The sequence below is a fragment of the Miscanthus floridulus genome, chromosome 2 (assembly GCF_019320115.1).
Source record: "Miscanthus floridulus cultivar M001 chromosome 2, ASM1932011v1, whole genome shotgun sequence".
In the NCBI taxonomy this organism is placed as follows: Eukaryota; Viridiplantae; Streptophyta; class Magnoliopsida; order Poales; family Poaceae; genus Miscanthus; species Miscanthus floridulus.
This window is the reverse complement of record NC_089581.1, coordinates 112,238,153-112,309,732: the sequence shown is the minus strand read 5'-3', so window position 1 is coordinate 112,309,732 and position 71,580 is coordinate 112,238,153. Positions and strand designations below refer to the sequence as shown.

Below are 71,580 nucleotides of genomic sequence, written 5' to 3'. Positions count from 1 at the left end.
CTCTCCAACTCCAATCGACACTTAGAACTAGTCCATCCTTAACCTTGTCGTCCATCCTTTGAAAACCAAAATGATTTCCATCGTAGAGGCATGACAACCATGATTGCCCAATCGATCTCCATTACCATGACCTAACTCAATTGTTTCTGCAAAACACACGTTAGTCACAGTAATCATGTATTGTCATTAATCACTGAAACCCAACTAGGGGCCTAGATGTTTTCAACGGTTAACGACGTATCTATTGAGGGTCGACATGAACTGCTCATATGTACACATCTAGTGCAGGTACACGGCACCTAGTTCCTATATATGATCAATCAGGTGCATCATCAGGTGTGGCATAATATCAAAGAAAGACAGCGGGAAGCACATCTCGAGCTAGCAAAGAGTCTCTGTGATGAACTGTTTCAGGCCAGGTAGCTCAGCTTCATCGATGACCTTCTATGTGATGTAGTTGAAGAAGTAGGACATGCATGTGATGACCATCTTCACGTACTCTGGACCGATAGCCCTGATCACAATTGGAAGGAACACCATGAGCATGATGTGGCAGTCATGTCTGTTGAAGCTGGTTAGTGTGAGGTCCTTCATCGAGACTAGGATCTTGATGTTGGAAGAGAAACTGGTCAGCACCTTGACACCCCTAAGCCACTAGCACACAGCCCTCTTCTCATCTCTCGTCAGGTTGTAGCTTGCGCCCGGAAGGTTGACTTTCTTGCTCTACGTCGTCGGTGTCGGGTGAATTTTGGACCTGATGTCCTGGTTGATAAGATCCATCCGTGACTTCAGACCATCCTTCATCTTAGCCTTGATGTCTAGCAATACGCTAATGGTGCTTTCGAAGACATTCTTCTCGAGGTGCATGCAGTAGATGGCATGGGGCATATCTAGCTCCTTCTAGTATGATAGGTACTTGAAGAAACACGACTACTTCTTGAAAGGAATGGGGGTGACAGGTGGTTCCTCTATCTTATCCCTCTTCCTCTTCTTCCTTGTCATGGTCCCATCTTTCTCTTTCTTCTTCTTCCTGAACTCAACATCTATGCCCTTCACCATGTCAAACACCTTTTGCCCGTACCTCATCCTTTCTGGCTCATTAGTTTCAAGCTCCTCCTGGTTGTCGAAGTACTTATTCATCATAGCTACCCGGTACCTCTACTTTTTGATGAGGAATCGCCTATGCCTCATGTACACCATCTTCTTAGATGCACTAAGGTAAGTGTAGTAGGTACCGTCAATGCAAACTACATAACCTGACTTACCTTTGATCTGCCCTAACAATGAAAAAAGACCAGGGTAATCAGTGATGGTGACAAAGATGTTGGCTTTTAGAGTGAACTCCTTCTTTAGGGATGCATCCATCATCTTGACCCCATCTTCCCATAGTATCTTCATGTTCTCCATGAGCGGCTCTAGGAACACATCTATATCATTACCTGGCTGCTTAGGTCCAGAAATAATCATGGTTAGTAAAAGATACCTATGCTTCTGATAAAGCTAGGGAGGTAGGTTGTAGATGGTGAGGATGACTGGCCAAGTGTTGTGCGAGCTGCTGAGGTCACCAAATGGATTCATCCCATCGGTACTCAGCGCGAACCTGACGTTCCTCACCTCATCGCCAAACTCCAGGAACTTGGTGTTGAAATGCTTCCATTGCTTGCCATCGGAAAGGGTGTCATAGCTTGCCATTGTCCTTCATGCGCTCAACAGATGCATGCCAGGACATCAGCTTGGCATCCTCGAGGTTCTCGAATATAGTACACAGGCGATCGATCATGGGCAGGTACCACATCGATAGGGCCAGACTTTTTCTCTGTGTGTAACCCTCTTCTTCCTTGTCCTCAGGAGACAAGATCTGCTTGTTCGCGGTACTCTTCTTGGTCGTCTTCTTCTTCGACCCTCTCTCGTCATCCGTATCCGTGCGACAACTGACATTCCTCTTGTACCGACTCGTGCCATAGTGAGGACGTCTCTACAAGTTCTCATACTTGCCCCGATATAGGATACAGTGGTTAGGGCAGTGCATGGAACTTTTTAATCTTCATCGCCACTGGCCGGATCAGCTTCTTCGCCCGGTAGGTATTGTCGGGCACCTTGTTACCCTCTAGGTATGTGTCAGCAAGGATACGTAACAGGTCGTTGAAGCTAGTGTCGGACCACCCATGGCGAGCCTTCAACATCAGCATCTGGAGGTTAAAACGTAGCGTCGTCCAGTGCTTCGGATAGTCCTTATAGATGGGATCAATTACTGACTGCTTCATCTCTCTGAAATTCTCCAGCCACCTCGGGCTCCCAAACAGAACATCGTTGTGGTCAAGATGGTTAGCGATTGACTCAAAAAGCTCCATGGTCTTGGGATCCCTCACAGGCTCACCACCATCCCCATCATCGCCATCAGCCGTGTCTTGGAGTAGATCATCAATCGTGATGTAATCATGATCTGCATTGTCGCTAGTAGCAGCATTATTGTTGTGCCACTGGCCGCTGCTGATGAGGTTTGTTGTTCGGCATTCACCGCCGTTGTCATCGTTGTCAACGAGTTCCCTCCTCTAGATGCACCGGCACTCGGATCCTCTGCTTCCCCGTGAAACTTCCAGACGGTGTAATCCTTCAAGAAACCATACCGAACCAAGTGAGATTTCACCATGTCATCTCCCTAGGCAAGAAGGTTCTTGCAGCTCTTACAAGGACTGATGGTGAGTTCCCGCTTCAGACTCAGACGATGCCTTTTCGCAGCGGCAATATTTTTTGTCACATGATCCAGGAAAGCTGGATCCAGCCTCGATGTCTTGTACATCCATTCCCTGTCCATAACCGCGAACACTTTGCACACACAAACAACGAAAATGACACATATAAGCAGAGCAGTATGAAAAAAGATAGTCGGGTAGCTCTAGATCTGATGATTTCTCTCTCCTCCAAATAGATCTAGATCTAGATCTTGATAAAAAGCACCCAAATCATGAAAAAGAGAGAGGATTGAGGATTTGAGAGCGAGAATCGACCTCTTGCGGTGCCCTCATTCACCAAATCTAAGGGCAAAACCTCCCCCCTAGGAAATGGCCATTTTTTAGGGTTTTGAGGTCAGAACCAAAAAAAATGGAGGAGAAGCCATAGGGAAAAAGGTGGGTGCGGTTGTATTTATAGCCCAGACTTAACTGAGGTGGACATTATAAAAAAAACCACCTCGGTTAATAGCTTAACCGAGACGGTTGCGTTAGGGCAACCACCTCGGTTAATCCGCATTAACCGTGGCGGTTTCTTTACCGCGCCCGCCTCAGTTAACCGAGGCGGTTGGTAGCCTGGTCGCCCTGCCTCGAATAACTGAGGCGGGCAACCAGGCCAACTGTCTCGAAGCCCCATTTCAAAAAGTTGTGCATAAGATTTTGTGCAGTAGTATATATAGGTAGCTCTATAATTTTGATTGATTTGCTGGCGTTCATTTTCGCAAAAATGGAATAGAGAACATAAAAAAATTCTTGGAAGCCGCGTATGCGATGAAGTGCTATCGCTAGCCATTGTTGCTCATAAAAAAATGGTAGTTGCTAGGGTGAAAACGATCAGAAAAAGGCTCCATCACTTTAAGTTTCGTAATCTTTGTTGAAAACGAAAATGATACAATATCATTGAAAACAAGAACGATGCCGATACTCCGATAATATCGAAAACGACACCATACGATCGAAAGTACATCAAATGATCAGAACTCAACAAAATGGTACTTCAAAAACGATAAAGAATCATAGGACATGACGCTAGCCATGCATGTATACAACCTACTCCGTTTCATACATATGAACAAACAATTAAGACATAGACATTATTACTTTAACCATGTCCATAACACATACTCCCTCCATCCCAAAAAACCTGACGTCCTGGGCAACCGAAGCATTTTCGTGAAACCTGACATCCTGGGCTCCCGAGGCCTCGCGAGGACAGGTTTACCCCTGGCGAGCCGCTCGCCAACGGTTCCTTCGACTACGCATTAATCGCTCGATGGACCGACGCCTCGTTCTCTTGGTCGCCGCCGTCCTCAGCTCTTGCGTGGAGTAAAGGCGCTGTAGTCCCTCCGCAACACCTCGACGCACCGTTCTTCTCCTGCCGTTGTGCCGCACGTGCTCAAACGTAGCATGCCGCCGCCCTCCGCAGCACGCAGTGTTTAGGGTTTTACCGCGCCGCCGCCGCGACCTTGTACGGTTCAACCAAGAACATCGACACACGCCCTCGCCTACCTCCGCAGCATGCCCTCGCCTACCTCCGCACGCCCTCGCCTACCTCCGCAGCACGGCGCCGCCGCCAGCACACGCCTCCCTCGCCGCGCCATGGAGTCCGCCGACGCGCTGAACTCGGAGGGCACAGACTCTGTTGTGGCCATGGAGTCCGTCGATGCGCTCGACTTCGTCGACGTGGTGCCGGACTCCGTCGAGGAGGTGCCGGACTCCGACGTGGTGCTACCGGACTCCATCGAGGTACTGCTGGACTCCGACCAGCTGGACGAGGTGGTGCACTGTCCTCGCTGCGGCACGTTCCATGCCGGCGGCGTCTTCGGCGAAGCATGCTACGAAGCTCGTCGCGAAGCTCGTAGGTGTGCCCGTTGTGGCCTTTTACATGAGGACTACAATCTCGCAGCAAGGGTGTGCGATAAGATGGAAAAATTTGATTGTGAGGTGTATATTCCTGATGTGCACGAACTTCAAATGAGAGGTGACACAATTCTTCTTCCTGAGCACGTAATGAAGAAGCTGGACGAACAATATAATATGAAGAAACTAGAAGAACAAAAGCTGAAGCAACTGGAGTCACAAGCTAACGACGAGTGCATATAGGATCAGTAAGGTGCAAAAGCTAACATACAGTACATGCATTATCTAATTTGGTGCAAAAGCTAACTTGCTTCTTCTAATGGTTTCATGCAGGGAGAGCAGCTAGTGCTTCGGCTAGCAAAGAAGCTTCACAAGGGACTTGCAATGGCAGCCTATCTTCCCTCTCTAGTCTTTGTTTATTCATGTGAGGAATCTTGATTTTGTTGCAACCCTTTATCTTCATTGCTTCCTTCAAAACAGTTTGTAGTGTCACAAAGATCATATTTGCCTTCTATGGAGAGTACTCCATAAATGCCTACAAAACATGTGTTCAAGAAATGAATTAGTGAGTTCATTACTTGTCCAAGATCAATTTAAACAATGGAATGGATGATCAATTTACCTGCTGCACGGCTGGAATTAAATCTTGCATTGTTTTTGCATTCTTCTTGTATTGAATAGCTTGAATAGCACGAAAAAAACCCAAGTCTAGAATGTTGAAATCCGGTGAATTGGGTGGTTGACAAATAAGCCGAATGTCAAACCCATATTGCTTAGCATGCTCACAAAAAATAGGATCATCCACTTTTAGATGAGAAGGTGCATTATCTTGTTGTATGAAAATTGGCTTGTGCACATCTTCTCTTGGCCACTTGGCTCGGATAGCGGGCAGCACTTTGTTTATCATGAACTCTCTAATCACATCTATTGTTATTGAAGTTATGGGCTTGATAACTTGTGCACCACGAAGACGGTTTCCACTTCGTCTAATAGCTTGTTCAAAATTGACTAGTGGAAAACAACCTATTTTGCCATCAAACACACATTCTCTATTTCTAAATCTTGGCCGAGCACAAACACACAAAAACATGAGCCTAGGGATATAATTCTTGTTCTTGCAAGTACGATGTGGTTCATCTTCCTCGGGTAGCAAGTAGTATCTCTCGGATTTTTGAGAGATGTAGAACCATTTCTCATCAATAAACACAAAGTCAAACAAATCCTTAAACTTTGGATCATCAACTAAACCTTGCTCAATCATGTCAATGCACCACTTCAACCTAGTCTTCTTGTTAGCCTCGGTGAGGTAAGGTTTTATGCTACTAGAGTGGCGTCTAAGCAAACCTTTTTTCAAGTACCTATGTATCCTAGATTTGCTAATACCAAGTCTACTAGACACATCTTCTATGGTCATTCTTTGCTTGAGAGGAATGTCCCGCAATTTTTCCAAATCAAGAGGGATTGCTTTACGGCCACTTCTACCTTTCTTTAGATTAGGAACCATGACTGGAATGTTGTGAGCAAGTTGGTTTTTACCTTGCTTCCATATGCGCTGAACTGATCGAATCTTTACTCCAAATTGAGCACCAACAATTGTTGTATCTTGCTTGCCTAGTTTCCCATTCTTACTTCTCATCAACAATGCTTGGTACACTTGTTGTCTAACATGATCAGAATAGTCATGCTTCGGTTGATTTACTTGATCGGCATGTTGTTCTAACAAAAGGAAAAAAAACAACCATTTTAATAGTACTCACGGCATGCTCTCAATATATGAAAAAAACAAAGACATTCAACAACAGATGCTCACGGCATGTTCTAGCTCGTCATGCACAAGAGAAGAAGAACATGCTGTAGTACATGCAGAAGAGGAAAACAAGAGACGAAGCATTTTACCGATGCCATGCTCGTCATCTTCAGGCTCGTTCAGATCAAAGCCGGCGTCGTCATCGTCATTTTCAGCCTCGTTGAGATCCAAGGCAAGGTTGCCGTCGTCATCGTCCGCTAAACGTTCAGATCAAAGGGAAAGAAAGCATCAGCTTCATTGCAAGTACGGAGAAAACGAAAGAACAAAATGAGAAAAAAATTACCAGCAAGGTTTTGTAGGTAATCGAAATCGACAGCACCAAAATCATCTAATGGCAAGTTCAAATCGAACCCTGTCCAAAAAAAGAAGAAAGAAAATGAGAAACGTTGCCACACGTTCTTGCTTTGAATATAAAACAAAAAAACCAAACAAACTGAGTAGTACATTACCATTTATGGTGTCGTCCTCCAATATTGGCTCATTGAGATCGACGTCGCCGTCATCTTCTTCCAAACGAACGTTCAAATCAAATGGATTAGCCATTGCATTTGAGAAGGAGTGGAGAAGGAAAGAGTGGAGCACGACAAGCATGGGAGTGGTACAGTGGAGAACGAGGCGTTTTAATGAAGCAGCAGCCAGAGCAGTCGAAGCGTCCGGAGACCGGCCAGATTAGCGCCAAATTAGAATGCTTGGAGCGCGGACAGAAAAATTACGTGGCCATGCACAAACCCGAGCGCGAACGGCGCAAAAACAAGCACCAACGCTGCCCAAACGTGCCAAAACAACACCAAACGTGCTCCCACCCGCACCAGTGCCATGCGAGCCAACGCGCACGTGCCACGCCCCACCCAAACCCATGCAAAATGAAGCCACAGGCAAAAAAAATGCGTCCACAGAGTTTCGACCTCGAGACCTCAGGACTCGGGGCTCACCCACACCGCACTAACTAGATGAGCCAGGAAACTTTCTCGTATGGATAGCGCTCGCAACAGTATTTAATAGGGGCATATAGGGAAAACTATACCCTAATTAATGACTCCTTGGTAAGCACAATTATATCCTAAACGTCAGGTTTTTTTGGGATGGAGGGAGTAGTCACTTGTTTGGATATAGTTGGGTTAGGTTAAGGTCTTGTGTGGGACCCACATGTTTTTTTATGAAAAATTTAGAAAGATAGCTTTCTTTATACAACATAGCCTCCGCCCAACTTAGGTTCATGCAGTCAGCGGAGCGAACGGTGGCGTGACTAGTGGGCGGCCATACTACGCTTGGCAGCTTGGGCCTATTGGGCTCGCCTAAGTTGTGCGACGTGTAGAGAAGCACGAGGCCGGGAGTCATGTTGCTAGCCTGCTGAGCTCAGGCTCCCAATGGTGGAGATGATTCGTACTTTTCAGCTTGTTTTTTTAGTTAGAACAGTATTTTTCTCTTACGACAAATTAGTCAGAACAGTGTTTTAGTTTATTTTTTCAGCGAAGCGAACGGGGCGGATATCTTTTTTCTCTAAAGAAAACAATATAGTATCACGATATTTTACCGCATAAACACGTAACATGCTTATGCAGCCAAAAAAGAGAAAATGTTGTTGCCGTTATCGTTTTCACACTTGTCTACCTTTACGGATATGGTATTTATGGTTACCGCTACCGTTTTTGTTTAGTCAAAAACACAGTAAAACCTCAGAAACGAGCCTCGAAAACATGTTTTTCCAGTTTTGCTTTTATCCCTACTAGTTGCCTCTGAGAAATCTGATTGTTCGGGGGTAATAAAACAACTTTACTAGCTGCAGAAGTTTTTGTCATGATGGAAGGAAATCAAACTTTGAAGCTCATAGCACAAGCAGTTGTTACTCTATCAGCTAACCATGTGTGGTTTGATGAATCCAATACGTGTACCCTCGAATGTTTTGGTGCAATAAAATCCTTGTCTTCTCACCCAATAAAAAATAGAATGCAGAAAATGCTCTCTCCTTATTTATCCTATTAGGATGTTATTCTGGTCTTCATAGCAGCACTGACGAGATGGCCGAGTTGGTCTAAGGCGCCAGATTAAGGTTCTGGTCCGAAAGGGCGTGGGTTCAAATCCCACTCTCGTCAATTTTTTCTGTTTTTCTATTTTTATTTCTAATCATTTCGCAAACTCTTTGTATTTTCATTTCTAATATTTTCGGAACCTCATGCGTTATCTATTTTTATTTCTATAATATTTTCACAAGTTCATTGTATTTTCTTTTGTAACATTTTCAAAAGCTCAAGCGTTTTCTATTTTTATTTGTAGTCTTTTCACAAGCTCTTTGTTTTCTAACATTTTCACAAGCTCAAGCGTTTTATATCTTTATTCCTAACTTTTCACAAGCTATTCATTTTAATGTTTTCCCATTTTTATTTCTAATCTTTTCACAAGCTCTTTGTATTCCATCTAACATTTCCACAAGCTCAAGCGTTTTCTGTTTTTATTTCTAACTTTTTTCACAAGCTATTCTGGTTTGAGAGGGCATCTGTTCAAATTCCACTCTTTTTTTCTATATCTACCGGCAAACATGCTCGCGCGTTATAATGGAACCTAGTACGTATATGAATAAAACTATGTATCATCGCTAGATGTGAGTTGTTCTAACCCATATGAATAAGCGCAAGTCATGAATCCCAGGTCACATACGAGATATGTAGTGCACGACCCGATACGTATTGGAATCAAACTTTGTATTCATCATCGCTAGATGCAAGTTGTCCTAACTCGTATGATTATGGGTTATGGGTCCAGATCACATATGAGATACGGGGGAAACTCTCCACTATTTGGTTAGTCAGGGGAAGATGGACGAAAAAAATAGGTGGAAAGAAATTTTACCTCTTTAATATTAAAAATGGTATAGAGTATAGATATTCTAACCTTTTTCATAAGCTCTTTGTATTTTCATTTCTAATATTTTCACAAGATCAAGCGTTATCTACTTTCATTTGCACCTTTCTATTTAACTATCTTTATTTCTAACCTTTTCACAAACTGTTCTGGTCCGAAAGGGCGTCAATTTTTTTCTATTTCTATTTCCAACCGTTTCACAAGCTCTTTGTATTTTCATTTCTAACATTTTTTCTATTTCTATTTCCAACCGTTTCACAACCAGTTGATCAAGCCTCCGGGTGGCATCCCTCGTGACCAGAGTTCAAATTCTTGGTCAGACGAATTTTTTGGTTGGCGGTGTAGAAAAAAAAACCCTCACATGTCCCACGTTCTCAAAGCACAGGTAAAATAGACCGGCCCCCTCACCGGATAACGGCCCCTGTGTGCACGGGGCATGAGGTTCGAGGGTTTTCTCGGACTGAGTGAGAAGTCATCTACCTTGAGCTAAAATACAAACCAATACTGGCCTCTAACTGAAAGTGATCGTCTTCCCTGCAAGATATGCTTGTAGAATCTGTTTACATGCAAAACACATGGACCCACTGAATTAGTTTAAAGTGGTCATAAGAAAATTAATTTTGTAGTTATGAAAATTCCTCCTATTCTATAATGTTCAGGTTTTACAAAACCAAAAGACACAATTTAGTGAGGATTTGCATGCACAACTAATGGAGAACATCAGTTGTGGAAAAGTGGCGGTGTGGAATATTGTGCTGCCACATCTCACTATTGTTTAGATCATATGAGACGTTATTTATATTGTCCAAGTTACAGCTAGCGGACCAAAAAGCCCCTATCCTAAGGCTGTATTCTAAACATATTCCTAACTTTCAGGGGCATTTTGGTGTTTTCAATATAAGCCTATACAAGGATAAAAGATACAAATTGGATTTGACTTCTCAGGTTGGTGGCCACTCCGCGCTCGCGTGTTGTCAGTCCTTAGACCATGCTCCTCGCTAATCTGAAGCTTCGAGACTTTGGATCACCTAAGATAATCCTTGTTTGACCCTTCGGAATGTTGTCCTCGAACATGGCTTCACCCTTTGGACCCAGTGAGGGTATCTTTGTTGGGCACCATGAATGGCTACACGGTGTTTCTTGGCGATGCTCCCGTGCCCACCCTCTCTGGACTAGCGAATATGTCTTTACTAAGGGTCTAAGGCTAGTGTTGTCTGATCGCTACCTATGTACCTATAAGAGATGACATTTCTGAGAGCCGCAAACGATTGAGTTAATGGTCAGCAAAACGGAGAGAGGGGAGGGAGTTTCCCCCCAAAGGGTATTAACCCCTAACATTGTCGTCCTTGGCGAGGTCAAGTGGCTCTTTTCGCCGTAGCCCTCGCCAGCCAAGCACATCAAGGCCACGTCGTGGGGCAACGATGCGGGGGCACGAGCGCAGAGTCGATAACTGGAGGTGCAAGGGTGAGTATGAAACTAGTGACGTGGGAGGCCCGTGCACGGGTGTGGAGCTGGTGTCACGAGAGGCGTGAGCGCGAAACCTTTGGCATGTGAGGCCTGGGTGCGAGGTTGGTGAGCACACGGCGAGGCTTCGCCTCGGGTGACTAGAACTTGGCGCCAAGCTCGCTCGTCTCGACTTCTTCCATTGTTGTCATGAACCGTTCCTTACTCTATTACTGCCATGGCGGAGGCGGATAACGCCTCTACCAGCGTTGTCCACCCCTGGCCTCTAGGCGACGTGGGAGACACATACAATGTTAGCCTCGAGTATGGACGCACGTGGCATGAGAATGGAGGGCGATAACAGTGGGCCTAATGTCACGTGAGACTGATTCTCTGGATATATGAGATGTGTGAACTTGACATGTGGGCCCTATATATTGAGTTCGCATTAATGCAAAGTCAAAGTGCTATGTCACGTACGAAGCAAGTTAAAACCCGTTAAGATTCAAATGAAACCTAAAATTAAGTTTAGAGACTCAAAAATAACCGTACGAGGGTACACAGATCTAAGTCACACCACTTGCTAAGTTGAAGGCATTTTGACAGCAGGAGGATCTAAATGACATCCTTTAACGGACCATGATTTTGTTTTTTTTTTCAGTTTCAAACGGGCCATGATTTTGTTTTTTTCAGTTTCAAACGGACCATGAATTTTGGTCGTTATTCGGTTATTCCCATCGCAGCACTTCTGCAGAACCGTTGTTTTCCCCAACACGAGCGCACACGAGCGCCGTCCGGCTCGACCGAGCCGACCCGGGCTCCCGGCGTTCCCTGGGGGCTGGGGCAAAATTCGCCACTTCCCGTCGCCGAAACCGTCCGCTCCCGTACCTTAGCAGACTCACGCGAGCCAGAGTCCGGAATCTTCTAGACGCGTCGGGAGGACTGAGCACGTGCTCCCACCGGCTGCCATCCATGGCGGAGAAGCTGGCCCCCGAGAAGCGCCACACCTTCGTGCACAACGGTGAGCCGCTTCCCCCCCTTCGTATCCTCCACAGCCCGCCTTCCCCGCGGCACCCCCACCCCTCTGACTTAGGGTCGATCCCCATCCCCGCCATGAGCAGGGCAGAAGGTGTTCGAGTGGGACCAGACGCTAGAGGAGGTGAACATGTACATCGAGCTCCCCAAGGGCGTGCCCACCAAGCTCTTCCACTGCACCATCCAGGCGAGCCACGTCGAGGTCGGCGTCCGCGGCAACCCACCATACCTCAACGTCTGTGCTCCTACTCAAGGCTCCCTTGCGATTCGGTTCCACTAGGTTCCCAAGATTTCCTCGCGTCTGGTTGGGGATTGAATATTTTTTTTTGGGGTGATTTTGCAGCACGACCTGACGCACCCCGTGAAGACCGACTCGTCGTTCTGGACAATAGGTGTGGTCGAACTTATCGCTCTTGAACATTTACTTCATTTTTTTCTGAACCTGAACTGTAGATATTGATTTCTGTAGTATTTCTGACATCTTCGCGAGAAGTGTTCTTGAAATTGTTGTTCGGTTGGTACAAGCTGTCTGCGCTTATAATTGTCAAATTGGCACGGTGCTTTTACCAATTAATAAAAGGGTTAATTGATGGAAGCAATTGCTCCTGCTTCGCTGAGACAAATAAAAAACTACTTAGCAGCTGTACCGATAATCATTGGATATTGTTGGGTGGCTTTAGTTTTTGCCAGGGTTAGTTGAGAGCTAGATAGCAGAAATTGTTGATGAATACAAGTGTACTACTGCTCCTGATTTGGTACCCTTTTGTGTTTTACTAGTTACTTTAGACAACAAAATATGTCTCCAGTGCACATCATTGACCTTGTATAGTCTTACTTATGCTGGTAATAGTTATCAACTTATCATAAATATAATGATATGAATATATCTTTCATGACAAATGCAGTATCAATCCCATGCCAATGATCTTATCAGTCTGTATAGTTTATGGTAGAAACTCACTGGCATCAAGTATTGGCCATTGTTGGCTGTTTTTTTTCTTTTTTATAATCTGAGTTAGTGCAGAACTAGAGCAAAAGTAGCATTGAATTGTGCAGCCAACCTGAGGCTGTAGAAAAACACATCGTTTCTGTCAATCTACAGAACAAGTGAATTTGACAACATGCTTTGCTAGAATCAACAATTAGATGCTTCTGTGCTGTGATGATTTTTGGAACAGCCAGTAAAACTTCTGAGCTAGTGATAACATGAGATTATGTATAAGGGCATGCTAGTATCTGCCACTCACATGAAATTTAGTACTATGGATATTAGGATATGTCTGTAATGCAATCTGAGTCATATACACCTTATTCGATTATAATTTTTAACATGGGCCATGGTGATGACAATACAGAGGATGGTGAGATGCATATCACACTGCAAAAAAGAGAGAAGGGGAAAACATGGTCATCTCCAATACAAGGGCAAGGAATTTTGGATCCATATGCTGCAGATCAAGAGCAAAAGCGGCTTATGCTCCAAAGGTTTCAGGAAGAGGTATGATCTCCTTCCCTCCCTCCACTGTACAAGTTCTATTTCCATGCATTCCCATCTCATGCTTTCATGCTTCATTTTCTTTTCTTAGTTTGTTGAGTTGTTTTCAGTTTTCTAACTCAGGTCATCTGTACATGAATACAATATGAAAGAGGGCCAGATATTTTTGAATCACCAACATCTCCTTCCCTCCCTCCACTGTCCAAGTTCTATTTCCATGCATTCCCATCTCATGCTTTCATGCTTCATTTTCTTTTCTTAGTTTGTTGAGTTGTTTTCAGTTTTCTAACTCAGGTCATCTGTACATGAATACAATATGAAAGAGGGCCAGATATTTTTGAATCACCAACCATATGGTTTGCATGCTAATACCTCAAGTCAAATTAGAGATCCAATGGAAAAGTCTTGTTTGGCAAGATTAGTTTCGCATTCAAATTTGTATACTATTAAAAGAACTTGCAGTGTAACTAGAGAATGTAGCTAAGATGGTTGAATCGGAGTACGATAATCAAGCTAATAACGATATCACCAGTTTGAATTTGGATCTGACCAGTTTTCCTGCGATCTATACTAATCTCATGATTGTTACTGATAATAAGGGCCTAAAACTATGTAGGTTGCTTGATTCACTTGGGTGTGGTAACTTTGAGTTGAAAACGATTGGTGTTGTGTAATAAGCTAGAGTTGGACAATACTTGATTGAGTTAAGAATTTTAGGACTTGCAGGGGCATGTTGTCTCTGATATTGTGTATGCTACACTTCATCCCTCCATTCTTTAAAAGTGGACTTATCGGTTACTCTTAGGCCCTGTTTGGTTCCCAGGAATTGAGAGGAACTGGAAAGTAATCTAATAATGAAATGAGAAGCACTTTCTAGATATTGGTTTCAATTCATGGGATCCAAACAGGCCATTAGTGAATTGTTTTTATGATAATATGCTCAGGCTGCTGGCAGTTATTTCCTAACACTGATCTTGCCAAATTCTGCAATCACAAAAAATACCTACTGCCAATAAGAGAAGTTTACTGTGGGTGTGGTAGCCTGACTCTGTCAAACATCAGAATAAAGAGAACACCCTGGCTCTACTATGTAGTAATTTGGTGGTAATAAGAGCAAAAATGGCAAAACACTGCCATGTTTATAGGAGGTGTGGTTGAAGCTATTAATAACAGTGCCAACTTTTTTGAAGACCCTTCTCTAAACTCAAACAGTGTGCATAATACTAGTCTGGAGGACAACGACGTATAATGTATGTAGAAGTTCCATATGACATGCAGCAGCCTTATCATACACATTTCGAGTTTCATTTTAATGCACCTTTTCTAATTCTGTTATCTACCATTTTTACATTTTTAGAACCCAGGGTTCGACTTTTCACAGGCTCAGTTCAGTGGAACCTGCCCTGACCCAAGAACCTTCATGGGAGGAATACACTCCGAATGAAGCTCTACCTGCCTATGTTGCTGCTATATTCCCGGCATCTTGTTAGATGTAGCAGGTGTTCTTATTCCGTCGGTAAATCGGTTGGTGTCTATCATGGAAATAATCGTGATGTGTGACCATTTTGTGTGCAAGCTCATTAGCTGACTGAACCTTTTTGGCAACCTTTGCGTGCTAAATTCTAATTATAGTTGTGATCATCATTCAGTTCTCGTTTTTTGGACTTTGGATGTATCGATATTTGGGGAGAGGTGATGACAATGTAGTCTAAGGGTTCATTTGCCAGAGCTCCTGGAGCGGCTCCGGCTTCAGCTAAAGACCTGCCAAAAGGTAGAGCCGTAGCCTTGTTAGGAGGAGGTGGAGATCTGCTAAACTGACCCTAAGTTGTCCATGAGATTATGCCTTGCCACTGTGTAATATTTTTTTGGTATGTGTGCATTTTTTTTTTTGTCTCCTTAGCCAAAAGTCGATATCCGGTATCACGGTCTCACACTCACACTAGACTTGTTGACATGTTTGGACTCTTTTTTTTAAGCTGCAATGGTCTCATTTTATTTTGAAAAACAATTTTTTGAGATGGAAACACAATTCCATTAGTTAACCGGTTTTGGTAAATCACCGGAAACGAGAAGCATTACAAACTCTGCTGCCTGATCTAGCCACAACCTAGAATTACCCACATTCAAACAAGCACCAAAAGATGCTAGACAATCAGCTACAACATTACAAGTCCTATGGCACTTAGCAATATTACGACATATGAAACCAAAGGGCATATGGCTTTTTATATCCCTGAACAGCATTCCCAGAATCGATCAAGTCCCCCCCCCCCCCCCCCCCCCCCCCACCCAAGAAAAAATAAAATATTAAAGCTCTAATCGATCAAAATCTTCGGTTTCTGCAGGTCGGTTGCCGATGCCTCGTCCTCTAGCTGTGGCATAGAGCGGGCAAGGCGACCGCGCGCACCGTTGAGGAATAGGGCTGGAGATCTGCCGTCCACGATCGAGGGCACCATAGCGGATGACGATTTCGTCTATCCTGTCACCAGCAACGAAGACCTGGTTGCGGTAGGGCTATCCCCCGAGCGCGACGATGACATCCGTGACGCTGCTGCAACGTTGTTCGGTGTCGACGTCGGCTCTGCTCCGATCGATCTGGATGGCGGTGGTGCAGGGGTGGCGGCGACGGCAACAGGGACGGCGGTGGCCTCCAACACCAACAACACAGACGGTACTCCAACCTCATCTACAGTGGGTAAGCGTAAGTCTGTTGTCTAGGTTGATTTTGAGGAGATCTACGAGGAGGTGAATGGTAACAATATTCGAACTACTGCTATGTGTAGAATGTGTAAGGCTGTTTTGAGTGCTAGATCTGCTGCTGGTACTGGTCATTTGATTAGGCACCAAAAATCTTGTAGAAAAAAGACTGATCATGCTGCTAAGGTTCAGTCTAGGCTTGCTTTTAATCCTAATGGTTCTGTGCATAACTGAAACTATAATTTCCTACTGTTGCTTGATCTGAGTTGTGTCGGTTGATTGCTAGGCTTGACCTTCCATTAGGTATAGGTGAGTCAGAGGCCTTCGAGGACTATATTGTTCATGCTCATAACTCTAGGTTTGTTAAGTCTTCTAGAAGGACCACCACTAGAGATCTTGGTAAGCTGTTTAATAAATGTCGTGATGTGAAAGAATTCTGTGTTGTCTACTGCTTCATCTGTTGCTTTGACTTTATATATTTGGTCTGGTAATGTTAAAGAGGATTACATTAGTGTTGTTGCTCACTATATGAATGCTGATTGGGAGTTACAGAAAAAGGTTATTGGTCTTAGGTTGATTGAAGTAAAACATTCTAGTAAAAATATATATTGTTGAAAGAATAGTTGCTGTGGTTGAGGAGTTTGGTTTTATTGATAAGATTTTCTCTGTCACTCTTGATAATGCTTCATCTAATGCTAAGGCTATAGAAACTTTGACACCTATGTTTGCTAGTTACTTGGGTCCTAACCCTTCACCTGAACCCCAGGATCCTAATGAACATAAGTATAGTCTTGTACATCAACGTTGTGCTTGTCATATAATTAATTTGATTGTTAAATCTGGATCAAAGAGGTTGAGACCTTACCTAGAAGATTTTATAACTGCAATTAATTTCTTGAATTCCTCTAATCAAAGAATTGCTATGTTCAAGAACTAATGTGCTGTTAAGGGTGTTAGACCTAGAAAGTTTGGCTTGGATATGGACGTTAGATGGAATGCTACATACCTTATGCTGAAACACTTGGTTTCATATAAGGAAGTCTTTTTTGTGTTTGTTAATTCTAATTATGGAACTACACTATTGTCTCCAAATCATTGGTATTGTGCCGAGAAGGTATTAGAGTTCCTGCAATTGTTTTATGACTTGAAAGCCCTAGTTTGGTTTTGGATAATTGATGAAACCTAGCACTAACCTTTGTCATGAGTTATAAAATGAGCTAGGTTGGTGCAATACAAGTGTGGAGCATGGTCATGAATTCCATGGAGATGGAGATGGACATATGTTGAAGATGATCAAGCTCAACTTGAAAAAGAAAAAGAGAAAAATAAAAACCGAGATGATCAAGGCAAAGGTATAAGATAGGTTTTTGTTTTGCACTCAAGACAACATAGAGGGTGTGGGTGACTTAGGATCGATAGCCGTACTATAAAGAGAGGAAATCTTTGGCTAAACGGTTTATCGAGTGCCACTAGGTGACATGATTCTTGCATATGTATTTAGGAACCTAGTGTGCTAACCTTGATCCTTGTAAAATACTTTGAAAAATGCTAACACACGTGCACACAAGTTCTACACTTTGTGGTTAGCAAGTTGGAAGCAAGGGCAAAGCGGTTGAGGAGATAGAAAAAGAAAAGACATTGTCGGTCACTGATCGAACACTGCACCGAACGTGGGACCTGACCCTAGGTAGCGTATGGTCATTTATAGCGAGGTGGCGCAACTCTGGCCGAGAAGGCCTACGAGCGACCGGACGTAGGCACTGCATCTGGTCAGTTGGCACAGAGGAGAAGCAGCTCGGGTGGCGCGATCGGACGCTAAAGAGAGCCGCGCGACCTGACGCGGTGAAGACATTGTTCATGCGTCAGGTCAATGGCTGAGGTGCGTGCGCGATAGAGAGAGCGACCGGACGTCGTGGCGCGTCAGGTCATCTTTGACCGAGCGCGTCTGGTCGTTAAAAAGCCGCTCTAGGAGCTTACTGATGTTGACCTGACGCGGAGTGTCTCGGAGTCCGATCGTTAGAACAATGCGTCCGGTCATTGGGTTGACTCAACGTTGACCGTTTTTCGACCGTTGTGATCTGATGTGTGAAATTCAAAGGAGCACCACGTGGACAGCCAGGAATGACCGAACGCTGGGGTGTGTCCGATCAGTGCGTTCGGTCATCCCGAGAGTGCCCAATAGCTCTTTGAGTCGGGCTCTATAAATTGAAAGGTACCGGCTTGGGGCTCACTCTCTTGGCACTTTTACATACTTGACATCCTTGTGAGCCTAAGGAAACACCTCTCACTCATTTCCATCATTGATTCATCATTATAGTGAGATTGAGAGTGATTCTTAGTGAATTTGCTTGAGTGATTGCATCTAGTGGCACTTGGGGATAGTTGTGGCTATGAAGTTCTTGTTACTCTTGGTGGTTGCCGCCACCTAGATGGCTTGGAGCAGCAGAGGAGCTTCAGCATATGTTGGTGATTGTTCGTGGCCGGCTCCGGTGATTGTGAGTGGTCTTGTACCTTCCCCAATGGAGAGTTGAAATGTAACTCTAGGAGATTGCTCGTGTCATTGAGTTACCTCACTTGTGGGTAGGTTCTTGTGGTGTCCAATTGTGTGGACGAGGTTCGTGCAACACCTCTTAGCCGCTGAACCACCAAGTGTTGGTCGGCATAATGGGGACTAGCGTGCCGGCAAGCACATGAACCTCAGGAGAAAAATTAGTTGTCTCTTGCCCTTTGGTATTCTCTCGGTGATTGAATTGGTATTCATCTTGTGATTGGTTCACTCCTCTATGCAGTGGTATAATCATCCTACTCACTCGTTTACATTCCCGCAAACTAGTTGTAGCAAGCTCTTTAGTGTAGCTAGAATTGAGAGCTTGCTTTGTAGCTTAAGATCATCTAGTGGAGCTCCTTAGTGTAGCAAATGTGAGAGCACTTAGTGAGTTGTGACTTTGCCATTTATGTGCCTAGTGATTATAGTAACTAGAATTGTTGGATAGGTGGCTTGCAACCCTTGTAGAGTTAGAGCAAGTTTGCATTTTGCTATTTATCATACTAATTAAATTACTCTAGTGATCTTATAGATTTTTAAAAAGGCTATTCACCCCCTCTAGCCATATTAGGACCTTTCAAGTGGTATTGGAGCAGTGGTCACCATTGTTTCAAGGCTTAACAACCTTCGGTGCAAATTATGGCTCAAATTGTGTTCAATCATGTTGGGGGTAAACCACCGTTCTTTGATGGCACATCTTTTGATTATTGGAAGAGAAAGATGAAGATGTACCTTGGTTCAATTAATGACAAGGTGTGGGATGTGATAGAGAATGAGTTTGTGATCATTGACCCTACCAATCTCATCGACAATGACAAGATCAACAAGCAACGCAACACAATAGCACTCAACATAATATACAATGGCATTGATTCAAAGGTGTTTGAGCAAATCAAAGATCTTGAGAAGGCAAGTGAAGTTTGAGTGAGACTAGAAGAAACATATGAGGGCACTTCAACGGTAAAAAGTGCCAAGCTCTATGTGCTCAAAGACATGCTATCAAACTTCAAGATAAAGGATGATGAGTCCATTCTAGAGATGTTCTATAGTCTACAAGTCATCATTAATGATCTCAAGAGTTTGGGTGAGAAGGTGAAGGATGAGGACTTCTCTCACAAGTTCTTGATATGTTTGCCAAAAAGATTCAAGACATTAAGAACTATCATCTTTAGAGGTGAATTAAAGGATGTCACTCCAAATGAGGTGCTTGGTGATGTGATGACCAATAACCAATACTGTAATAGAACCATCCAATTTATAAGAGCACAAGTACAATAGCAATCACCAAAGCGATCAATCTATCATACTTGAGCCTATATAAGCCTGGTAGTCCGATGAAACCATGAAGGATCTCAAACCAACCAACATACAAGCTAAGATCATACATGATTCAACATAACAAGTCACATGTTACATCATAGTTCACAAATGGTTCACAAGTATCTCACATACATTGGAGTTCACATAGTTATTACAAACCAAGTTCAAATAGCGGAAGCAAAGTAGTTTAACATCAACATCACACTTAGTTCAAATACATGCCAGTACCACGATCATTTCCAACAAAAGCATAACAGAGAGGATAACTTAGGAGTACCATGCCCCATGGTTTAGTCCTCATCCACGGCGGAATGAAGGCAGTTCTTACAGTACCCATGATACATTATATCATCTGCAATAAGAGGGAATAAACCCTAAGTATGAGAATATACTCACCTAGACTTACCCGTCGTAAACCATAAATAATATGACACCAAGGAGTATGCAATGCTTTATCGGTGGAGTTAGCTTGACAACATTTTGTATAAAAGCTTAAGTAACATAACTTGAAGATTTAATATCTTTAGCATCAAATTGAATACCTATTCAATTAAGCATCTTTAGATTAGCATCTGTACTAGAGCAATCACTTGATTAAGCTAACAAGCATTAGTAACCATATCCGGTGTATCAATTTGAGCATCATCATAACCATCAAGTTCCATCAATTAATGCTACGTTGCCGCTGCTCAGTCAAGTTCTCACTATCTGGGAGAGACGGTGACTCGAATCGATTTCAACCAGATGAGGAGTTATTCCTAACACAAACCCATACTTCCCCCGTTGGGGTCGCATCGGGTCACCTTTGATATAACTCAGGTACAGTCGCAGGTCCGATCAGCGCCGCACCCTCAGGGATACTACCAGTCCGCTAGGAAGTTCAGGCCCATCCTACCCTTGGACTCACGCCACTGGCTCTCCACACACCCTTGCTTCCTCCAGTGTGCGCACTTTCACTTATCGGGTCCCGGTCTGAGTTGAGCTACTCGGCTTCGTAGTCGGAGTAGCTTATCCGGCCAACTAAGTGCTAGGCATGCGTTCAACATGACATGAGGACGTACAGCGAATTAGTCCTTAACTAATATAGACAGGGATAAATAGGCACCAAGACCTCCATGCCTTGTTGCTTCTCTATCACAACCGTGACTAGATATCTACCTATATCTTGTAGGTGACAGGAAATCACCCGACTTCTATCGGACTAAGCATGGCTAAGCATATATTCGATCCTAGACCTACATAGGATTTAGGATATATTTGTTTGGACAAGAAAAGTATATGCAGCAAGTGGTTCCAATCAACCCTTAGTACTTAATGCATCAACATAAAAGGACTCAAGTTGATATTTAGAAAACATAGGAGGCTTAGAATGCTCCGGGGCTTATCTTTCAGAAATGAGGAAGGTTGGTGATCAGGACACTAGGAAGATTTTCCACGTTGACTCCTCCTTCCACCTGAACCTCCTGCTCCTAGGCTACCTGTTGCTCCTCCTAACGCTCGGGTTAGAACTCGAGTAGCGTCACTCCTTCTGGGGAACCTATTGCATGCATATGCACAAATGAGTATCATGAATGCATAAGAGATGAGATGACCTAATGAAGTGTATACGTATGAGCATGGTTATCCACAAGATGTATGATAAGTTTAACATTCATTGACCAAGTAGATGTATAACTTTCTTCTAGTTGATCTTTACTGAGTAGGTGCATATCTCTTCTATAGTACAAGAAACATACACTCATAAGTTCTAGTAACCTAAGGTAAAGTTGTTCATCATCATTAAGAGGCCAAGAACATGCAGCTAACAACTTATTTTAATTAGCCTAAGCATCTACATGAGCATCACACAAAGCAAACACTCATAACTAGGATCTGTCATTTTGTGGAATGCAAGATAATAGTCACATGTTTTGGTCACAACTGGAGTTATACAAATCTAACAAACATGAAATAAGAATTTTTGGAAATCTTATGAAATTGTCTACAACTTTCTTATAGTCATCTCAAGATGATTCAACAGCTATCAAGGTCAAACAAAGCAATTTCCCAGATCTGTCCAAAAATTCTAGAAAATAAGCATTTCTAGAGATCAACTTTCAACAGCTATAACTCTCAAACCATTTATCCTATTACCATGAAAATTTTACACAAGAAAGATAAGTAAGTTATCTACAACTTTGTTATTGACAAGATTCACAGCAAACATCATTTTACCTATGTAATTTATTTAACAATAGAAACTGTCCAAAACAATCACTATAATTGAATTATAGAGCAATTAATATTTCACTGCATACAAGCAATCAAATTTGGGCACAACCAATGGTACCACCAGTTCATAGACATCATATACACTTTAGAAAACATAATGGTTAAGCCCAAATAAATTATTTAAATGCCTTTATTAATTTCCTTATATAATAAGGTGATTTAAAGGATAAATATTTCTAGTGCTCAATAAATCTTAATAAAATTACAGTAGCCTACATATGACACCAATAGTCTACTATACAAATTTCATACTATTTGGATAAGTATAGCAACCTCTACAAAAATGACAAGTTGCATAGGCTTATTTTAGCAAAAATAGTTTACCCTAGTGAAAAGTTCCAAACAGTAGATTTCATATTTTTCTTACTGTCATCCTAGCATAAGAACACTGTGTAAAAATTTGCACGATCATATGTGATATATTTTTAACCCAATTATTTTCACTAGATACTAGCAATTATTTAAGATTAAATAGGAAGACCATATTCCAAGTATGGCTACTGTAGGTTTAGTATTTTTTCTAGCTAGAGCATGTCAACACAAGACCAGCAAAATTGGAATCACAATTTTTGTATTTCTCTAGCTCAAGTTATGCATTTTACAAGATAGAAATAATTTAAAAGCACTTATCTGGCTCAATTTAATTCCCTAAAAAAATACCTAAAACAGTAGGTTACATATTTTTATCAAATACTACACTTCATGATGAATCCAGCAAAATTTGGATCACCCCATTTTGACACTCCTAACTTCAGATATAAATTTTTGAAGTTTGCATTCAAATCTACAAAAAGAATAAAAGAAAACCTAAACTAACAATCACTAACAGCTGGGACCCAGAGGTCAACGGGCCCCACTCATCAGTCAAACAGAGGCAGGAGACAGCGGTTGACCGGTGACAGCTCTCCTTCGGTGAGGTTTCCGATGGTAGAGTCACCACCGTTGTGTTCCTCTCATCAAGCCGCATCGATGGGTGGTGAAAACGGAACCTAGGGTTCACCAGAGAGGGCTCGCCGGCGGTAATGGCAGACAGAGGAGGCAGCATGGTGATACGCATCCGTGTTCCGACATACACACACCGGTAGAGATTAAACGGTCACCGGCATGAGCTTCTAGGGTTATAGGGGAAGATGAGACGCGAGAAAAAGAGAGCGGGGGTGCTTCGGTCTGAGCTAGCCGTGGCGAGCTTGGAGCTCAGCGGCGCTCCGACGATGTCGCGGTGGCGAAAACGACGATATGCCTTTTCCTTGGGCTTGAACGGTGGCTCTATTGGGTCGAGGTGGTAGAGTGGAGCAAGGCAGAGCTATTGGCGCGGCCGATTTGGAAATGGAGCTGTGAGGGCTGCGCGCGAGCTCGATGAATCTCACGGCAGCAATGGCGCTCGGCTTCGCCGCGACGAGAGGGAGAGAGAGCGAAGCGAGGTGAGTGAGCGAGAGAGAGAGAGAGCATGGGCACGATGCGATGGCTTTGCAGCCCACCCTGGTCTGACCGATGGGGCTAACGCTGACGTATGGCCGCCAGATGGCGTGCCTGGCCTGCTGTTGGTCGGCCACTTGACCGGTTTGAAAACGGCCATGAGGCTCTGATGTACCAACTGACAGTGCGACTTCCTCTGCCTCTATCTCCTAATCCGTTCATCCTTTGCAAAAACTTCATTAACAAAAGTTGTAGAGCTACATGTAAACTCCAACTTTACTTCTATGGGTTTGGTGTAGATCGCCATGGTTTTCAAACTGCAATGCGTCAAAGAGGAGTAGGATGAAACTGAAAGTCATTCCAAGACTTAGAAAATTTCTAAGTCCCAAAACAGCCCTCAATTTCACCTTGTGAGCACTTTTTGACTAGGTTAGGCATTGATCTAGCTCAAGGTCATTAAACAAAGTTTACTCCTTTTAAAATTTACTACAACTTTTATTTTGGGTGCACCAACATGCAAACACTCTATGGTACTATTCATGTTAGGTCAAACAAACGCACTCTAGAGGGGTTCCTAGTCAAACTAATACCTAGAAGCATAATTGAGCTAAGTCATCAACATGAACATTGTTCCACCTTGCATCCTAAGTGTGTTTAAGGTGTTTTAGTGATCAACATCAACCACTTGCATTAACAAGCATGACCATAAAGCATACACATGTTGCAACATAGAATAACAAAGGTATGTTTCATATGTTTCTCTTGTATGTTTCATATGTTAATGCTCATATATGAATGAATGATGCTTATGCTCATGCAATGCAAGTGCAAAAGTGCAAGCCTAACACCTAGGGTGTTACAAATACAATAGTGATGGTGAAGAAATCATGAAGGAGGAAGACAAGAAGAAGAAGAGTGTGGCATTCATGGCTGGCACTTCATCCTCCAAGAACAAGAGCAAGGGCAAGACTAAGAAGGAAGAATCAAGTGATGAAGAATGTCTCATGATGATAGTGATGATGAAGCACTAGCTCTCTTTGTGCGCAAGTTTGGCAAGATGATGAAGAAGAAAGGCTATGGTGCAAGGAAGAGAAGAGACCACTTCAAGAACAAGGAGTATGTGAGGTTGTGCTACAAGTGTAAGAGCCTCGATCATGTTGTAGTGGATTGTCCCTACAATAGTGACAATGAGGACAATGAGAAGAACAAGAACAAGAAAGAGAAGGAGAAGAAAGAGAGAAAAAATGACCTTCAAGAAAAAGAAGAAGGGTGGATCCTATGTTGTTACATGGGATAGTGATGCCTCCACCGACGATGATTCAAGTGAAGATGACAAGCCATCCAAGAAGAAGGCTCTAGCAAGCATTGCTATCAACAACAAGCCTTCACTATTTAACACTCCATCATGCTTTATGGCCAAGGGCTCCAAGGTAAAATATGATGAGAGTGAAAATGATGATAGTGAAAGTGAAAATGATAGTGATGATGATGAATTCTCAAATGAACAACTAATGAACATGCTAGAATAAGTCGACTCAATAATTAACAAGAAAAGCAAAAAGTGCAAAGAATTACAAAAGAAGCTTAGTGCTCTTGAGCAATTCTTTGATGAGCTCAATGCTACTCATGGGATGCTAGTGGAAGCCCATGAGAAGCTTGGCAAAGCTCACACCAAGCTTGAAAAGGCTCATTCCTTACTTCTTGAACAAGAAAACGAAAGGGTTATAGTATCATGTGATGTGGGCATAACATGTGACATTATTGAAGATTCATTTTATGAACCTATTGTTGTTTCTCTCACTAACCCTTCTTGTAGCTCATCATCCACCACCGTTACCACTCCTACCTCTACTACTAGTGATGGTTTCACTTGTAATGCCTCACTAATGGTTGAAAATGAGACTCTCAAGAGAGAGGTGGATGAGCTCACTCACGCCCTAGGCAAGGCCTATGGTGGTGAAGCCCGCTTGCTAAAGTGTTTAGGTAGCCAAAGGTTCTCTCTTAACAAAGAGGGATTGTGCTATACCCCCAAGAAAGGCAAGGCATCTTTTGCTACTCTCAAAGCTAGCTTTGTGAAGAGCAATGGTCGGTTTTACAATTAATGCAAGCAAGTAGGGCACTTAGAGCAATCTTGCATAAAGAACAAGAACAAGATCAATGCTAATGTATCCTAAATTTGTTTTGATTCTTGTTACATGCTTACCAAGGGTGTGAATGGTGTGAAGGCTAAGTTCATTGGTACACCTATTATGAGCTCAAAGAAGAAAGTCATTTGGGTACCAAAGACCTTAGTGACTAACCTTCAAGGACCCAAGCAAGTTTGGATACCTAAAAAAATTGATCTTCTTTTGTAGATCAATTATAAAACCGAAGGAAGGCATTGGGTGCTTGATAGTGGGTACACACAACACATGACCAGGTGATTCAAGAATGTTTAATTCAATCAACTCAAATGATGACAATGGGATTGATAGCATAACATTTGGTGATAATAGCAAAGGCAAGGTAAAAGGGCTTGGTAAGATTGCAATATCCAATGATGAGCATTTCTAATGTGCTACTAGTAGAGAGCTTGAACTTTAACCTATTGTTGGTAGTTCAACTTTGTGATCTTGGTTTCAAGTGCATATTTGGAGTTGATGATGTAGAGATCATAAGTGTAGATGGCTCTAACTTGATATTCAAAGGTTTTAGATATGAGAATCTATACTTGATTGATTTCAATGCTAGAGAAGCTTAATTGTCAACAGGTTTGCTCACTAAGTCTAGCATGGGTTGGTTATGACATAGAAGGCTTGGTCATGTTGGAATGGAGCAATTAAACAAGTTGATTAAGCATGATCTAGTTAGAGGCTTAAAAGATGTCACATTTGAGAAGGATAAGCTTTGTAGTGCATGTCAAGCCGAAAAATAAGTTGGGAACACATATCCTAAGAAGAGCATGATGAGCACATCTAAGACATTTGAATTGTTGCACATGTGTTGACGGTAGTTAGCAACCATTATAAACCGTCAATATAACATGTATAAGGGCATAAATATAATAACCAACGAAGGTATAGGGGTTTAAACTAATAAATTCTATGAGTTTTGGTGAATCTATATTTTCTGTAGAGTTTATTCAGAAAACTGTCACGGTGGACCTATATGTCAGATTTAATCACGCTTATCCACAGTGAAACAGACACCCAAAAACTCTAGAAGACTCGAGAGGACTTCGCGCTGAGGCAGAGGGGCAGAGGATACCATGTGGGGCTAGGCCAGCACCACCTGTAGGCCAGCCCAACCCCCTAGGGCCCACATGTTAGTCCCTCCTTCGAATGTTGGTTCTCCACCACCTCCTAGGTTGCATCTAGGTTGTCCTTTAAGTTGGTTTGATCCAAGAGCTCACGTTGGATGCTTCGGGCTATATATACCACACTCTGCCACCCTAGGCATAATAACTCCAGTCATCAAGTCATTTGAGAAGACAGAAACCCTAATCATCCTTAGAGCTCCACCATATTCTAGGGCATAGCTAGTTAGGCTAGGTCTAGAGAAAGGCAAGCAGGCTTCGCTTGGATTCCCGATCATGTCAAGAGCATGGTTTGGTATAATCTTTGTACCCTCTCTTTTGTACCTCCATTATTTTTATATGCTAGCTACAACTGTTAAGACAATATTAGTATTCACTTTATTCATGTTCTTCGCTATAATGTTCATCATCTACTTTGATTATATGCTTAGTATAGTTAGATTATCATCATGTTCATGCATAAGTTCGTATAGCGCTCACTCTAAGGTACTATGGGTGAGTGGTCGACATTGTGTAAGCGTGGTGCTTATACGTTGTTTACCTGGGGATACACCCTATATTCTGGGTCATGTGGTAGATGGCGGATGTGACACTTCCATTGAGTCCTTTGTAGTCCACTCCCCGAATATAGACGCACGTAGGGTCCGGTTACGAAGGAAGAACAAGCTCTGTTCTTAATCTTCCTTAGTAATATCCCTTATGTATAGATATGAAGATGATCTTAGCAATGATTACTAGGTATAATTGCACTAATCAATGTATGCTTTGACTTGTAATTAAGAATGAGTTAGGAATTATTCCTCTAATATTCTACCCGACCATGCTAATGCCATAGAATCCTATGACTTACCCCTGTTATGAGTAGAATATTAGTTATGGTTTATTTCTCCAACAATAGTATAAGTTATCAATACATGTCCATGTCAGACCTTCCCTGTGGTAAAAATATAAATAACGATACCTATAATACTCCCAGGTGAAGTGCTACAATGGTATAATTATGTGTGCGCTTGCAAATTCCTTTCATATATTCATATCTATTCTTCCTAGTCACATAAATTAATAAAGAACTGCTTAGTATTATTTAGTAGTAATGCTATGTAGTACCAATAAGTATCTCTGGCATCATCACTAGGGATGACAACCTAGTAAAGTAATGTTAGGAGATATAGGTTTATAATAGGTGGCTATTAAAACAAGTGACAAGTTAATAAATACCAACAAGCATTTCTAGCGCTGTCACTAGGGACTAGATTTAAAACTCTGTTCTTAGTAGCAATGCTAAGAAATGTCAACAAGCTTTTCTAGCATCGTTGTCAGGAAAGGTAGCTAGGCAAAGGAATATTGATAAATTTCTACTTATTGATGTGATCGAGAAAACCATTTACCTCTGCTCGAACATGATTACCCTTGTTCTGTCTACTTTTGTATCTTATGCAGGGTAATGCATGGCACGTTTTGACCTTCCAACAAACTACGTTGAAGATCTAGAAACATTAATCAGGAGGACTAGAGCCAAACTCAAGAAAGTTTCAGCTTTAAAGTCGGAAGACAACCATATAAGGCTAAGCTTAACACCTGAATTTGAAGCCATGGCTAATAGGACTCTCCGTGAATTCTCTGCTCCAACTACGACCAACATCCGTACTAGACCGACAGTCAATGTCAGAGATAATGGATTCGAGCTCAAGCCAGCCCTCATCAACATGGTGCAAGCAAGTGAAAGGTCCTAATGGCTAGACAGAGGGGTGAATAGCCTATTAAAAATTTCTACAACAACACTTAGCAAACCGGTTAGACAAAAATGAGGCGGAGCGAGTGTTGTGCTAGCCTACTAAAAATGCAAGCCACCTACCACAATTCTAGTTTCTATAGTCTCTATCCACACAATGGCTATGTCACTACACTAAGTTAGTGTGCTCTCAAAGGCTAACTAAAGAGCCACACTAACCAAACTAAAAAGCTCTCATGACTAGTTACACTAAAGAGCTTGACAACTAGTTTACGGTAATGTAAAGAGAGAGAGCAAGATGGTTATACTGCCAAGTCGAGGAATGAACCAATCAATCATAAGAATGAATACCAATAAAGACCAATCACCTCGGAATCAAATGATGACACAATGATTTTTTAGTGAGGTTCACTTGCTTGCCGCAAGCTATTCCTCGTTGTGGCGATTCACTCACTTGCAGGTTCACATGCTAATTGGTATCACATGCCAAACCCTCAATAGGGTGCCGCACAACCAACTCAAGATGAGGATCACACAAGCCACGAGCAATCCACTAGAGTACCTTTAGGCTCTCCGCCGGGGAAAGGTCAAGAACCCCTCACAATCACCACGATTGGAGCCAGAGACAATCGTTAACCTCCGCTCGATGATCCTTGCTGCTCCAAGCCGTCTAGGTGGTAGCAACCACTAAGAGGAACAAGCGAATCCCGCAGCGAAATACGAACACCAAGTGCCTCTAGATGCAAACACTCAAGCAATGCACTTGGATTCTCTCCCAATCTCATAGAGATGATAAATCAATGATGGAGATGAGTGGGAGGGCTTTGTCTAAGCTCACAAGGTTGCTATGTCAATGCAAATGGCCAAGGGTTTGAGCTTGAGCCAGCCATGGGGCTTAAATAGAGAGCCCCCACGAATATAGTCATTGGGCTCATAGAGTAGCCCACTACGTACCGACCGGACATGCAGGTCGGGGCGACCGGACGCACACCACCTAGCGTTTGGTCGTGCGATGCGTGCCATGTGGCCCCTCGGTTTAACCTCGTCCACACGATCTCAATGGCTAGTTAGCTTCACGCCATGTGTTAAGTTGCGACTGGACACGCTACTCAAAGTGACCGGACGCTCCATCACTGGAGTCCAGTCATTTCTAGTAAGGTTCTAGAAAGGGTTTTTACGACCGGACGCGTCCGGTCCACCATGATCGGACTCACTGCAGCGTCCGGTTACTCACCCTCTTCTTTGTGCTCTGCCATGTCAGCAGGACCAGACACTGAATAGTATTCAGCCAGAGTCCGATCACCTGAGTCCGGTCTTAGGCCAAGAGTAGCCTAAGCATACCACTGATTTTATAATTGACCGAATGGTGCTCCCCCGAGTCCAGTCACCATGTGACCAGCGTCCGGTCATAGTTTTTCAGTGAGTATCACCTCCTTCACTTCACCAACTGCTCCACCCTTGCTCAAATATGCCAACCACCAAGTGTATCACCTTATGTACGTGTGTTAGCATATTTTCACAAACATTTTCAAGGGTGTTAGCACTCCACTAGATCTAAATGCATATGCAATGAGTTAGAGTATCTAGTGGCACTTTGATAACCGCATTTCGATACGAGTTTCACCCCTCTCAATGGTACAACTATCGATCCTAAATGTGATCACACTCACTAAGTGTCTCGATCACTAAACCGAAAAGCTCTTATCAATTTCACCTTTGCCTTGAGCTTTTTGTGTTTCTCTATCTTCTTTTCCAAGTCCAAGCATTTGATCATCACCATGCCATCACCATTATCATGATCATCACCATTGCTTCATCACTTAGAGTAGTGCTACCTATCTCATAATCACTTTGATAAACTAGGTTAGCACTTAGGGTTTGATCAATTCACCAAAACTAAACTAGAGCTTTCAACAAGCCAGTTTTGTGGAAAGGCACATGAAGATGCGAGTGCACATCTCCAACACTTTCTAGAGATCTGTAGCACGTTCACCATCTAAGGAGTAACCTAAGATGCCATATTACTTCACATCTTCCCATTCTCACTCTTGGGGAAGGCAAAGCAATGGTTCTACGCCAACAAAGATAGAAATACTACATGGGATAACTGCTCCACTGCCTTTCTAGCAAAGTTATTTCCCATAGGCAAGACCAATGCTATGCGTGGGAGAATCTCAAGCTTTCAGGAACAACATGATGAATCTATCCCTGAGGCATTGGAATGCTTCCAAGAATACATTGCGTAATGTCCTCATCATGGGATGGAGAATTGGCTACTCATGCGGACTTTTTACCATGGGTTGACCAATAGTACCCATGAGACTATAGAGGTGTATTCTTGTCACTCACCATACCAGTTGCACGAGCTCTTATGGAGAAGATAGCTTCGAACCAAGGTTAGAATGAAGAACGTGTTCAAACCCGCAAGAGAGGTGGAGGTATGCATCAACTCAAGGAGGTAGACATGCTATCTGCTAAGATGGACCTGCTGATGAAGAAGCTCGAAGATCGAGCCAATGAGAAGCAAGAGGTCATGCATATTCATGATTCTCGCATGACATATGAAGTGTGTGGAAACACTGAGCATTTAGGGAACTTCTGTCCTGAAACCCAAGAGGATGTGAACTTTGTCAACAACAACAACTACTTTCATCCTCAGCATAATCAAGGATGGTAATGGAAATGGGGATCCTGATCTTCCGTTAGGTAGAGGTAACTATCGTTGTGGCAGAGAATGACACACTGATCCAGCTTCAAATCGAAAGATCGAACCCTGCAATCTTAGCACTACAGCTCATCTGGTTATCAACCAAGTCACGGACCAGGTTGACCTCACCAAGAAGGCTAATCCCTGCCTGCGCAACGAAGAACACAAGCAAGAATAAGAAAGAACACAACCAAATTACAGATGAATGATTAATCTCACAAAGTTGGGGTCTCACAAATCGATGAACGATGAAACTGTTCTTGACAGAATAATCTAAGCAAAACCCAAACCCTAATGGAGGGGCGATGGTTGTTTATGAAGACTCTAGGGTCATGCAAGACCCCTAGACGCGACCCTAATGGGCCCAAACACAATACTTGGTCCAACAGACCAAAAGATGGTGTCGTAGCACCCTGGCAGATTCTGGACGCTAACTTGTGACCACGATTCTTGTTGATTCCGAACAGCTTTTGATGTGAAACCACTTGGATTGGCTTCCTTATCAAATTAGCTATCCATCCATATGTGGATCATCAAAAACAGAGTCCGAATGCGTCCTGGGTGACCAATTTAAGGCAGACTAGTCCTGGAGGCCAAGGTAGACTCGAAATCATGTTGGACCGGGCCTCCGGTTCCTGTTGGACGTCCTTGCTGGTCATCTTCGCCTCCACCATGTCCTCTAAGTCCTTCATGACCCTCTCCAATGTTCCTAAGCAAGATAACATCATTAGGTAGTAGTCTATTCTCAAAAGTATAAAAAGGATCGCTTAAGAACAAGCTCACCTCTAAATTAAGTTGACGCATTCGAGCCCGGGTCATTGGACCTTGCATGACGGTTGGAGGATCAGCGGGTACATCCGAAGAAGTGATGTCCTCATCAGATGGAATCATCAATAGAGACCAAACTACCAAGGTAACTATCAAGGTAATAATTTCAATAATTTCAATCAACCACCCTTGAGAGAATTAATTACTGGCCAATCCAAACTTATGGAGGGATTATCTAGAAAGGTAGCTACCAATGATAAAATTCTAGAGAACATAAATAATAGAATGGATAGCTTTGCTTCTGCCATTAAAAATCAACATAACTTTAATAAAATGATAGAATCACAAATAGCTCAGCTGACAGCTACTATTCCTCCATCTGATAAAGGTAAGATTCTAGGGCAGTCGGATGATCTAGAAACTGTAAAAATCTTATCGATATTCACAATACAGCATATTACTATATACAACCATCGATGAAAAGGTGGATAGACTATACCTTGCCTGAAAAGAAGAGTGATCTAGGGAGACCTGTCATCCCCATCGCCATTGGACCTCACATTTTCAAGAAGTTGTCTGTGACTTCAGAGCAAGTGTCAACATCATGCCTAAGGTAATTTATGATCAAATTAATGAAGATATTTTGTTGTACACAAATATGCATTTGCAGCTTGCAGATTAGTCACTCTGTTACCCTAAGGGAGTTCTTGAAGATGCCATTGTTTGAGTGGGACAATCATATGTTCCCATAGACTTTGTGGTTTTGGAAATAGGTGGAGATGTAAGTGCACCCATTATTTTGGGCTGACCTTTTCTAAGCATCGCAAAAGCCATCATCTACGCGGATACTGCCAAGATCTGCTTCACAATCAAAGATAAGAAGGAAAAGTTTTCTTTCAAGAACTACATCTTGCGATCTCCTGGATATCCACAAATGCCATACCTACCCGAAGAGACAATAGTAACCAAGAAGAAGAAGAACATGAGAAGGAGGAAGAACAAGGCCAGACAGCCTCAAGAAGAATCAGTTAACATAATCAACACACTTCGATCGGAGTATGACCACCTCCTCGCTTCACCATTCCTTGCTAAGAAGGATGATTTAGGAGTACCCACGATCAAGTGTACCATTGGACAAAGAATATTCCACAAAACCTTCTGCGACATTGGATCAGGTGTCACTATAATGTCCAAGGTAACATATGAATACTTATTCGGTGATGAACCTTAGTTCTCTACATATATGCAATTGCAGATGGTGGACCAATCAATCTAATTTCTAGAGGAATAGCAAAAGATGTTATGGTAAGAATACATGATCAGTTTGCCCCTGCCGATTTTATGGTTCTAGACATGGGTGAAGAAGAAGATGATACGCCCATCGTCCTAGGAAGACCGTTCCTCAACACAACCAACACAATCATCTACGTCGGATCTGGACAAGTCCACTTTCAATTCCCTAGAGAAAAGGTATGTTGTTATTTTAATAGTTGTACCACTTATGAGCTACCAAAGAAGACCCACTCCAGGAGGAGACCCCGATCATCCCAACGTTGAAAGAATCAATCCTCAAAGAATGAATGGGAGAAAGATGAGGAACCTGAAGAACCTATGAAAGATGAACCTACTCCGCTTAAGTCAAGTCCACAGACCAAGGAGGTATGGAAAGAGAAGGTGACATCATCTCAGAGACACCATCATAAGATGTGCAGCCATCTAGGTCTCCATCGTTGAGATCGGATAATGCACCTGAAGAGTAAGGAACTTTTCTCCAGCCAAGTCCTGTCCGAAGGACTCAAAAATCAAACCTTAGCCGTGAGGTAACATCGGTAGTTATCCATATTTACTTTCTAGCATTGCTTGAATTCTTTTCACTTTAAGCATATTCATTTTTCTGCATTGCATCATTTCATCATAAAGCCTAAGCCCCATGTGAAAAAATATTCTCGATGTGTAAAAGCCCAAGGGAATAGTCACTGTGGTGGCATAAAAAAATAATAATATATATCATGCATGCTTATTTTCTTTCTGCATTATATAAATAAGAAAATTCAAAAAAATATTAAATAGACATCCTGCTAGAAATTTGCCAATTAGGAAATCTATCTAAACCACCAAGGACAACAAATCTCTGAATGGCTGGTCGCTAACCCCTTATCCTAATCTATGCCACGAGTTTTGGTGTTCTTGTTGGAGTATTTTATAGGATGATCAAGAGTAAAGCCATCCATCCGAAGTACATTTGTCCGAACTGCTGCTACACCCGCTGCACGAGGAATACAACTTCTGGATGGATGAGAAAGACCACGACAACATCCAGCATGGGGGAGGAGCATCCCCCATGTATCTAGTTAAGTATTTCTTTCCCTTTTAATTTTATTATTTTTAAGTTTGCTTCATATTTGCTAAAGAAATAAAAAAAGATGCATAACAAACTAAAAGCAAAATAAAAATTTATCTTAGCTATATATATATTAAGGTGTGATCTTAAATTTTGAAAACAAAATAAAAAGTGTATATCTAGTTTTCTATTTTTAGGAGCTGAAAAAATAAACTCTGAGGAAATCTCTTGCAATGGAAATGATGAATAGTTGCTCTATCGTAATTCCTTTCAAGTACCTAGTTTTCAGCCTTGAATTCTCCTGAGTTTTGGACACGACTGTTTTAATATAAGAATTTACTCTGAACTTGAAACTCATGGATAGCATATGCTTGATCTAAGTCTTGGTAATTGATGGAAATATATGAGAAGGTCTGAGCTACTGTTTATCTTGTTTCAAGTGACACTAAAGTTCTAGAGATCTATCTTTCAAAAAACATAAAAATCCTACATGATGAGCTCCTGTATGACAAAGCTTGAATTCCTACCAGAGCCATATATATTTAGATTAGAAAAACTTCAATGTATATGTAGCTTGCATTGCATTGAGTTTAGTCCAGCTTTGTTGACCTTTATGAGAGGTTTGTCATGCTCTTAAAATCAAGATCACGTATACACCACCCAATTATGCACTACTCCTACACTAGGGGTAGGCGCAACAACATGCCATTCCATCTAGATCCACCCACAAATATTTTACTCCTATACTAGGAGTAAACATAAAAAATATTCTTGATAGGATATCCACCAAATAAATGCTCCAAGTGCTTGTTGCTATCTCTAAAAAGTTCTGTTATAGAAAAGAAGCATGTGGCTATGCAAAAGTTATTCATAAAAAAAGAGAGAGAGAAAGAAAAAAGATATGAGAAAAAATGGACAAGTGTCCAAAATATTTAAAACAATGGGTACTTAGATGTCCGTCCGAAAAAAAGAGAAAAGATGAATAAGATAGTCCATGTTTTCTTGCAAATTTGTTTTTAAGTTTCAAGAGAGAGATATATTTTCAAGGAGACCAGTAGAAATAGGTTAGCCACCATATATATCCACCACATACATTCACACATATGCACATCTTGATTTGATTGTATGACACAATTCTCTTTGGATCTAAGATTTGACTTTACAATATAGGTATTACGAGTATGCTCTTTTATGCTTTCTCCACTCCTATGAGCTCCACATAAGCTTTAGTTGTAGGAAGAAAGAAAGGCATAACATCACTTTTGCCTTGGTGAGGATTCACAAATATCACATATACTGAAGGACTTGATAGTGTCATACAATGGAAGCTCTGAGTTTTATTTTGAAAATTTTATAAAAACTCTAGAATAATGGTTGAGCAAAGAACTTGAGACATAGTACTTGACTTGATCGTTCTGTCCTTCAATTGCTCAAGACCCAAATTGTAACATCCTCAATGTTACACCCTAAACAAACTACTAAATTATGTCATGAGCATCATGTTTATGTAATAATGCATGTGATAGAAGGTGTTGATAAGTTTCTTGTAGCCTAAAACGACCAATAAAAATGTTAGATGGAAACTTATTTGATAACTCATGTTATGTCAAGTAGGGTAGAAGACCAATTTTTATTGAGCAAAAGTATTATAGAACATGTGTGTGACACCTAAATAAGGTTTGAAGTACAAACTTTGTAGATGACAACGCAACTCTTGCTGTAGAAAATAATATGACTAGCTAGTATTTCTAATGGCTTGGAAAATGGAACTTGAAGTCAAATTTAACTCAAGACTTGAAAGAAATTTTAAGTTTGAAAACAGTGTGACAATGCCATGTTGGCGAATCAATTCTGGAAAATCTAGCTAAAGGTCAATGCCATGTTTTTGCTCCTTATGGTAGACTGATGTGCCCTCGTTAGCATGGTCGAGGTAGATTAGCTTCAACTGTGTTACGATTGTTTTTAGACATGCTTTAAAATTTATGCACGACCTCACCTCGGGCTGGCTGGTCCAATGTGCACGGTAACCGTGCTCAGGAGTGCGGTGTCACGCGGGGGTGCATGCACTATTGCACACGTGCACCACGCATAACCTTGCTGGCGGCTATCTCATCGCCGCCTGTGCTGTGCGTTGGGCTTAGCGGGTCGCGGCCACCTTGTGTTGAGCCGTGCCTTGGTTCACATGCTCACGAACGTTGCACCGCACCGCTGCACTGTGCCAATATGATGCCACTACGCTACGCCGGTGTAGTCGCTGCGCGGCCGCGCCGCGTGGCGCTGTCGTGGTGCGGTTATCACGTGCGCTCGCTGTCGCCACAAACATGCGCCATCTTGACCGCTGAGCCACGCACGGGGCTGGGCTAAGGCCGCAGCCATTGTTGTTGTGTCTACATGGCAGTCGCCCTACCCTACGATTCAACTACCACAAGCCATACCGCCGTCGCCGCATCTGGGTCAACCGACCCCAGTCATAGGGTGACGGTGATACCTCTCTGCTCGCCCTGACTCGCTAGCCACCATGGGAGATCCCTGCTCGAGTGGGGTTGCTCCAATTCAAAAGCATCATGCCAAATCTCTTGGTCTCGTCGTCCGTGCACGTATGCTCGTACTGCTGCCATCAATCGAGGCTGCCTTGTCTTAATCCGCTCGAGATCACTCGTGTGACCTTCCCACAACCACGCTGAGTGCAGAGCCACCATTCCTCCTTCCAATCACTAGCTTAAGGCTTCAACAGTCTAATTCCTCGCACCGGTGGGTAGCTTAGCAAGTTAGCTAGGTGTCACATTCTCAACGAGCCTAGTCGTGGTCTGTCAATGGTCAATTTCGGTTTCTCCTCACCACCGGTCACGTGCCTTGTCATGACCAGAGGGTTGGGGGTAAGGCTCGTAGGAGTGGTATCAGTTCAATTGGTCGTAACCCTGAACTCGCCTTGACTCCCTCTATTCGGTGCTCACACTATTTTAGCCAAGGAACTCGTCGGCGACGTGGTGACGCATCGGTGTCTAGCTTGGGGCGTCATCGCCGTGCCCGGGCGCACGTGGCTAGACCACCTCAGCTTTTCCTTGCCTCAACCATCACCGCAGCACAAATTTCGATGAGCTACTGATGTTTCTCCGTCATCTCTACCTTTCCGTGAGGGCGTAGGCTCACTAGAACAGTCGCGTCACCACCACGGATAGCTGCTCGCCGCTACAGCCCGCGACAGTGCGTCTCCGAGACCCTAACTACCACCCATCTTGGTGCGTTTATCCATAGATGGCAACTGACCTGCTAAATGGGTCCGCACAGGACTCTGGTAGCTGGCGTGGACGCCCAGTGCCGCCGCTCGCCGCACTGCCATGCACGGGGTGGCTGGGAGTGCACGTAGGGAAATTTGGAAAAATCTAAGGGGTTAAGTGAATTCGCTAGAGAAAGGACGAAATAGTATTAGGACCTAGTTGTGGTTCGAGAAAAGTTCGAGGGTTCATTTGTTAAAGTGTCAGCGCGGGCTCCCCGCCGTGGGCCATCTCGCGCATGGGCCGCGCAGGCCACCGGGCCGAATGGTGGCCACCGGCCCTTTTCCTTTTCTAAACATTTTCTAATTTAGTTTCTAAGATAAACTTGTAAATTCAATATAAAATTGTGTAGTTAACCAAAAATTATGAAACTAATTTTGTTAGGTACCTAAAATCATGATCTATCTGCTAATATATTTTGTTCACATAGTTTTATAATATTTTCAGGAGTTATCTAATTAATTTGAGATGCTTAATATTGTAAGATATAAACTTATAGGAATTTTTGTGATCAATTGGTGATAGTGTTGGCTCTGAAACTTTCATAGTAAATTCCTAACATTATTAGGTGGTCACTGTAATTTTTTAGCTCCATAATAATTAGTTTGTTAAGGTAGCTAAATGAGCCCTAGTTTGAAAATATATATTTAATCAATAAAATGCCGAAACACCTTGGGATTTTAAAACTAGAACATTTCTCGGAGACGAAGCCTTGCTCGACAACGTGGTACGTAGCCTAGTACGTTAGTCGTTAGATCTAGCTCGTTAGCTTTCGGAGCGTAATCGTATTTTAGAGTTGTAGTTGCCATTGATTATTTACGTCTCTACGTTGCATCCACGTATATCACAATAGGAACAACGATGGATCATGGAGTCGACTGAAGTAGCGGAAAAGATGGTGCCTTGATGATTGTGTCACCAATGGAATGCTAACTTTTGGTTATATCTTACCCAGGCAAGCCTCGGTGCATAACCCATATTATTCTACACTTTAATATATATATATATATATATATCCTATGAGTCCTACTAGTATGTCAGGATCGTGTAGATTGCTATGCTATAGGATTCAGTAGAAGTTAAGTGATTACCTGTCACTTGTGAGAGATAGGAAAGATATTGTTGTTGTTATTATATTACTATCACATGGAATATATATGGATGATAATTGGAGACCGGGCGGAATGATACTTTGGATCTGGACTTAGTTAGGCATTCGAGCAAGGCTCGGATTGCATTTGTTCCGCCTATGTCAATTGAGGACCATCCGTTGCAGTGGATGGTAGTCAGGTCACAAGCTTATTATCTTGAGCACATACTTGCTTATAGGAGCAGGAAGGCTCGTTATGCTCTTATCGCGGGTTCTGGCTCTTTCCGGACCGACTGATTGAAGGTGGGGAAATATGGAGGTCTAAGCACCATACTGAGACCGGGTCTCAAGTGTGGGGGTTTGGAGTCGAAGTTTGGACGGGGACCTAGATCCTATGATAGGAGTGGAATGTATTGGTCTTGTTTGTGCCTGGGGTACAAACGGGCATGTGTTTCGGGGTACCCAGTTGGGATACATTGATTCATGAATCGCTATTTTTGTGAGACGGTATCGACTTGGCTATGGTCTAGTACCGTAGTAAGAACTGGAACTTGAAAGGTGATAAAATGGTTCTGATTGCTTACCACCTGCTTGAAAGTAGCCTAGGAGCTTCACAAAGAATGGATAGTTAATGAACTAAGTGATGAGGACATCACTCCTTTAGATGCATCCGCTGATCCTCCAACCGTCATGCAAGGTCCAATGACCCGGGCTCGAATGCGTCAACTCAATTTAGAGGTGAGCTCGTTCTTAAGCGATTCTTTTCATACTTTTGAGAATAGACTACTACCTAATGATGTTATCTTGCTTAGGAACATTGGAGAGGGTCATGAAGGACTTAGAGGATGTGGTGGAGGTGATGATGACCAGCAAGGACATCCAATAGAAACCGGAGTCCTGATCCAACATGATTTCGAGTCCGCCTCGGCCTCCAGGACCAGTCTGCCTTAAACTGGTCACCTAGGACGCATCCGGACTACATTTTTGACAATCCACATATGGTTGGAAAGCTAATTTGATAAGGAAGCCAATTCAAGTGGTCTCACATCAAAAGGCCTCCAGAATCAACGGGAATCGTCGAAACAAGTCAGCGTCCAGAATCTGCCAGGGTGCTGCGCCACTGTCTTTTGGTCCGATGGACCGTGTATCGTGTTTGGGCCCATTAGGGGGCGTGTCCAGGGTAGGCGACGACCCTAAGACCTTTATAATCATACGCTGCCACCGTCATTAGGTTTTGGGTTTTGCTTAGATTATTCTGTCAAGAACAGTTTCACCGTTCATCGGTTTGTGAGACCCCAACTTCGTGAGATTAATCATTCATCTGCAATTTAGTTGCTTTCTTTCTTGTTCTTGCTTGTGTTCTTCGTTGCGTAGGCAGGGATTAGCCTTATTGGTGAGGTCAACTAGATTCGTATCTCGGTTGATAACCAGAGGAGTTGTGGTGCTAAGATTGCAGGGTTCAATCTTTCGATCTGAAGCCGAATCTGTGTGTCATTCTCCGCCACAACGATAGTTACCTCTACCTGACGGAAGATCGGGACCCTGTTCCCATTACTAAGGATGACTGCTAATAAAATTTAATATAAGGACGCACATTTAGTAATGCTTCCGCAGATGCAATAACCCACAAGCCAAATAAGCCTTGCATATCCTTAGAGTCTTTTATTTTCCTCCTGTCGGATAAGTCTTGCTGAGTACAATCGGGTACTTAGGATTTGATTCCGTTGTTGCAGGTGATCAGAGGATACTTAGAGCTGACTCTTATTTGTGGAAACCTCTTGGTGGGCTCAGAGAGGATTCCTTCATGCTATAACCGTAGTGTTTATTTAAAACCCTCACTAGAGGTTTTTATAAGAAAAGATGTAAAATCTGCTAGCATCTCTTGTATATAAATGTCCACTATGTTAATACTCTATCATGGCATTAAATTAATCTTTGTTTCCTCTATGACTCAGATAACATTGTTATGTTCCGCTGTTATAATCAATTGAGGTAATATTATGCTACTATAATAAAGTGATGTAAGAAATGGCTAAAGATGTTGTAAGCTTTATTATCCCATTTATGATCCTAATGAAAAATGTGGATTTTTTAGTTCTCTCTTGGGGTGTGCTCAACGGAACTGCGTAGTTTAGTGTCTTCTCTTGAGTACTTAGTGTTTAATGGAAGACAAGTACTCCTAGAAGGCATTAGATTAGGCGGTTCTATCACACAAGTGAAGGCTAAGAAGCCCCATGGATGAAAATAATATGGGTAAGTTTGAAAGTCAGATCGGTTCATTCTAAATCTAGAGGAGAATTCTTGTTTGAACGCATGTGTACTTTTGAGGAGTTGTGTCGATGTTTTCAAAATCCTTAAACTTCTGATCCATTTACAAAGTTTAGCTTTGCTAAGGGACTAGCAAAGGTTAAGCTTGGGGGAGTTTGTTGACGGTAGTTAACAACCATTATAAACCATCAATATAACATATATAAGGGCATGAATATAATCACCAACGAAGGTCTATGGGTTTAAACTAACAAATTCCATGAGTTTTAGTGAATCTGTATATTCTGTAGGGTTTATTCAGAAAACCATCAAGGTGGACCTACATGTTAGATTTAACCACGCTTATCCGCAGTGAAACAGACACCAAAAGATTCTAGAACACTTGAGAGGACTCCACACCGAGGCAGAGGGGTAGAGGCTACCAAGTGGGGAAGGCTAGCCCCACCTACAGGCCGCCCGACCTCCTAGGCCCACATGTCAGCCCCTCCTTTGAATGTCGGTTCTCCACCGTCTCTTAGGTTGTATCTAAGTTTTCTTTTAAGTCAGTTTGATCCAAGGGCTCATGTTGGACGCTACAATGGTATAATTATCTGTGCACTTGTAGATTCCTTTCATATATTCATATCTATTCTTCCTAGTCACATAAATTAATAAATAACTACTTATAGTATTATCTAGTAGTAATGCTATGTAGTACCAACAAGCATCTCTAGCATCATCACTAGGGATGACAACTTAGTAAAGTAATGTTAGAAGATATAGGTTTATAATAGGTGGCTATTAAAATAAGTGACAGGTTAATAAATACCAACAAGCATTTCTGGCGTTGTCGTTGGGGACTAGATTTAAAACTCTATTCTTAGTAGCAATGCTAAGAAATGTTAACATGGACTTATTTAGACTAACCACATACACTAGCATTGGTGGAAGCAAATATGGATTTGTGATTGTGGATGATTTTACTCGATACACTCGGGTGTTCTTTCTTGTTGACAAGAGTGATGTATTTGCAACCTTCAAGACATTCATCAAGAGAATTCACAATAAGTTTGAAACAACCATCAAGAAAGTGAGAAGTGACAATGGAAGTGAATTCAAAAACACAAGAGTTGATGATTTGTGTGATGAGTTTGGGATTAGACATCAATTCTTGGCCAAGTATACTCTATAATCAAATGGCCTAGTTGAAGGAAAAATAGAACTTTGATTGGCATGGCAAGATCAATGTTGAGTGAATACAATGTGAGTCATTCATTTTGGGCTGAAGCAATCAACATGGCTTGCTACTATAGCAACTGACTCTATTGTCACCCCATGATGGAGAAGACACCATATGAGCTCTTGAATGGAAGAAAGCCCAACATTGCATATTTTCAGGTTTTTGGTTGCAAATGCTACATATTGAAGAAAGGCACAAGATTAAGCAAGTTTGAGAAGAAATATGATGAAGGTTTCTTGCTTGGTTACTCCACTACTAGCAAGGCTTATAGAGTTTGGAATTTAGCTAGTGGTACTCTTGAGGAGGTTCATGATATAGAATTTGATAAAACCAATGGTTCCTAAGAGGAAGATGAGAATCTAGATGATGTGAGAGGCACTCAATTGGTCAATGCAATGAAGAATATGGACATTAGTGACATAAGGCCTAGAGAGGTGATTGAAGTTGAAGATAAAAAAGATCAAGTGCTCTCTAACTCAAATGTGCAAGTTGATACAAGTCAAGCTAGTTCATCATCTCAAGTGCAAAATCAACAAGTGGCTAGTTCATCATCTCAACCATGTGATCAATCAAATGCCTGCAATCAAGTGCAAGTGCTTCAACCAACTAATATTGCAAGAGATCATCCATTGGATTCTATATTGGTGATATCTCAAGAGGTGTACAAACAAGATCAAGATTGGTATCATTTTATGAACACTTCTCATTTGTGTCTTCCATTCAATCTAAGAAGATAGATGAAGCTTTTATTGGATGTTGATTGGGTGAATGCTATACATGAAGAGCTAAATAACTTTACAAGAAATCAAGTATGGGAGTTAGTTGAGAGACCTAAGGATCATAATGTGATTGGAACTAAATGGGTCTTTGACAACAATCTAGATCAAGATGGGATAGTTGTAAGGAACAAAGCAAGATTAGTGGCTCAAGGTTACACTCAAGTTAAAGGTCTTGACTTTAGAGAAACATATGCCCCGATTGCGAGATTGGAAGCAATTATGATCTTGTTAGCTTATGCTTGTGCCCACAACATCAAGTTGTACCAAATGGATGTGAAAAGTGCATTTCTAAATGGGTACATCAATGAGCTTGTGTATGTTGAGCAACCTCCCAGTTTTGAAGATGAGAAGAAACCTAACCATGTCTACAAGTTGAGAAAGGCTTTGTATGGTTTGAAGCAAGCACCAAGAGCATGGTATGAGAGATTGAGGGATTTCCTACTCTCTAAGAGGTTCAAGATGGGCAAGGTTGACACCAATCCCTTCACCAAGAAGCTAGGCAGTGACTTGTTTATGTTGCAAATCTATATTGATGACATTATTTTTGGATCAACCAATCAAGATTTTTGTGAGGAGTTTAGAAAGATGATGGCAAGTGAATTTGAGATGTCTATGATTGGAGATCTTAGTTACTTCCTTGGTCTACAAATCAAGCAATTGAAGAGTGGCATATTTGCGAGTCAAGGCAAGTACATCAAAGACATGCTCAAGAAGTTTGGCATGGATGATGCTAAAGCAATTAGTACACCAATGGGGACAAATGGAGGCTTGGATAGTAATGCTAGTGGCAACATGGTGGATCAAAAGATGTATCAGTCTATGATTGGAAGCCTACTCTATGTGACCGCATCAAGGCCGGATGTGATGTTTAGTGTATACATGTGTGCTAGATTTTAAGCCTCACCAAGAGAGAGTCACTTGAAGGCAACAAAGGGAATATTGAGATACTTGAAGCATACATAAAATGTTGAATTGTGGTATCCCAAAGGAGCAAGGTTTGAGTTGATTGGATATTTGGACTCTGATTATGTGGGATGCAAAGTTAAGAAAAAGAGCACATTGGGCACATGTCAACTATTGGGAAGATCACTTGTGTCTTGGTCATCAAAGAAGCAAAATAGTGTAGCACTTTCAATCACCTAAGCGGAGTACATCTCGGCCGGTAGTTGTTGTGCTCAATTACTTTTGATAAAGGCTACTTTGAGTGACTTTGGAATCAAACTCAAACAAGTGCCATTGCTATGTGATAATGAGAGTGTCGTGAAGCTCACCAACAACCATTGTTCGCCTAAATGCCCGTTTAGCCCATTTAGACACCATTTAAACGCTACACGGTGGTACGCCGTTTTCGTTTAATCCGTTGTTTTGACCATTTTCCCATTTAAACACCTATTTCGCCCGAATAATGGGCTAAACGGTAGATGACCGACTGTTTACCGTTTAGCGTTTAGGATAACACTGCCAACAACCCGGTTCAACATTCAAGAACAAAACACATAGATGTCTGCCATCATTTCATAAGAGATCACCAACAAAAAGAGGATATTTGCATTGAGAGTGTGGGCACCGATGATCAACTTGCCGATATCTTCACCAAGCCACTTGATGAGAAGAGGTTTTGCAAGTTAAGGAATGAATTGAACATACTTGAGTTCTCAAATATGTGTTGATGCACTCCCATTATATGACATGCCTCTCCTTCGAACTAAGCAAGGTAAAGTTGATTGCCATGTCATTCATCTATTGCTAAGGACTTGTTTAGTGCATCTAGTCATTCCTATCATGTCTTAGGCTCATTTATGAAAATCAAATAAATTTGATGCTTGTATGGTATCACTATTGCTTGTATGCTTGAAATAATCTAGTGGTAGCATATGACATGTTTGTGGGCTAGTGAACCTAGTGTGTAATCTAAAAATGAGCTATAAGTGTTTAACTCAACATGGTGCATGATAACCCTTATTTGGAGGTGTGAAGAAGCTTACCCTTGGATCAAACCGAGTTAAATATCTTTTGCAAGTGATCTAGATTGAACCAAATTAGAAAAATGATCCTTATTTCACATGGTTTCACCCCAACTTATCAAAAATTTGTGCTCACCTTTTGTCCTAATTGTTGACAAAGCGGGAGAGAATTCACAAAGATAGTAAGAGATAGGGGGAGTAAACAAATGAAATGATATTGTAAGGGGGATGAATTAAAATTTTGAAGCACACAAGTAGGGAGAGCAAGCTCATAAACTTGTATGTTGCATTTATATGTGCATTACATATGTTTGTTTGCATGGCACAAGTTCTAAATTCCCTATCCACGCTTGTGTAGTGTATGCTAGATCAAAGAAAATGTATGATAAAATGAAAAACTAGCATGCATAGGATAGCTAGACACTTGAATTGTTCTTACAAGTAGTACTAGAACCTTGCTTATAATTTTGATCTCACGAGGTATCTAGTTCTTTGTTGTTTTTCAAGTGGTATCTAGAAAATCATGGTGCTAAGGATGGTGTTCAAATGGCAACTCCGATTGGTATCATGCTTCAAAGGTCCATTCTTTACACCTTAGCATCATTTGGTAGCTATTACTCTCCCAAACTTCTAATCCATGCATATGTGCAAAGCTTTCAAATCCAAACTCTTAGCACATATGTAGGGGGAGCTAATACTACCAAATTGGGTTGATAAAACTTGTCCATAATCTTTACACATGATAATATGCTTGGGCAAGCAACATGAACCCAAAAAGATTTAATTGAATATCTTTGTAAATAGGTTGTCATCAATTACTAAAAAGAGTGAGATTGAAAGCCCTAGTTTGGTTTTGGATAATTGATGAAACCTAGCACTAACATTTGTCATGAGTTGTGAAATGAGCTAGGTTGGTGCAATCCAAGTGTGGAGCATGGTCACGAAGTCCATGGAGATGGACATATGTTGAAGATGATCAGCTCAACATGGAAAAGAAGAAAGAGAAAAACAAAAACCGAGATGATCAAGGCAAAGGTATAAGATAGGTTTTTGTTTTACGCTCAAGACACCATAGAGGGTGTGAGCGACTTAGGATCGATAGCCGTACTATAAAGAGAGGAAATCTTTGGCTAAACTGTTTATCGAGTGCCACTAGGTGACATGATTCTTGCATATGTATTTAGAAACCTAGTGTGCTAACCTTGACCCTTGTAAAATGCTTTGAAAAATGCTAACACACATACACACAAGTTCTACACTTTGTGGTTAGCAAGTTGGAAGCAAGGGCAAAGCAGTTGAGGAGATAGAAAAAGAAAAGGCAGTGTTGGTCACTGATCGAATGCTACACCAGACACGGGACATGACCCTAGGCAGCGTCCGATCATTTATAGTGAGGTGGTGCAGTTCTGGTCGAGAAGGCCTGCGAGCGACCGGGCTTTGGGATCTAACGCGGGCGCTGCGTCCGGTCAGTTGGCGCAGAGGAGAAGCAGCCTGGGTGGCGCGATCGGATGCTGGGGAGAGTCGCGTGACCTGACACGGTGAAGACACGGTTCATGCATCAGGTTAGTGGCTGAGGCGTGCGCGCGACAGAGAGAGAGAGCAACTAGACGCTATGGCGCGTCAGGTCATCTTTGACCGGGCGCGTCCGGTCGTTAAAAAGCCACTCTAGGAGCTTACTAATGTTGACCTGATGCGGAGTGTCTCAGAGTCCGATCGTTAGAACAGCGTGTTCGGTTATTGGGTTGACTCGACATTGAGTGTTTTTCGACCGTTGTGATCTAGCGCATGAAATTCAAAGGAGCGCCATGTGGACGGCCAGGAACGACCGAACGCTGGGGTATGTCCGGTCAGTGCATCCGGTCATCCCAAGAGTGCCCAACGGCTCTTTGAGTCTTAGGGCTCTATAAATAGAAGGTACCAGCTTGGGGTTCACTCTCTTGGCACTTGGACATACTTGACATCCTTGTGAGCCTAAGCAAACATCTCCCACTCATCTCCATCACTGATTCATCATCATAGTTAGATTGAGAGTGATTCCTAGTGCATTTGCTTGAGTGATTGCATCTAGTGGCACTTGAGGGTCATTGTGGCTACGGAGTTCTTGTTACTCTTGGTGGTTGCCGCCACCTAGACGGCTTGGAGTAGTGGAGGAGCTTCAACACCTTCCCCGGCGGAGAGCCAAAAGGTAACTCTAATGGATTGCTCATGTCATTGAGTTACCTCACTTGTGGGTATGTTCTTGCGGTGTCCAATTGTGTGGACAAGGTTCATGCAACACCTCTTAGCCGCCGCACCACCAAGTATTGGTCGACACAACGGGGACTAGCTTGCCGGCAAGCACGTGAACCTCAGGAGAAAAATTGGTTATCTCTTGCCCTTTGGTATTCTCTCGGTGATTGAATTTGTATTCATCTTGTGATTGGTTCACTCCTCTACGCAGTGGTATAATCACCCTACTCACTCGTTTACATTCCCGTAAACTTGTTGTAGCAAACTCTTTAGTGTAGCTAGAATTGAGAGCTTGCTTTGTAGCTTAAGATCATCTAGTGGAGCTCCTTAGTGTAGCAAGTGTGAGAGCTCTTAGTGAGTAGTGACTTATCCATTTGTGTGCCTAGTGATTATACTAACTAGAATTGTTGGATAGGTGACTTGCAACCCTTGTAGTGCTAGAGCAAGTTTACATTTTTCTATTTGTCAATATAATCAAATTACTCTAGTGATCTTGTAGATTTTTAAATAGACTATTCACCCTCCTCTAGCCATATTAGGACCTTTCATGACTGCACTGTTGTTCTATCTGACGTTTATTATCCTACCAGTCCACTTGTGTTGCACCATGTTCTAGAGATTGCATCTCATTTGCATGCGTGTGAAAGAGATCAAAATCTGTTACATGTTGTGTATCCTATGAAGCTTAAATTCCTTAAATACTAATAGGACATACCTCTGTTATATTCATATGTATTCATTCTTGATCCTAAGCTAAGATGAGAGGTTTCTTTAATGTTCTCCCAATACTTGAACAAAACACTGGCCATCAGTACAATTCATACTGCAATGATGTGAAAACTGAATTATATAAATTATTTAACAAATATGAAAGCAAGTTTGGTGTAGCTAGGTCTTAAAGGGTTGCACAGCCATCAAAACAAACAGGTAAGAGAAAATAGGTTTGGGAAAGAATATTTGTAGGAACAAGTGTTGTTGGTCCTTCCCCTGCCACCACTTCATCTTCTTCTACCTCTATTGTTTCTGAACTCTCAGTCTATTTAGACAGTGACTGTATCACTTCTTATGAGAATGATTTTGACATACTTCTCTGGTGGCATGACCATAAACTAACCTATCCAATTCGATCTATAATGACCAGAGATATTATGTCAGTTCTTGTGTCTACTATATCTTCAGAATCTTGTTTCAGCTTGTCGGGCAGGATCATTAAAGAGCGGCGCCAGCGTTTGTTACCTAAAACTGTTGAGATGTTGACTTGCTTGAAGGACTGGAAGTTTGGGGAAAAGAGGGAACATGTTGTTGACAACAAAGAGCTCGAAGAATCATTCAAGAACTTGTATCTTGATGTTGATGAAAGTGTTGCTGCTGCTGGTGGCTGAGAGAGTGAGAGTGACTGAAAGATGAGAGTTGCTTTTGTGTGAGACTGTGAGTTGAGTGAAACTTGTCACTTGTATCTTTTGCATTTGAACAATGGTTTGTAACTTAATGAATACAATTTAGAGCTGGTTGCACTCTTTTTTCTGTCTAGGGTTTCTCACAAGGGTGAGTTTTATCTAGACAAATTTTTAATAAGGCAGCATTGCACAAACAGCTCAATATTTATGTTATCTCTTCTCTTATGCTTATGCCTTTGATTTGAGTTGGTCTGTTTTGTTATCTTGGTTGAGTACTTGAGTTGATCAGTTTGTTCCTTTGTGAATGAAGAATGAAACTGTGAACTCAACTAATCAGTCTTTGCCTTTGTGAATGATGAATGAAATTGTGAATGTGAAAATGTTAAAGTGTTTGAGTTGAGGAGCTGTTTGAGGGGTTTCTGGGAATCGGGCTGTGGGCTGGCACAGCCCGCAAATTTGGCCGTGCATGATAGGCTGGCATGGCACGAAAATCGGCCTATAGTGTCGTGCCTGGGCCGAAGGCCAGGGCCGCGTGCCTGAGAGGCATGGCCCGTAGGGCACGGTGTGTCCGTGCCGGCCCGTTGCCCATCTATAAGTAGGGCTCTTAAAAGAAATTACAAAGGCCCCTGCAGCAGCAGCCATAAAAGGCTCCTTTGTGATCTCGGATTATGCATCCCCATCTTCCATATTTTTTATTATGCATCACAATTGATTTTGTAAAACCCATTTGGTGGCGATCTCCATTTTTCATGCTGTTTTGGTCCTAAGAGGGTCTGATTTGATTTTAACTTCTGCATTTGGCAAGAGTGATACAAAACAGAGCTGCATATTTCTTCAGTGGTGTACTTCCTTTCCCCTTGATTTGTTTGTTTGTAGCATTCCACCAGCACCATAAGAGAGTGGCGACCTTCAGTTTCAGCTTTGTTTCTTCTTGGAGAGTAAGAATAAATTATAAATCCATGACATTCAGAGTGTATCTTTGATTGGCCATCTGCATCCTTAGATCCTCGAGGTCAAGACTTCTCCCAACCTGTTTGACAGATTGTTGACGTTGGATTGCGATCTAAATCAAACACCAGCAAGGGCTAGCTTGTCCGAGGTTACATCAACCTTCAACACGTAGCAAAGAACTCTTGTGATCAACTAAACCGATCTAGAGACCAGTTAGACCCATCTAGAGGCCGTCCAACACCGCAAAAACCTAGGAACGTCTCCCGAGAGGGACCCGTCGGGAAGGAGCACGCCTAGGGTTGTTCTAGGACCAGCAAGGCCGCCTTGAATGCTGACGAATCTCGTGGAGAGATGCAACAAACAACATGGGGTTGGAAAAAGGGTAAAAATTGAGGTAGTAGATGTATTTTGATGATTGGATAGATGGGATCTCAATCGGTCGTGATCCTCGCGCGTGCGCGCGCGTGTGTGTGTATATATATATAAGTCTAAATCACAATCTCCAAGTTCCCACGCTGAAAATATACCAAAAACCAATTTAGAAACAATCTAGGCCGGTTTCCAGCAGGGGAGTCAGCTTAGCCGACTTTTACGGGCCCTTGGCCAAGGCTGAATAGGGGCAGTTGGCTTAGCCGGGGCTGAAAGAGTCGGCTAAGCCGACCCCTAAGCTGGGTCGTGGCTCGCGTGTTTCTTTTCTTATTTTGTTGCACCAATTGACTTCCACCATGATTATGATGTCAAGAACTTTGTTGAAGGTGCCCAAACCAAATTGGGACAATCTTGAGTGTCAACACAGATTTTATTTGATTTGATGTTGACACAAAATGAATGCAAAAAAAGATGTTTCTCACGGGCTTTCATTTTCATTTTCATGTCTTAACCCGTCCCAATTGGGCCCTCCATCACTCCAAAGCCCAAAAGTGCCAACACTAGCTCAGCCCAGCCCATCAGAGAGAGACGTGAGGGGCAGAGGAAACGTGCGGCACCCGGAAAAAGGAAGTCATCCTTCTCCTTTTCCCTTCCCCACCGCCGCCTCTATTTATCGCCGGCTGCTAGGGTTTTATAGTTGGCGCCGCGACCTGAGCACAATCGCCTCCATCCCCGACGCCTCCTCATCGCGTGGCCGATCCTTCGCATCGCCGCCGTCCTCGTCCTCTCCTCCACTTCCCTGCGGCCTCCCTGACCCTCACGCTGCCGCCTTCCAACGAGCCGACGTGCGGAACGGAGGGAGATCCGTCGGCCCCGGTCCTTCTCTCGGTAAGGAAGCCCCGATCAGACCTTCGTTTGTTCCAATCCATGTTCGAGGCTTCGATTTTTATTGCGGGGAAGGGGTTTAACTCGTCGTCCCATTACCATTTGTGATGATGCGTAATTTGTGACACGCTCCACCACGGGGATTTGTGATACCTGATGAATTTGAATTGAAGGGAGCGTATGCAGCGGGTGGTTACCCACCCCACTCTGTGTCTTGTTGAGCTTGTTTCGTGGTTATTAGGATTAGGATGTCATGCTCTCGTAATTCGTTATAGATTGTGTGCAGAGTACTGTCTCCATGTCACACGGGACTGCCATGTCATGCTGCATTTATTTACCTGCTTGTAAGTTAAAATCATTGGCGCTGGTTTGACTGCGCTTTGTTGAAGAATTATGAGGCCTTGTTTAGATTGCAAAATTTTGCAATCTGGACACTGTAGCACGTTTCGTTTGTATTTGACAAACTTTGTCCGATCATGGACTAACTAGGCTCAAAAGATTCGTCTCGTGATTTACAACCAAACTGTGCAATTAGTTATTTTTTTTACCTACATTTAATGCTCCATGCATACGTCCAAAAATTGATGTGATGGAGAGAGAGTGAAAAAACTTGGAATTTGGAGGTGATCTAAACAAGGCCTGAGTTACGTGACCTTGCAAATTGAACAAAGGTTCTGCGTTGGTTCAAATCTCCTTTCTTGGTTACATATTCCCAGGGCTTAAGCTGGTCTGTCCGCGGATTGTTAAACAATTAAGAATTCTGTAGCCTTATAAGAATTGAAAATTGAAAACAAGGTACTGCATTTGTTCACATGTCCTATGTTACACATTCCAAATTGAAGAAAGTGACTGTTTGTTCAAATCCCCTTCCTTCGTTACATATTCTCAGCGTTTCAGTTGGTCTGTCTGCTCATTGTTGAACAATTAAGGGTTCTGTAGCCTTAAGATTTGAAAGAAAGGTGCTGCATTTGTTCATGTTCTCTATGTTATGTATGTATTACAATGAGGCACAACAGGGTTTGTGCACTCATTGTTGAACATTTACAGGTTCTGTAGCCTTGCAAACCAAAAAGGGGGTTGCATTTTTTGAAGTGTCCTAGGTTTCATATTCCAATGGCATCAAGTGTGCTTAATGGCCTCATGGTTTACCATATAATTATTAATCCTTAATATACAGAATACTAGTAGCATTTATGCTGTTTTAGCTACCAAGTTGCCTTTGCATGTATTTGATCCTCGCATGCAACTTGTTATCAATTTAGATATCAGCATGCTAAAGGCTGAACTTCACATATTTTCAACTGGGTGATGGAACTTAGCTTCTTATTGTATGTTTGTTCATTGTTTGGTTGCACTGATTACTAATTATAATTGTTTTATATGTTTTTCAATTTGGAACTAATTTGCTAAGTATCTGGCTAAATGACTTGTTAATTTCTGCAGGCTGTATCATTTTATCTTGACTCAGGAGCTTTGTTAACAATTTGAAATCGTTGACATATGGAGTCCCAGAAGAGTTGTCTTCTGATCACTTACTCCCAGGAGATTGTAGATGGAGTGCCTTTGTATGTTTCATCAAACTGCCAACCTGTAAAAGCTTTGAAATATGAACCTGCTGGTCATTCATTCCATGCTGCGGCAATGAAGCTTCTTGGTCTTGGGCAGCATGAAGACATAGAAACTGATGACCGCAGTGTCTCATCGGATGACAAAAGCCAAGATTTTAATACTGCTTCTGATACCTTTAGCAGCAAAGGGAAGAAGAAGTCATCTGGCAGTCAACAGCAGGATCACTATGCATTGCTTGGGTTGGGACACTTGAGGTTCTTGGCCACTGAAGATCAGATTCGGAAAAGTTACCGTGACATGGCTCTCAAACATCATCCAGATAAACAGGCTGCCTTGATTCTTGCAGAGACAACAGAGGAGGCAAAACAAGCAAAAAAGGATGAGATAGAGAGCCATTTCAAGGCCATCCAGGAGGCCTATGAAGTCCTCATAGACCCTACAAAGAGGAGGATTTATGACTCTACAGATGAGTTTGATGATGATGTCCCTACAGACTGTGCCCCACAAGACTTCTTCAAGGTTTTTGGCCCAGCCTTCATGAGAAATGGACGCTGGTCTGTTACCCAGCCTATTCCTTCTCTAGGAGATGATACTACTCCTGTAGAGGAGGTTGATAAGTTCTATAATTTCTGGTACAACTTCAAGAGTTGGAGGGAATTTCCAGATGATGATGAGTATGACTTGGAGCAAGCTGAATCTCGTGAACATAAGAGATGGATGGAGAGGCAGAACGCAAAGCTACAAGAGAAGGCCAAAAAGGCGGAATATGCGCGAGTACGCACTCTTGTGGACAATGCTTATAAGAAAGACCCAAGGATCCAGAGGAGGAAAGAGGAGGAGAAAGCTGAGAAACAAAGAAGAAAGGAGGCGAAGTATTTGGCAAAGAAATTGCAAGAAGAGGAAGCAGCAAGAGCTGCTGAAGAGGAAAGGATAAGGAAAGAAGAAGAGTCTAAGAAAGCTGCAGAAGCTGCTCAACATCAGAAGAAGCTAAAGGAGAAAGAGAAGAAGCTGCTCCGCAAAGAGAAAACTCGTTTGCGCACTCTTGCAGCACCTGTGGTTGCAGATAGCCGCTTTGGTATGTCAGAGGAAGATGTTGAATCAACATGTGCTAAACTTGATATGGAACAGCTGAAGAAGCTCTGTGATGGAATGGATGGCAAGGATGCAGCTGAAAAGGCCAGGTTGATGAGCAATGCACTTCACAATGAAAGTTCCTCGAAGGAAGCGAAGAAAATTGAAGCGAATGGTGTGGAGCGTTCAGCTCCAAAATCCAACTCTACAGGAGGTAGAGCAACAGAAGGCACTAGCAGCATATTGAACAGCTATGAAAAAAAAGAGAGACCATGGAGAAAGGAAGAGGTTGAGATGCTTAGGAAAGCAATGCAAAAGTATCCTAAGGGAACTTCGAGAAGATGGGAGGTTGTTTCAGAATTTATTGGGACTAACAGATCGGTTGAGGAAATTCTCAAGGCCACTAAGAGTGTTCTTCTGCAGAAACCAGACTCATCGAAAGCTTTTGACTCTTTCCTTGAGAAGCGCAAACCGGCCCAATCTATTGCTTCACCTCTTTCGACCCGGGATGAAATTAGTTCCTCAACTGAGGGAGCTGGGACTGCATCGTCAAAGGCCGCGGCACAACCTGCGAGTAGCCAGACAGCCAATGGGAAAGCTGCTGCTGATCCTGTCCCGGATGGAGCACCATCTGTGGCAGATCCAGATGTCTGGACAGAGGCGCAGGTCCTGGCTCTAGTCCAAGCTTTGAAGGCTTTTCCCAAGGATGCAAGCCAAAGATGGGAGCGTGTGGCTGCTGCTGTCCCAGGCAAAACTGTAGTCCAATGCAAGAAAAAGGTTGCAGCAATGAGAGAGAATTTCCGGAGCAAGAAAACTGGGGAGTAGACCGAGGCATTGCTTCACTGGAAGTACATTTTGCAAGGAAGAGAATCTCAGATGGCAATATCTATAGATTGGATGTAGCACCTTGGCTGGTGAGGTATTGCTTGAAGAATCTCTAACGCCTCCAGTGGTTACGGAGCGGTGATAACTCATTTATTGTGCCAGGCCACCAGGGTGGTTTTACTTTGGTCAGCCGTAGGAGAGGATGCCATTGAAGCTCATCTACTGTTGATGGACTGATGATTGGCATTTTGTAGCAGTGGTTCGTGTGGGACTTTGTTTCGAGCTCCTGGCGTTGTCTATGCGTTGCTGGAAGCCATTGGTGCCCTGGTTTGGTAAAAGTGTAGAGAACCATATCTGTTTTTATTCATTAATAACTATAAGATAGGAATGTATGTTACATTGAGACCTGTTATTGAAGTGAGCATTATTTTTCCTGGCCACACACTTTGTAGTGGCTATATCTGTCTTTGTTGCATTTTCAATGCTTCGGAACGCAGTGGCTAATTGTCACCTATTCGCTATAGTCTCCGTTCGCTGGGAGGAATTTGGAGGAATCTGGATGAATTTGGATAAATCTGGAGTAATTTTTGAGAGAAAAATATTGTTTTGGATGAAAAAAAAAACGAATGAAGTTTAAGGGCACGCGAACGGGGCTATAGTCGTCATGGTCCATTTTCCCTTTCCAGTTGCTAAGGGTCAGGGCTGTTACTTGTGGATGTCAAAGAGGGCCCAGTTTGCGTTTCCAGTGTGCATATGGATGTCAAAGAGGGCCTTTTTTTTTTGGTTTCCAGTGTGCTTATGGACGCCAAAGAGAGCCCAGTTTTCGTTTCCAGTGTACATATGGACGCCAAAGAGGGCCCATTTTTCGTTTCTGTGGATGCCAAAGAGGGCCGATTTTTCGTTTCCAGTGTGCATATGGGTGCCTTTGGCATTCGAAGCCAGCCCCGAGTTTAGTTACAACTAGCATTGTTAAATGTCTTAGCTACTCTGTTTTGAGTCGTTTGTTCTAGTGCCTTTTGAGTCGGTCAAATGTCTTAGCTACTCTTCCACCTACTAGGATGTTGACAAATGATTATGCGCTAACTTCATAGTTTTGCGCTGTGCATGCGTGTGGATTTTGGAAACCACCTTCTGAAGCTATGCAACAACTGAACAACACATGTAACTGCATGTTTGTAGTTCTTTTATCTGAACTGAATTTCTGATTCACTTGTAGACCAATATATTCTCATTTTTGAGCTTCTGGTTTTATTCTGGTGGTGTAATTTGAGAACATTACATCCTACAATATGGTTGATTATTATGACATGCAAAAACAACTTTTTTTTTTCAACTATCGCATAGTCATTCGATTCTCGTACTGAATCTGAAGCCATATTCTACCGGAATTATATCTTTGGTATGCTGTATCTTCTTGCCTCTTACTGTAACTATACATTAACCCGTGCCTATACTAATTTTGCTCATATAAATGACACGTCTATGCTCCATATTAATTAGCAATATGATATTAATTGATATGTTGCATCTTTCACATCCATTTGTGGGCTTAAACATTACAACCCATTAAGAAACATGGACAAATGGGCTTTTGAGATTTTATAGAATTTCTGCACATGTAATTAAAGGTCTAGCATCCCAAATGGTAAGAGGTTTTGGTTTTTTCAGATACGTGGCTTTTATGGATATAATGTATATCTAAGTAGACACTATATATATCTTACAAAAAAAACTTAAAGTATCTTGTAATTTAGAATGGAGAGGATATGTTAGGCGAGGTTCAAAGACTAGGCTAGGCATGCTGTTGTAATTAAATCCGTTGCAGCGTGATTTATGCATGACGGGCATGTCCATGCCGACGACACGGTAGCGACAGAGCACGTACCAATGCGCAATGCGGTCACATGGCGGTCACACCGCCAAAAGCCACCATTAAAAGCGCACACAACACAAGCAACGGACCAAAAGCAAAACACCGACAACGCCAATCAAGGGAAGGCTCCCCCGACCGTTAGCCGGTCGTTATATTCCGGACCAACCACGGGGCCGCGCCACCATGCCCATGCATCAACGCAACGGCCGCCCCGGTAGTTAGTCTTGTTGCGTCGCGTGGCATCGTCCGGTGTGCCGTGGACAAAACGGGCCACACGAAAAAAACGTCGCGCTACTGCTTCCGTTCCGATCCATCGGTTGGATGGATGGGGCCACGGGGGAGGCGGGCGGGAGCGTGACGGGTGGGCGGAGGAGCGCGGGGGCACATGGGGAGGCCGCTCCGTCGCCGCTTTCACCTTTTCTATCTTTGACTTATAAGTCGGCTAATGTTGTTTTGTTGTGAAAGAAAAATAGTATATTATGGCTGATACGGTCAAGCGTACAGGGTGGAATCGGCCCTCTGCTGCTGGTTGTTTGTTCGCCAAAGCCCAAAGCAGGTGCAGGAAACGGATTCAGACAATGAGACATTGTTGTACGTATTGGCCGCTACCTTAGGCCGTCCGATGGTCGCAGAGCACTGCTAGTGCCATGTATTGTCAGGTACTAGTTGTTGCATGCAGGTACTGGTCCCCGGCCTTGTTGCACGCATAAACAGTTTAGTGTAGCCGCCTTTTCTGTCAGTGTCAACAGAAGCGTTTGGTCATTGACACGTAGTACGCACGTCCGGCACCTCCTCCGAGGATCATTGCCCCGGCCGGCTCCGATCCGCAACAGATCGACTTCACAGACAGTATAGGTGAGCGGTCGGCATGCATCTCCATGCTTCTGGAGCGAGCGTCGAGCAGCTAGCAGACCCATGTGAGCTGGGAAGAAATTTCCATACCAGCTGACACGATCAGCGTGCGCATCACATCACTTCACTACCCCTAATAACCGGCGATCACGGGGGTGCGTGATAAACGAGCACGCCACGCAGTCACGAACGGAGTTCGCTGCCGCCCGCCCGGGCGCCGCATGTCCACGCCCCTCCTGCGGGTTGTGTGTGTTTCATTTCTCGACCACAAGAAAACCTGCCGTGTGATCGACCTTCTTGCTGTGTGCCATCGCGCATGCATGCACGTTTGCTTGCTTAAACTTGCAAGCCATGCCAAATTGCCAATATCTGAAGGACTCATCAGCGAACTTCGCTGACCCTAGCTAGCTCCTCAGCGTGCACTGCCAAATTCAGTTAGCGTACGTGTGGTTTGCAGTTCGAACCTCCTCACCCGTGACGTGGAGCATATCATCCCCGGCCATTCGCGCGCCCTTGTTTTCTTCATTCGTATAGACAAAGGAATGCCAATCTCTGAAATCACGTAGTTTACGTACTTGTTTCAGTTCAGTGCTGCCGACCAACCTCCATTATTTTTCTCTTCTTTTTTTTATCTTCATTCAGTTGTTCAAACATTCCGTCTGCCAAGTAGTTAGCAACGGACGAAGCTATAGCTTGGTACTAGCAGTCTAGCGCGAACCAACGCCTGGAAACCGGCCCCGATTCTGGCCACCGATCGATCCGAATGCGATCATTGGGAGTACGTGCGCAATGCAACTTGACCTTATCACCATATCATCAACCATAATCCGGCAGGATATCATGGAGTGCCATGTAAGTTTCGTTACTGCTCAGTCAATTACGCACGATCATGACAAAACCACACACACCCATGCTTCAATCATTCGGCGTACTACGCAGCTACTGAAAGGAGCTAGTCAAATCACGCACGATGTACACCACTGTAGCTAGTCTCCCCGAGTAACATGCAGCAGGCTGCAGGCAGACGCATGCGGTGCACGGACCGTGGACATACCCGCCGTAGAGCGCAGAACAGAAAGCCCCGTGCGTGCGCGGCACAAACTCCCCGCCGCGGGCGCAACGGCAGCTTGCCCGGGCGGGGCCCCAGACGATAGCGGCCCGGCCGGCCGGCAGAGCGGTTGCTCTCGCGGTGGCCCGCACCTCACATGCGCGCGACGCGGGCGACGCGAGAGCGAGACGGCGCCGTCGGCGTCCGGCTTTTCGCGCCCCCCGCACGCACATGCGGGATGCGGCGGCCCCCGGGCCCGGCTGCGGCTCAAGCCAAGTTGCCCCGTCGCGTTCCTCGGCTCGATGTCAGCTATCGTCGCGTCGCTGCTCCGACAAGAAGAGATAAACTGGTGGGGGCTCAAGTGCTAGATGCCTGGTAGGCAAGATTTGCGTATCTCGAGTTTATCCGTACAAGAAAAAAAAACTGTGCGTGCAAATAATACTCACAGCGCAAGCAATTTTTGACTGGTGGATTGCAAAAGCGGTCTTTGTTGCCTCCAGCTACAGGCGATGGGTTTTTATTTTCCGCGACCGTGCCCGAGCATGTTTTCATGGAAGAATTTTAGAAACGTCAACCTACAATAGTATTTCGATCCATCTCTTAAAATTGTTGGATTTAATTTGGGATAAGCCTATTTTTAATTGAATTAAATCAAATAAATCGTAATACCCATATCAAAAGCTAGGTGCAATAAAATTTTAGTTCCATTTGGTACTTGGACCAAACATTGACTTAGCTTAAATATGGTGCCTATGTGTACACTTATTGCGAAGTTGAGAGAGGTGAAGGACGTGTGACCTGTGTGTCACCGACTCACCGAGCCACGCTCGGGTTCGGGCTACGACATGATGTGGTGCGGGGTGGTCTTAGTTGTGCCACTTGGAAGGTTAGAACCACCGCACCTTTTTTTTTATCCCGGACGCTTCCAAGTTTTCTAGTCTGATCTCCTACGCGCACAGAGAGGTTGGAAGAGTTTTTATTTTATTTTATTTTGGGCGCTTCCAAGTTTTCCAGTCCGATCTCCTGCGCGCACAGAGGTTGGAAGAGCAGACAATACAAAGAACCACTGCACCTTCTGGATTCCTGCTACTTCCAAGTTTTCTAGTTTTGATCTTCTACGCGCACAAAGAGGTCAGAACTATTGCACCTTATTTGTTCGTGTTACTTCCAAGTTTTCACGTTCCAATCTCCACAAAGAACCACTGCCTTATGTGTTCCTGCTACTTCCAAGTTTTCCAGTTTCGATCTTCTGCACACACAAAGAGGTCAGAACTACCGTACCTTCTTTGTTCCTATTAGAGCATCTCCAAGAGTTCTCTAAACCTCCTCGTAATCCTAAGTTTTTAGAAAGATCCACAAAAGATCCATCTCCAACAACTCCTAATACAATCTCCTAATACATCCAAGTTTTCACGTTTCGATCTCCTGTGCGCATAGAAGTTAATTAGAACCACCACATCTTCTCTGTTCCTGCCGCTTCGAAGTTTTTCGGTTCTGATCTCCTGTTGCTTCAAGTTTTCCTGTTCCGATCTCCTGCTTGCACAGAGATGTTGGAAGAGCAGACCTCCGAAACTGACGTCCCGTCTGTGACACCTGCTCGGATGTAATTAGATTTTTAGGGAGCGTAAGGTCCCGCAACACCTTCTTTTTGGCGCCTTGAGCGCACTACTACACAAAAACTTAACCGAGGCGTTTGCATTCTGGGCTCCGAGGCGGTTGGGCCGATTGCCCGCCTCGATTATTCGTGGTAGGGCAACCGCACCAGCAACCGCCTCGGCTAATGATTAACCGAGGTGGGAAACGTAACGCAAACGCATCAGTTAATGCCTATTAATCGAGGCGGTTGCCCTAACGCAACCGCCTCTATTTATCTATTAAGCAAGGCGGTCGTTCTAAAGCAACCGCCTCGGTTAATCAATATTAACCAATGTGATTGTCGTAACGCAACCGCCTCTGTAAATCTATTTTCGGAGGCGGGCATACTATAAGGCCCGCCTCAAAAAATACTGGCCCAACTTCGAGCCAACGCAAAAGCCCATACCTAGCAGTCTACTAGGCTCATATATAAGCTAGCACTTAGGGTTTCGTCTCTCACTTCTCTCTCTCTCCCCCTCGCGCAGTCGCACTGGACAAACCCGTGTCTCCCTGCCCTCTCTCATGGATCTCTCTTCTCCCTCACCTCTCTCACTCTCTCCCTCCCTCACCTCTCTCGGCTGCGGTGTTGGAGGGCCCGGCCTCGTGGGCGCAAGCGCGGCGCGCCCTCCCGGTGTGGCGGCACAGCCTCGTGGACTCCCGGCGTGGCATGCCCTCCCGCCGCGACCTCGCGGGCTCCTAGCGTGGCGCCACGACCGACGTCCCTCCTCCATGGTGGAGCGACTGGATCTGGCCGCCCGTGCTCCCCCGGCGGTAGATCTGGTTGTGGAGGCGCGGATCCGGTGGTGATGCCCCTGCCCCAACTCTAGTAGGCTACGGTGCCGCTCCTCCCCCCAGCAGTGGATCCGGCGAGCGGCCCTTCTTCCCTACTCCCGACGGCGGATCCCTCCTCCCCCATGCAACAGATCCCAGTGCCCCTCCTCCCTCACGCACCGGATCTGGTTCTGGAGGCGCAGATCCATTGGTGGCCCGACCGGATCCGGTGGCGGAGGCGCGGAGCGGAGCTCGGCCCTTCTCCGGCGGTGGCGGCACGGACGCGGAGGCAGCGGGCTCGGTGGGCCACCGGACTCGCCGGGCTTTTTTTTTATTCGCAAAATTATTTACGGAGGCGGGTGTTTTACTGCAACTCCCTCGGTTACCGAGGCTGTTGGCCGTTAAGGCCTGATTAACTGTGACGAGGCGGTTGGCTTACCCGCCTCGGTTAAGTTTTCTGCATTAGTGGCGGCTACATGGCCTACTTCTTGGTGGATGTTTGAGGTATTGTCAGCTTTAAAGAATGCACTAATATTTTTTTTCCCAATGACATTGAAATAGAGACTGATGTCAGGATTATTTTGTAGAGATAAAGGTTGATATATGCAAAATAAGTCCATCCATGTCACCATGTCCATGTGTATTCTGCGAGAATCATGGCTCATTAAGTGGGGCAAAGTATCATTTGCATCCTGAATGCCCCCCTGAATCTAGATCCATTCTCGATCATCGTTATAATGTGTGTGTTCACATTAGAGAAGCTCGACCAGCCATTTTTCTTCAGCATGCATCACGTGACGGCGTTTACTGACGCGGTGACAAGAGTGAGAATTAAAGTCGTCTCTGCTCATCGAAGCTTCTATTAATTGCAAGTCAGCCATGTTATGTTAACATGGGGTTTACCACTGCCGGTAATCACGGCTCGAATCCAGTAGTAGGACCGTAGCACACGATTTACTTTTTCGCGACAATTTCCTCGGCGTCCCGCATGAAAGTAAGATCCGTGCATGATTAGTTCGAGGACCGACGGTTATGGAATCGGTTGCGCAAAGCGTTTGGCGGGAAAGCGACTTTTGTTGGGAGATTTGCAGTATCCTTCCTTTGCTTTCGATCAAAGCAAATATACTCCCTCCATCTCAAAAATAGAGTCGCTATGGGAATCGTGCAGGTCAATTTTTTTTAACTTTGACTAGGTTTGTAGAAAATACGTGCAACATTTATATCTTCAAATAAGTTTATTGTGAAAGTATATTCAACGATCCACCTAATGATACTAATTATATACCATAAATATTATTATTTTGTTAAATATATTTAGTTAAAGTTAAAAGTTACTGACTTTTTAAAACGATAATGATTTTTTTTTATAGACAGAGGGAATATGTTACGGCACTGCACCCTTTGGCCTTTGCGGTGGCAGTGAAAACTATGATGAACTTTTCTCTGCACACAGCAGCCAAATCTCCTGGATATCAGAAAAGCATCAAAAGCTTGTCGTCGTTAACCAGTCATCTCAATCTCTGTTCTCTGATGGGTGGCTCGCTAGTCGCTACTGCCTCCATCTCTAAATGCACGTCGTTATCGTTTTTCGAGAAATAATTTTGACTAAATATATATTAAAAATATTAATATTTATGATACATAATTACTATCATTGAATAGATATTTGAATCTAATTTTTTAATAAATTTATTTAGAGATAGAAATATCGTATGTATTTTTTATAAATCAAGTCAAAATTATCGACACGTAAATCATGACGATAAATATTTAGGGATAGAAGGAGTAGCTGTGCTACGAAGAAAAGAGGTGCACTCCAAGTCAGCTACAGACCAGCAGCCTGTACTAGGATAGCAATACTGACCCCAATCATCTGGGCCATGTTTAGTTCACCCCAAAATCTAAACTTTGGCACTATGTAAAAAGAAGATTCTCCATCACATCAAACTTACGGTACATGCATGGAGTACTAAATGTTGACGAAATCAAAAACTAATTGCACAGTTTGGTTGTACTTTGCGAGACGAACGTTTTGAGCCTAATTAGTCAACGATTAGACAATTATTAACAAATACAAACAAAACACTACATTGCGATACGATAATGAACAGTGTTTTCGTCGGCGCCGCTTCCGGGCAGCTGACAGTTAGTTGTGAGTATGCCATAATGTTGCTGCACTGCTACTACTACACCACACAACGATCGGGAAGTTTAGGGGTGTTTTGGTTACTGTTGCTAAAGTTTAGCTTCTATCATATTAGATGTTTGACACATGTCTAGAGTATTAAATATAGACTAATTACGAAACTAAATACATAGATTGAGACTAATTTATGAGATGATTTTTTAAGCATAATTAGTCTATGATTTGACAATGTGATGTACAGTAAACATGTGCTAATGATAAAATAATTATGCTTAATTAATTTGTCTCGCGGAGTACTGACGGAATCTGTAATTTGTTTTTTATTAGTATGCGAATACCCCATGTAACATACGATACAACACCTTTTAAACTTTAGTCCCTGCATCAACACCGACTTAGCCTCCAAGTGTAGTAGTGAAACTATAGTCGAATAAAGCCAAAATGCGTGCACACGAAAAGAGAGAACCCTTTTTCAGGCAGGAGGCAACTGTTGAACATTTGGTCAATTTACGACTTATATTAATCCATAAAAACGACTTAAACAATAGTAACAGTACCACTAACCATACTGTAACACCACCACTACTGCAGATAGTATTTAACAGTACAGCAACCAAGTACGCTAACAACGCTAACAGAATAGCATATGAACAATAGCGCACAGTGGGATTAGATTTATACCTTAGGGTGGGACTGCCGGTACCCGCGGACAGTGAGCCACCATCTTCTCCGTCGGTGGTGTTGGTGCGGCCACCAGTCCTCCTCGTGTCCACCATGTTGCAGAGGAGGTCGCGTCGGGAGACTCCTGCAGGTGCGGTGTCGGAGCAGTGGCACGGGAAGCTCCTGTAGGTGCGGTGTCGGAGCAGTAGCATGAGACTCTCCCGTCAGGAAGCAGAAGCGGAGACGGGGCAGCAGTCGCACCGGGAAGCCGGCGCTCCCCAAAAACTTGATTCCCCACCTACCCGTGCAGGTACGCTTGACGGGGGAAGTTCCGGAGGCCTGCTACCGAAGCTCCCTGTGCGCGCAGGGAACTCCGGTCGGAGATGCAGACGAACAGCTCAGCGCTCAGATGTTGCGGAGAGGAGGAAGAGGAAGAGTCGGGTCTGTCCCTGCCGGACAGGGGCGCCCCCCCCCCTTATAGCCGCACAGTTCCCCATCTGTCTGTTAGGCCTTGTCGGGGGAATGAACCTGGACAGGGTGGTTGGGCGTTGAGAGTTGGCTGCGGCGGCTAGGGTTTCGGTTGGGCCAAGCGACAAAACCAAGCCAAACCAAGCCACGGCTCACGCCCACGCCCACGCCCACGGCCTCGGCCCGGCGCGTCACGTCGCGTCGCGCGCGCGCGGGCGGGCGGCGCGGCTCGGCTCAGCGGCGGCGGCGGCGCACGTGTGTGGCCTCCCGGTTCTCCCTCTCAACTTGTCTATGTGAGAGTCCTAAAACTCACTATTTAAGTTGAGAACCTTTTTAGTGAATTTCACATATGGTACTAATCACTTTTCCACTTAACAATAATTGTGGGCCTTTGAAGTTTATTGGATTAATTAGAATAAATAATGGACCTGGCCCAAATTAATCTAACAATCCCCACCAAACTTCAGAAGTCCACAGTTAATGTCTTCAGTTCTGAGCTTGTTTGATATACCAGTGTTTCGATGGAGACTGTTAAGTTGAACATCCATCTAGAAAAGGAGTTTACACTCATTTACAACTGACCAATAGACTATGCCTTGAATTGACAGTTTTGTGCAAAGTGAGGCTCACTCGATTCCTTTACTGATACTAGGCTACCGATAGCATCCCCTCTGGTTGGAGCATATAAGTCATACTCCTGGCCTATTCATGAGTATCTAGAGATCACCCAAATCTCATAGATTGTGACTAGCAATCGAACTCACATAGGTGTGTTCCTTTAAGATGCCCTGTAGGCCGACATCTTTGCTTCTCATTAAGCCACTCGGATCATATTGAGGTATTTACCAACCTGCCATACAGATAGGAAGAGAAGTGCATTACTCAAGAGATTGACCTTTATTAAAAAGGGTCTCTTCCCTCAGTCTACCCATAGCTTGTTTCACCATCTTAATTCACGAGATCTCCGATCACATAGGACAGGTTGCCACCACGATAGAACTTCATGTGGGTCTCAGTCCCATCTCACTCGATGCACTATCTATCACATTACGCGATAGTCCCTTAGTAAATTGATCTGCCAGATTTTTAGACGTATGGACATAGTCCAATGCTATTACTCCGGAGTTTCTCAATTTTCTGATAGATTTTAACCACCGCTTTACATGCCTAGTGGTCTTCATGTTGTCCTTTGAACTGTTTATCTTGATAATTACTGTTTGGTTATCACAGTTCATAGAAATTGCGGGCATAGGTTTTTCAACCACCGGCAAATCCATAAGGAGCTCACGGAGCCATTCAACCTCAACAGTAGCGGTATCAAGTGCTGCAAGTTCTGCTTCCATTGTTGACCTTGTTAAGATGGTCTGCTTGCAAGACTTTCAGGAAACAGCGCCACCTCCAAGTGTGAATGTATATCCACTTGTGGCTTTTAACTCATCAGCATCAGATATCCAATTTGCATCACAATAGCCCTCGAGTACCTTCGGGTACCCAGTATAGTGAATGCCAAAGCTCGATGTTCCCTTTAGATAGCGCAATACTCTTTCAAGAGCACGCCAGTGATCATCTCTCGGATTTGAAACAAACCGGCTTAATTTGCTCACAGCAAATGAGATGTTAGGCCTCGTTGCACTAGCCAAGTACATTAGCGAGCCGATGATTTGGGAGTATCTCAACTGATCCCTCATTATTCTTTGGTTCTTTCTCAGGATCACGCTTGGATCATAGGGAGTGGACACAGGCTTGCGGTCACTATAACCAAAGCGACTCAGTACCTTTTCCACATAGTGAGTTTGTACAAGTGTTACCCCACCATTTTCTCCCCTTAGTAGTTTGATGTTTAGTATCACATCAGCCACTCCCAAATCCTTCATGTCAAAGCTCTTTGATAGAAAGTCCTTGACTTCCTCAATCACATTGAGGCTTGTCCCAAAGATTAGTATGTCATCCACATACAAGCACAGGATTACTCCTTCTCCCCCACCATAGCGGTAGTACACACATTTGTCGGCTTCATTTGCAACAAAGCCAGCAGATGTCATAGTTTTATCAAACTTTTCATGCCATTGCTTAGGTGCTTGTTTTAGGCCATACAAAGACTTCAATAATTTACACACCTTTCCTTCTTGACCTTCTACTACGAAACCATCAGGCTGATCCATGTAGATCTCCTCATCTAGCTCTCCATTTAGGAAAGCCGTCTTAACATCCATTTGATGAACGAAAAGACCATGAGACACAGCCAGGGCAAGCAGTACTCGGATTGTGGTCAATCGGGCCACTGGTGAATAAGTATCAAAGAAGTCCTCGCCTTCTTTCTGGGTATAACCCTTAGCCACAAGCCTTGCCTTGTACTTTTCAATCGTACCATCAGGCCTAAGCTTTTTCTTGAACACCCATTTACATCCTACAGGCTTGCACCCATAAGGACGATCAACAATCTCCCAAGTTTCATTGGTCATAATTGAATCCATCTCACTTCGCACTGCTTCCTTCCAGTAGTCAGCGTCGGGAGAGGAAAATGCCTCAGCAATGGTGCTTGGAGTGTCATCCACGAGGTATATAGTGAAATCATCACCAAAAGACTTTACAGTCCTCTGTCTCTTACTCTTTCGAGTAGCTCCACTATTATCCTCCTCAGGATTCTCAACACATGTTTGTTCAAGATGTTCTGTTGGCGCCACGGGGGAATCAACAGGTTTTTGACTAGATGTGCTAGGTACATTTCCTCTCATAGGAAATTCATCCTCAAAGAATGTAGCATCTCTGGACTCAATCACTGCACCAACACGCATGTTAGGTACTCCAGAGCTTACAACTAGGAATCTATAGCCGATGCTGTGTAAAGCGTAACCGAGGAACACACAATCTACAGTTTTTGGTCCAAGTTTGCGCTTTTTGACGATTGGCACATTCACCTTGGCCAAGCATCCCCAAGTGCGTAGGTATGAGAGAGTCAACCTTTTCTTTTCCCATTCCTCGAATGGTGTTACTTCTTTATTCTTTGTAGGAACTCTATTCAGGACATGACATGTCGTCAATATAGCCTCACCCCACCATTCGTTGGAAAGTCCCGCAGTGTCTAACATGGCGTTAACCAAATCAGTTAGAGTGCGATTCTTTCGTTCGGCAATCCCATTGGATTGGGGGGAGTATGGAGGCGTCCTCTCATGAATAATTCCATGTTCCTCGTAGAATGAATCAAACTCATGTGAAAAGTATTCTCCCCCATGATCAGACCTCAACCGTTTGATTTTTCTTTCCAATTGGTTCTCTACTTTAGCTTTATAGATTTTAAAATAATGCATTGCTTCATCCTTTGTTTTTAGCAAGTACACATAGCAAAATCTAGTGCTATCATCAATAAGAGTCATGAAATATTTCTTTCCTCCTTTGGTCAATACACCATTCATCTCGCACAGATCAGAATGAATGAGATCTAGCGGTGCCAAATTTCTCGCCTCTTTCACAGCCTTGTGAGGCTTGCGAGGTTGCTTCGCTTGAACACAAGCATGGCACTTAGACCCTTTGACCAGATCGATTTTAGGGATTAATTTTAAACTAGCTAAGCGCGTCATACAACCAACATTGATGTGACAGAGTCGAGAATGCCAAACATTAGACTCATCATCATTTCTCACATGGTTCACAATTTTATCACAAGAATCCATCAAAGAGAAGCAGAACAAGCCTTCGCTTTCATAGCCTTTTCCAACAAAGGTTCCATACTTGGATACAACACATTTATTGGACTCAAACACAAGTCTAAAGCCGTCTCTACACAATAGAGTCCACTAATGAGATTCTTCTTGATGGAGGGGACATACTGCACGTTCTTTAGCTGCACGATCTTTCCCGAAGTAAACTTCAGATTGATCGTACCAACACCAAGTACAGCAGCATGCGTATCGTTTCCCATCAGCAAGGAGTAACCTCTTTGTTCCTGATAAGAAGAAAACAAAGAAACATCAGAACAAACATGAATGTTAGCACCCGTGTCAACCCACCACTCAGGCGAGAGACAAACTGAAAAAACTGTAGGTAGATGATTACCGTACCCAGATCCTCCAGATTCGCTAACAACCATGTTTGCGGTCTTCTTCTGCTTGTCCTTGCGGTCAGGGCACTCTTTTGCCCAATGGTCAGATGCACCATAGACAAAGCAAAGGCCCTTTTCTTTTTCCTTGCCCTTCTTCTTAAAAGTTGTAGCTTTAGGCTTGACTGCAGGCTTGTTTTTCTTCTTCCTCTGTGCGGCATGAAAGTTCTTCTTTTGCACCAGATTGGCGCTAGAACCTTCCTCATGCGCTTTCTTGCCATGAGTGTCCTTTGCCCTAGCATTCTCCTCCACACCAAGAGTAGCAATGAGATCAGTCACACTGAACACTTGCCTCCTGTGCTTTAGAGTAGTGGCAAAGCTCGACCAAGTAGGTGACAGCTTAGCGATGATACCGCCGGCCACAAACTTGTCAGGCAACTCACACTCATTGTTCTGGAGTTCCTTTGCCAGCATCTGTATCTCATAAGCCTGCTCTACTACAGATCGGTCATCGACCATCTTGTAGTCATAGAACTTCTCCATGATGTACAGCTCAGTGCTAGCATCGGCAACACCGAACTTGGCCTCAAGTGCATCCCACATGTCCTTGCCAATGTCCATATCCATGTACACTTGCACCATGCTTTCAGCTAATATGCTGATGAGAGCCCCCTTGAACAAGTTATCTGCCTCATTGAACTTAATCTCCTCCTCATGAGAGAAAGGAGGTTCAATGCGCTTTCCCTTGATCATGTGCTCACAACGCATACTAGTGAACCACAGCTTGGAACGGACACGCCACACTTTATAGTTGGATCCATCATCTTTCAATGGTGGTGGTTTTAGTGACGCAGCAAAACTAGCAGCCGAAAAAGACCTATCAAGTTTTTGGATTGTTGAACATTTGGTCAATTTACGACTTATATTAATCCATAAAAACGACTTAAACAATAGTAACAGTACCACTAACCATACTGTAATACCATCACTACTGCAGATAGTATTTAACAGTGCAGCAACCAAGTACGCTAACAACGCTAACAGAATAGCATATGAACAATAGCGCACAGTGGGATTAGATTTATATCCTAGGGTGGGACTGTCGGTACCCGCAGACAGTGAGCCATCATCTTCTCCGTCGGTGGTGTTGGTGCGGCCACCAGTCCTCCTCGTGTCCACCACGTTGCAGAGGAGGTCGCGTCGGGAGACTCCTGCAGGTGCGGTGTCGGAGCAGTGGCACGGGAAGCTCCTGCAGGTGCGGTGTCGGAGCAGTAGCACGAGACTCTCCCATCAGGAAGCAGAAGCGGAGACGGGGCAGCAGTCGCACCGGGAAGTCGGCGCTCCCCAAAAACTTGATTCCCCGCCTACCCGTGCAGGTACGCTTGACGGGGGAAGTTCCGGAGGCCTGCTACCGAAGCTCCCTGTGCGCGCAGGGAACTCCGGTCGGAGATGCAGACGACCCTGTGCGCGCAGGGAACTCCGGTCGGAGATGCAGACGAACAGCTCAGCGCTCAGATGTTGCGGAGAGGAGGAAGAGGAAGAGTCGGGTCTGTCCCTGCCGGACAAGGGGCCAAACCAAGCCAGGCCACGCCCACGCCCACGCCCACGGCCTCGGCCCGGCGCGCGGGCGGCGCGGCTCGGCGGCGGCGGCGCGCGCGTGTGGCCTCCCGGTTCTCCCTCTCAACTTGTCTATGTGAGAGTCCTAAGACTCACTATTTAAGTTGAGAACCTTTTTAGTGAATTTCCCATATGGTACTAATCACTTTTCCACTTAACAATAATTGTGGGCCTTTGAAGTTTATTTGATTAATTAGAATAAATAATGGGCCTGGTCCAAATTAATCTAACAGCAACATGGTATGGTAGTTAAATAGCAGCAGATATATAGTAGTATAAATTATATGGATAACCATGATTTGCTGGGTACACACACTGGTGATGGTAGAGTGAGTGGGCGGGAGAGCACATTGATGCTTGCCTCCTCTAATTTCCCACACATCTTCAGGACACACTAGCTCACACACCACGACGGAGTTGAGGTGAAAAATCCTCAGTCCAGTTGCCAATAATGGCAGAGCCACTAATTAAACAAGAACACTTAAGCGGCGCCCCAGCAATGAGCTCGGACGGTTGCATGCAGATCGACCGTGGTCGGTTAATTAGTATACTGGACGTAGGAGCGGTAATCGACGTCGGCGACATAGTTGGCCGGGATAATGTCCTTGGCCACCAGCTGCTTGCCGGACTCGTTGGTGATGCGGATGGAGAAGGGCCCCTGGAGCGGGCGGTTGGGGTCGATCCTCCAGATGGATCCCCAGGACTCGTGCATGGGTTCCCAGTAGCCGGAGTTGTTCTGCATGATGTCCGCCTGCACCACGTCGCCGTCCTGGTTCTCGTGCTCGATGAGCACGGCGAGGTACATGGGGTTGGAGCCCTGCTGCACGCGGAAGGTGATGGTCAGGCCCGGGAAGTTGCACGGCACCCTCCTGAACTGCATGTCGATGATCCCGGCGTGGCGGAGCTTGTCGTTGAGGCCCCAGCTGGCCATGGCGCCGAACGCCGTGCCGCTGAGGTCGAAGTGGTACTTGGCCACCGGGTAGTAGTTCATGTCGGTGATGATCACCGTCTGCGGCACGCCGGAGCAGGCGGGGTGGTTGCTCGTAAGGCACCGTATCTGGGAAAGAGAGAAAGCCAAGCACAAGGTCAGCGGATGCACGTTGTCCTGAGGGCGTCCGCAATGGCTAGCTATTTGGCTAGCTAGATGTGACGTGTCAAGGAAAAAGTAGGAGAGAGAGTTGTCACTAGCGACGAGCAAATAGTCTATCTATTTCACGTAGCCCAAGAACACATGAGAGGAGCATGTGGGTCCACTAGAATAAGAAGGTATAAAATAGTCATTTCTCTTGTCTCTCACCTCCACGTCAGCTAGCTACGTAGCTAACACCATTGCGGACGCCCTGAACTGATGAGCAATCTAAGGTGCGCGCTACGGACGCTAGCTACTGGTTGGTATCTTCAATTCATTTGACCAACCAAATAATTAAAATGATTGGGCACCATAGAATATAATAATACTATAATGACATGGTCGATCGTCGGCCGTGACGACCGTGGTGAAAAACGGTTTATCACCCAGACACACCCACCCCACCTGATAGCATGAGCCGCAGCCCTTGCCGTCCTTGAAGATGGGCTCGTTGCCACAGGACGTCATGGACGAGAACGGGTACTGGTTGGTGCCCTTGAACCCGCACGCACCACCTAGCAAAGATTCAGCACCACCAAGAAGACAATTTAGACATGGCATGGCATGGGATGAGCCACATTGCAATGGACAACAACATGGAGAGATGCATGGCTTGGAATGAGGATCCTTACCGTTGTCGTCGGGGCCGGCGCCGGTGGGCGCGCCGTACCAGGTGGCCCTGGCCGGCAGCCAGCCACTGCTGTAGGACAACAAGGATCTGTCCTGCGAGTCGGTGGCGTTGTGGTCGGGCTGCTGCTGCTGGGCGCGAGCGCCATAGGTGACGACCACGGAGAGGAGCGCGGCCACTGCAAAGGCCTTGAAGGAGAGCGCGGTGGCCATTGTTGCACTAGCTACCTAGCTAGGGACCTCAGCTTGCTTGCCTGGTTTGTGTTTCGATGGTGTGAGGTGGAGGACATTGCTGGGGTGGTATTTATAGGCAGGCACAGGACAGGAAAATGGGGACGCTTGAACTTCCAATCCGCCGGCCGTCCGGCCGCGGAAATCACCACGATGGTCGCTACACCTGACCCGCGTTAGAGGAGCTCGCGAGGTCCGTCGCGTCACATGGGCACCGCGCGAATCATGGAGGAATGGAAGGCGTCGGTTAACGAGCGAGTAGTAGTACCATTATAG

At 43.8% G+C, this 71,580-nt stretch overlaps 4 protein-coding genes and 2 non-coding genes across 6 annotated transcripts; 3 read left to right on the top strand and 3 right to left on the bottom strand.

The window, feature by feature from the left end:
- Positions 1–4,913: 4,913 nt before the first annotated feature.
- On the bottom strand, positions 4,914–7,014 carry LOC136539370 (uncharacterized). The gene is made up of 5 exons (XM_066531320.1): positions 6,846–7,014; positions 6,680–6,748; positions 6,486–6,593; positions 5,212–6,305; positions 4,914–5,124 (listed from the first exon to the last, which is right to left on the bottom strand). Exons 1-5 carry the CDS (start codon positions 6,985–6,987, stop codon positions 5,101–5,103), a joined length of 1,437 nt encoding a protein of 478 aa, XP_066387417.1. The 5' UTR covers positions 6,988–7,014; the 3' UTR covers positions 4,914–5,100.
- A 1,394-nt stretch (positions 7,015–8,408) lies between these two features.
- On the top strand, positions 8,409–8,489 carry TRNAL-AAG (transfer RNA leucine (anticodon AAG)). The gene has a single exon. It is a non-coding gene; the product is annotated as a tRNA-Leu (tRNA).
- Positions 8,490–11,527: 3,038 nt separating this feature from the next.
- On the top strand, positions 11,528–14,881 carry LOC136539369 (uncharacterized). Its single transcript, XM_066531319.1, has 5 exons — positions 11,528–11,719; positions 11,820–11,968; positions 12,077–12,125; positions 13,089–13,231; positions 14,586–14,881. Exons 1-5 carry the CDS (start codon positions 11,671–11,673, stop codon positions 14,670–14,672), a joined length of 477 nt encoding a protein of 158 aa, XP_066387416.1. The 5' UTR covers positions 11,528–11,670; the 3' UTR covers positions 14,673–14,881.
- A 15,782-nt stretch (positions 14,882–30,663) lies between these two features.
- On the bottom strand, positions 30,664–30,767 carry LOC136541010 (small nucleolar RNA R71). The gene has a single exon (XR_010780126.1). It is a non-coding gene; the product is annotated as a small nucleolar RNA R71 (small nucleolar RNA).
- Positions 30,768–50,522: 19,755 nt separating this feature from the next.
- Positions 50,523–54,671, top strand: LOC136539368 (uncharacterized). The gene is made up of 2 exons (XM_066531318.1): positions 50,523–50,749; positions 52,190–54,671. The coding sequence occupies exon 2, from the start codon at positions 52,247–52,249 to the stop codon at positions 54,209–54,211; it is 1,965 nt and encodes a 654-aa protein (XP_066387415.1). The 5' UTR covers positions 50,523–50,749; positions 52,190–52,246; the 3' UTR covers positions 54,212–54,671.
- Positions 54,672–69,566: 14,895 nt separating this feature from the next.
- On the bottom strand, positions 69,567–71,367 carry LOC136527912 (expansin-B3-like). The gene is made up of 3 exons (XM_066520773.1): positions 71,079–71,367; positions 70,852–70,961; positions 69,567–70,374 (listed from the first exon to the last, which is right to left on the bottom strand). The coding sequence occupies exons 1-3, from the start codon at positions 71,284–71,286 to the stop codon at positions 69,856–69,858; spliced, it is 837 nt and encodes a 278-aa protein (XP_066376870.1). The 5' UTR covers positions 71,287–71,367; the 3' UTR covers positions 69,567–69,855.
- Positions 71,368–71,580: the final 213 nt, after the last annotated feature.

Coding starts and splice junctions, on each gene's coding strand:
- LOC136539370 (XM_066531320.1), bottom strand. CDS start 6,987: ATGCTTGTCGTGCTCCACTCTTTCCTTCTCCACTCCTTCTCAAATGCA. Junction 6,306..6,485: donor AGATGACGAGCATGGCATCG/GTAAAATGCTTC, acceptor TCCTTTTGTTAG/AACAACATGCCGATCAAGTA. Junction 5,125..5,211: donor TAATTCCAGCCGTGCAGCAG/GTAAATTGATCA, acceptor CATGTTTTGTAG/GCATTTATGGAGTACTCTCC.
- LOC136539369 (XM_066531319.1), top strand. CDS start 11,671: ATGGCGGAGAAGCTGGCCCCCGAGAAGCGCCACACCTTCGTGCACAAC. Junction 11,720..11,819: donor CCACACCTTCGTGCACAACG/GTGAGCCGCTTC, acceptor CGCCATGAGCAG/GGCAGAAGGTGTTCGAGTGG. Junction 13,232..14,585: donor TCCAAAGGTTTCAGGAAGAG/GTATGATCTCCT, acceptor TTACATTTTTAG/AACCCAGGGTTCGACTTTTC.
- LOC136539368 (XM_066531318.1), top strand. CDS start 52,247: ATGGAGTCCCAGAAGAGTTGTCTTCTGATCACTTACTCCCAGGAGATT.
- LOC136527912 (XM_066520773.1), bottom strand. CDS start 71,286: ATGGCCACCGCGCTCTCCTTCAAGGCCTTTGCAGTGGCCGCGCTCCTC. Junction 70,962..71,078: donor CGCCGGCCCCGACGACAACG/GTAAGGATCCTC, acceptor AATCTTTGCTAG/GTGGTGCGTGCGGGTTCAAG. Junction 70,375..70,851: donor GCTGCGGCTCATGCTATCAG/GTGGGGTGGGTG, acceptor TCTCTTTCCCAG/ATACGGTGCCTTACGAGCAA.